Source organism: Ostrea edulis, chromosome 5 (assembly GCF_947568905.1).
Source record: "Ostrea edulis chromosome 5, xbOstEdul1.1, whole genome shotgun sequence".
Taxonomy (NCBI): domain Eukaryota; kingdom Metazoa; phylum Mollusca; class Bivalvia; order Ostreida; family Ostreidae; genus Ostrea; species Ostrea edulis.
Genome location: NC_079168.1, coordinates 44,464,178 through 44,536,266, shown reverse-complemented (window position 1 = coordinate 44,536,266; position 72,089 = coordinate 44,464,178). Strand labels below are relative to the sequence as shown.

Below are 72,089 nucleotides of genomic sequence, written 5' to 3'. Positions count from 1 at the left end.
AATTTGGCTCATAAGTTTCCAAATCTTGTAATGCGTTTTCTATCTTTTGATATTTTGTGATTTCAACTGCAGTTCGAACCCCACCTTTAACCCTCTCTCTCTCTCTCTCTCTCTCTCTCTCTCTCTCTCTCTCTCTCTCTCTCTCTCTCCCTCTCTCTCTCTCTCTCTCAATTGTCCTTTCAATATAAGACTAAATACCTTTTAGAGTAAACTCCAGAGCTTTATTCAGTGCCCTGTAACTAGGATGCGACAGTGAAGCACCGCTTGAATGCGAAAGTGAAGCACCGCTTGGATGCGACAGTGAAGCACCGAAATTCGACTTCACATCATATAAACCTTGAAGCTTTCTGTCAAATGTATCAGCATTGAATCTAGTAAAAAAAAAAAAAAACTAGAGCAGAGTTTTGGAAGGTGCGTCTTTCTGATCTATCGGTTCGAAATGTATGAAGGAACCAAATAAACGACAACCGTCTGCACATTTAATTTCTAAATCAACTTTCACTGCATTTTGTCTGTTTGCCGATTGTGCAACATAACATTTTATTAACGTCTTATCTGACATTGCTATCGGACTCGTGCCTGAACTGTCATTCGAACCCATTAAGTAGAGCCCCTCAAGTATTTGAGAGTAAGTGTGGTCACTTTCCGCCGTAAATGCAAAGGGGAATAACAAGCTAATCAAATAATGAGATAGGGAAACACAAATCACATTCTCACCCTCTTTTTGGAAGCGAAAAACCTACCCCCCCCCCCCCCCCTCTTACTCACTCACGCCGCCTAATAATTGATTATGTTGAGCAGACGCTATTTCAAGCGAAACGTTTTCTTGATTTTGGTAGCAGGGGACAGTTTCGCACTTTTTTTTTTAGAAAATGGAAATACCATATATTTGAAGGGATATTACATGTGTGAAAATGTATAGAATAATTTTAGGATACATGTCAAATGTAGCTGAGTTCTTAATAAAAGTGTTGATATACAACATGTAGGTGTCACCATAATTCCTAGCATATAGATGGGTGCAAATACGAAACTAAGACAAGTGGTCAGTTGCTGAAGACATTCTGGTGAAAACATGCATGGTCCAGCAAAAGGCCTGAAACTGAGAGGGAAAGTTAGATTTTTAAAAAGGGTAGATAGGGTTCTTGATTGTGCACAGTGTCTAAATCCCCACGCTTGGTACTGTGATGGTGTAGGGGGGGGGGTGCGGATTAGCCCAAATGAGAGAAAATCAAAGCAAAAAAGGGGCACCTGCTCAGAGCATGTTTTGTGCACCAGCACCAGTATGTATAGGTTACATGTAATTTATGGTCACTATTTATTAACTACACCAATATGAAATACAAGTATTGACATAAAAGGAAAATATGATTTTTCATTAGTCTGTCATAATCTGACTTTGATGTATACCCCCTACCCACATATTTCAGAACCAAAAGAACTGTCCCCTGTCACCTTTGATTTGATGGGCATGAGTTAAGTCGTACGTATAATTTTTCGATATTTCAACCACTCGAAAAAGATGTTTCTTACAGAGATTTTCGTTTGTTTGTTATGCAACTTTCAGGATTCAAAACCTGCACACGGATGCATAACAGAGAAAAACAAAGAAATAGCCTAACCTAAAAGAACCAACTGGAGTATTGACTAAACAGTCTTCATTTGTTCGTTTTCTGAATACCTAACTCCTTTACTGCTGATGTTTGAAAATACTACAAGAAAAGGAGCCACTTATACCAGAAAGTTTAGACGAGGATGAACCATCCATTATAAAAATCTATTCATCTGCGGCAAAAACTTGTTCCTTCCCAAGGGTTTGTGGAAAATGTTTTGGTAGGGTGTGGATGAAAAGAGTGGGCTGCTACAGTTGATTTCGAGAATACTGCTCAAATTATGATGAGGAAATTATGATCGACCATAGCAATTGATTCAACATAATATTTTGATTGGAAAAATTGCTTATTATCATCATGAACGAATACAACACTTTTGTGTAAGCGTTTAAGGAACAAATAACAAGATCAATCAACTACAGCTGGTTAAGAAACAGGGCATTCTTGACCGCTGTAGCGTACTAAGCTTAATATAAAAACTCATATTTGCCCCTCTCTGGAGACTGATTGAAACCAACCCCTATGTATTGCATATTATCATGCTTTATTAACATTCGTAAATAGAGTGAGCACAGAAGTTTCCCTTTCGATTTCATCTTGGTGCCAGACGATAAGCTAAACAGGAAAAGGAAGATCTCGACATCTTGTCGGAATGGATAAAAATTATAAGAGGAATACTAAAATCTCGTAATAGACACGTTAAAACGAAGTGCATACCATCTGTGTTTAGTAAGCTGTGATGAAAGAATTAGATAGATGATGAGGAATATGTATTGGTTCCAGCTGACAAAGCTTGTAACAACATTGTCTTTGCTTGTACGGTTTATTATTACAATTATCTTAACTATTCCACATTTGATAATCCAACTTGTACTGCAAGTTGCATTCAAAAGACGAAATTCTTAAAAATTATGTTTAAATTTTTTAACACAATCTTAGAATATCCCAATCAATGCGATAAATGAGTTACAGTACCTATACTGAATTCCAAAACTTCACAAAAGCCCTTATAAACAGATACATTGCTGGATCGACTAAGTGCTCTACGAAGCCTTTATCTTTACTCTTCATAAAAATATTAACAGCTGTGAAGGAATAACTTCAGACGTATTGTGCCACAACATATGCGAAAAGTGGTGTTAATCAAGTGTGGATTCTCATCTTTACAAAGAAATTTAAGTAAAGAAATCACTAAACTTTTCTCAAATCAACAGAATCAAAACGTACGACTTTTGACACTGTACATCACCACTCCTCGCGATGAATTAAACTAGGCTTCAAAAAGTCACAGACAGCTGCTTCTTCAATGAAAATGGATACCGAAAATGTTCATATCTCGTGATCAGTCATCTGAAAATACTTAAGAAGTGGTGTTAAATCAAAGGCGGATTCTCAAAAAACTCCAACGAACATTTGGTAAATTTGAAAGCAAAACTCAATAGCACCAAAATCTCTTACTTTTCAACAGTTTACACGACCATTCCTCACGATAGATTAAAGACAGGGCTTAATGACATCCTTCTATAAAAGTTGAATACGAAATAGTCAAATCTTGTGATCAGTCACCCAAAAAATGACTTTGTTAAACACCACTCGGACTCTCTGAACATGCTGAAGTTGATAATAAAAAAGGTGCTGGAGTTCTTCATTTCCTCATTGACAATATCTATGTAGTCTTTGGTGATGGAATCTACCGACAGTCTATGAGAGTTCCCAAGGACAAGAATCGTGTTCCTTTATTACTTAGCTGGCGTCTTTTTAAAAAAAATTCTGATGAGAAAAAATTTATTCAAACGCTTCTACACGAGAAGAAAAATTCTTTTGTTGAGCTCTTCAACTTGACATTTACATACACCGACGACATTTTATCACTTTCATTTATATGTTGATGCGATATATCTCAGTGAACTCGTGAGTCTTCCATATCTGCTCCACATTTAGGTATTTTAGTGAACATAGACGTTAACGACGACGATGGTGAAGATTTAAAGTGCAGACTGCCCAGTAGGGGCCCTGCTACACTAGGTTTGTTGCGGCGAGGCGACGATGGTGGTCGACCCTCGGATCCCCTGGAAACGGGGACGGGTCTTCTTGAAGATCCGGGGATGGTTAGGTCCTCCAGAAGGTGGTGGATGGGTCCATCTCCTCTTCCTAGAGTCGATCGTCCACGGATCCCCACAGTATAGTCGGGGGAAGGGCTTCTTGAAGGTAGCTTGCTATTCTTCATCTGTGGTCGATCGACGTTAACAATTCAACACTGTAATAACTCAGTTTTATAACAAACGGGATGACTTCACCTTCTCCATCGTCAACATATTCATGTAGCAATATTCCATAACCACCTGCTGACCTGCATATGGTGTATGTCTCTCAACTGATTCAATACGAAAGAGCATGTTCTGCCGTATTATCAATTTTAAACATTCAGCATTTCACAATATATATGGTGGTTATTATGATGTAATTTACAAATTCTGAGGAGCCAAATATGAAGCTTTTTGTTCAAAGTATATACGTAATAATGGTCGTTTTAATTTAATAGTATGCAAGAGTTAAATCGTAACAATGTAAGCGATGCACATTATGATAGTATCATGCTTTCTTTGTCTTTTTTCACACTTATGAATATCTAAGTAGTCACTTATAAACTGTATATCTGGTTTAAATGTGATTGTATTTCATTTAAAAGGGATGGATAATCTAAGTTTTGGAAGTTAAATCCAATCATTTCGTCTAAATTATTTAAAGTAAAATATGTACAAATCAAACACCGACAAATACCGGTCAAATGCTGTCTGACGTATTTCATACCAATTGTAAGACTGTTCTTTACACACAGATTTTGAATACGGATTACTCCGTTAACCTGCTCAAGATGAAGGGCTCACGGCGGGTATGGCCAGTCAACAGGGAATGCTTAATCACCCTAGGCACCCGACCCCACCAATACCAGGATCCGTGTTTACACAACTCTCAAAATGTATTCTTTATAGGATTTTAAGATTCATCATTGTTCGTTATATCCTCTTTTTCATTAGTAAATTATGGCTATTTTAGTACCAACAAATTGATGAAAACAAATGAACGTGCACAATAAGATTCAGTACTTTTGATGACGTCATATAATTGGCATTTATATGATATACCTACAGTACAAAATTCATAATGTTTCCATCATTTTAAGAAAGGTACAGTAGTTTAAGAATTAATAACTTGTACATGCGCATGTGCTAAATTCCAATTTGATGATTCTAAAATCACAACAACTCTTTCATAAATGATGGAAACATGACTTTACACTAGAATTATGCATGCATGATACACATGCATGTTCAATAACGTCAAAAGGTTGCCCTCCCAAGCATGCGTGCGCATGAATGTACATGCATTGTTTTTCTTCTTTCAATTTTCTGGAATTAAAATGTCCATAACTTTCTTGTAATGACTCAAATAGAAATTTATGCTGTGTATGATTTGAATGCTTGGTGAATACTGATACATGTGTGCTTTTTATACCTCTCTCCATTTTTATACTTTGTACTACATGATAGATTCAGGTCAGGTCAGATCCAGATCTGCCACAGGTAACGTGTAACCTAATACTACTTGACTCAGGGTCGGGTTGTCAGCGACTAAACCGACACCCTACCAGTTCCCTCTGCGTTCTGGTAAGGAGGGTGGCTAGTCACCCAGACAGAACTAAAAACAAAATATTTGAAAGGTTGCCGGCTCAGGAGAGCAACGACGGCCATCTATCAACCCCCGCGGCCTTGTGGTTACCTACATACATGTACCTATAGGAAGGCCTCAGGAGTAAACCTCAAGGAAACATCTACGACCAATGGACCTCTCTGTCATCGTCCCAGCTTGCTAGGCCATGGTAGACGATCCATGGGTGTAAAGGGTGGGGCCAATATCGCGCACATTGAATTTCACCTTAAAACTCCATTGCTCAAGCACGAAGGACACGTTCACTATGGTCATCAATTTTGATTTAGTCCTGTAGCGATGGGAAAGGGGCGTAAACGGCAGGTGGAAGATGTCACTGGAAGCCGCAGTTCCAACCATGCATGCAGGCGGTTCAGGATATTGGTCGCCAGGTGCTGACCCAGAGATGACAGCATCATTCGATAGCATCCTGAACGACCAAGCAGTCTTGTTTAAGGACAGCACTGCTTGTTCCATATGGAAAGGGGCCTAGAAAAGGTTACCTCACCAAAGCTCGTCTCATATTTCCCCAGTTGGCTAGCTGTGGTCAACGGGCATCTTTATAAGCGGTCGAACAACTACAAAGAAAAAATGGTACGCACCCACCTGTAAATGTGCAAAAGCACTGAAACTCACATGTTGGAAAATTGGAACCATGCTTGACAAACCTGACAACCGATCCGACCGTCGTTTTGCTCTGATTGCATATGAACTGTCCAGGTTAGATGTTGACATTGCTGCCCTTGGCAAGGTATGCTTTATGGAGGAGAGCAGACTTCAGGAGCATAGCGCTGGATACACCCTGTTCTGGTCAGAAAAGCGTCTTGCAGGTGTCGGTTTCATGGTAAGAAGATCTATTGTCTCCAAGCTGGAAAACCTGCCCACCGAGCATTCAGACCGCGTCACGACCATGCGCCTCTCTCTGAAAAACAAACAGTATGCCACACTCTTTAGTTTATACGCCCCAACTCCCCAAGCTGAGTCTGCAGAAAAAGACAAATTCTACGCAGAGCTCCACAGTCCTCGCTAAAGCACCACTACCAGGGGTGTGATTTTTTCTCTTTTCAGAGGAAATTCTCTGATTTGTTCAATTTTCGAAAAAATGAAACACTCTGGATTTGATCTAAAGTGGCAGAAAATGATATTTTCCAGGTAGGGTGAGGTGTTTTCTCCCTTTTTGACCAGATTTCCTCTGATTTCTGATGAATTCAGTCACATCCCTGCACTACAGATGATAAGGTGATAATCCTTGGCGACCTCAACGCCCTAATGGGCCATACAACTGCTTGGAAAGAAGCACTTGGCAGACACGGCGTTGGAAACTGTAACGATAATGAATGCTGGATAATGATGCATGTTACTGGAGTTGTGCACAGAATTGCAACTGATCATCACTAACACCATCTTTCAGCAAAAGGACTGTCTTGAGACAATCCGGGTGCATCCTCGGTCTAAACACTGGCACCTCATTTATTATATTCTAGTGCCCCAACAATACCTCAAAGATTTTCTGCACACCAGAGTGATGCCCAGCGCAGAATGTCATACTGACCATCGTCTAGTGCGCTGTGAACTCAGGTTGCACTTCAAACCCAAATCAAGGAAGTAAAGCCCCCAAGAAAACATTCAAACTCAGCAAACTACAGTATGATGAAGTGAAAGCCGACTTCCAGGCAGGCCTACTGACCAAACTTGAAAACGACATCTCTCCTGAAGATCCCTGTCCTGAAACACTCTGGGATAAACTGAAAACTGCTATCCTGCAAACATCCAAAGAAGTTCTGGGGTATACCTCGAAGAACAAAGACTGGTTCGACGAGAACAATCATGAGATTAAAAAAAAGAATTGCTGGCAAAGAAGAGACCAGCCTACCAGCTCACTTGGCTCAGCTGTCTTGCCCTGAGAAAAAAAGCTGTCTTCCGTCACGTTTGTAGCAACCACCAGCAAAAACTTCGAGTCATCCAGAACAAATGGTCGACCAACCTCGCGGAAAGAACTCAACAAAGTGCAGACTCTGGCGACTACAGTGGTTTTCATGAAGCCCTCAAGGCAGTGTACGGCCCTAGACATCAGATCCAGAGTCCCATGCGGATGGCCAGGCTCTCCTCACAGACAAATAATCTATCCTGTGCCGTTGGTCGGACTACTTCCAGGCCCTCTTCAGTGTTGACTGAGTTGCTCAGGACGCCGCAATTCTCCACATCCCTAAGCTACCACTCAAAGTAGAACTCGATGAACCACACTCTATGAAAGAACCCATTAAAGTCATAGAACAGTTAAATAGTCGTAAGGCAGCAGGAGTTGATGGAATTCCACCGGAGATCTGGAAAGGTGAAGGCTCATCATTACCCAACAAACTCCGATAACTCCTTGTCTGTTGTTGGAAGCAGAGCAAACTTCCAAGAGACCCCCGTGACGCAATCATCTTAATCTTGTACAAAAATAAGTGTGAAAAATAAGATTGCTCCAACTACCGAGGGATCACTTTACTATCCATCACAGGGAAAATCCTTGCTCAAGTGTTCCTGAACAGGTTGAGACCTACCATCGCGGAAGACCAACTGCGAGAATACCAATGTGGTTTCTGAGCAAAAAGGGTCACAACAGAAATGTTCTTTTTTCCTCAGACAGCTCCGAAAGAAGTGTAAGGAGCAAAACAAAGGACCACATGTATATGTAACGTTTGTTGACCTGACCAAAGCGTTCGATACAGAGAGCAGAAAGGAACTATGGCTGATTATGGAACACCTCGGCTGTCCTCCAAAGATTCTTAGCATGGTAAACCAACTGCAAGAAGACCAGTGTGGCCAGGTAAGGCTACACAATTACCTCTCTGAATCCTTCCCCATCACCAACGGCGTAAAACAGGGATGTGTCTTTGCACCTACTTTGCTCAGCATCTTCTTCAGTATGATGCAAGCAAAAAACAAAACTCCAACGACGATGACAGTTTACATCCGCTACCGCTTTGATGGTAGTCCTTTCAACCTCATGAAACTGCAGGCCCACACAAAGACTCTTGAGCATATGATAAGACCTTCTCTCTGCCGTACGACGCTGCCCTCGTTGCCCACTCCGAAAGAGTTTTGCAGCACCTAACGTCTTGCTTTGCAAAGACCGCCCAGCTCTTCGGACTTAAGATCAGTCTGAAAAAGACGGAAGCCCGCCACCAGCCTGTCCCCCAGGAAGAGTACTGCACTCCGCACATCCTCATTGGCGAGACTGAGCTGAAGACAGTTCACCAGTTCACGTACCTGGGGAATACTACCACATCAGACGCCAAGATCGACAAGGAAATTGAGAACAGACTGGCAAAAGCAATCAGCGCCTTCGATAGGCTATACAAAGGAGTCTGGAACAAGCACCTGAAGAAGAGCACCAAGATTAGCGTCTACAAAGCCGTAATACTGACCACACTCCTGTACGGCTCTGAGTCGTGGATCACCTATCACCACCATCTACGATTACTGGAGCGCTTCTATCAGCGCTGTCTCCGCACCATCCTCAGAATCTTCTGGGACGACTATATGACCAATGTCGAAGTTCTCGAACATGCGGAGATCACCAGCATCGAGGCCATGTTGCTGAAGTCGCAGCTATTTTGGGCAGGGCACGTCTCCAGAATGGAGGACCACCGTCTGCCAAAGATAGCCCTGAACGGCGAACTCTCCACGGGCCACCGCTACAGAGGAGCACCGAAAAAAACGTTATAAAGACTCCTTGATGAAGTCCCTTGGTACCTGCCATATTGACCACCACCAGTGGTCTACTCTTGCTGCTGACCGAATCGCCTGGCGCCACACTGTCCACTAAGCTGTCTCCTCCTTCGAAGAGACCCTGAGAGAGAAACGCTGCAGGGGAAGAGTAGAAGAGCCTCAGCAGATACATCAGTATCAGACCAGAGCTATGACTACAGACATTGCGGCCGAACCTGATTGTCTCGCATCGGTCTTGTCAGCCATATTGTTAGAACGTCGTTAACCTTCAGGCACGGAAGTGAGTCAACTGAAATGCCTATGAAAAGTTCGGATTTGAATTTCGTGACCTGTCATTTGGCCAAAGAGGCGTTTATTATACCATTTCTCGACAAAAGACGATGTCGGAGTTACACAGTATTGCATGTTTGAAGCGAAAGTATCAAAGTATAACAATAAAAACAGCGAGAAGATTAAGTCTTTTATTGTGACAGGTTTGTCCCGCATCGGTCTTGTCAGCCATCAGCGCGCCTGCATGGACACTCCCTTTGTAAAAAGTGTTTTTAGTAAAAACGATAAATGTTATCGAGTCTTGTTTATTCACATGACGATACATTCACCTCAGCAACGCTCAACAAAAGAGTTAATATACTAGTATTGTTGTTCAGATCTTTGAATGGACATCATTTGTGAAGTTGTACTGGACTTTTGAAATGAAAAACGATACTCAAGCTTGTATTTTTGTTGCCGGATTTATATCATTGTATTAAAGCATGGTATTCTAACTTTAGTATCTAGATCCTGATTGATTCCCCTGTTGAATTTGAATTTAGTGGTCCAGATTAAAAATACAAAGACGACTCTTAACACTTTATTTCAACCTAGACTATTAAGTTTCTGTTAGAAACACATGCCTCACGGTCCGCGTATTGCAGTCCTTTTTTCAAATGAAAGCAACTTGTTGCTCATTATATGTAATCGCGTAAACAGTTTGTCTGCTTGATGTCCAGGAGAAAAGGTTTTTCAAAATAAACTGCATTAACTAAGCCCCAGTCTGTGACCTGAATCCAGGGGTAGTAAATTTAACACTGATCATTATAACCATACAAATAGTTTGTCTGTTTGATGCCCAGCAGTAAAGAAGATTTGTTATTGCATTTTCAACTCATATACGTATACTTAGCACCATCCTGGTACCTGAACCCTGGGGTAATGGATTTCATAGTTTTGGGATAAGGATTATTGTTCATTTATGGGTAAATATTTTCTAAATTGTATTGCATTTTCAACATATGATCAACTAAGTCCCTCCCTGTTGCCTGCTACTTATAATAAGTATGTCTGTAGCAGTGATGAAGATTTTCTATTGTATTTTCAGCACATAATGTATATGATCAATTTAGCACCACTTTGGCACCTGAACCTGGCCGGGGTCATGAATTTTACAGTTTTAGTATACAGGGTTCATTATAATCATGCCAACAGTTTGCTCAACTTAGCTCCACTCTGGGGCATGAACCCTGAAAGAAATATTACAATGAAGTACAATCAAAACTTGAAAGTCGGAGTGCTGTCTTGTGAAATAAAACGGATTGTGCTAAGAAACGACTTTCATATAGTATAACTCAACAGAGAAGTAAACACATTAGAAGAGATTGTGGAATTTAAGAACTCGCAGATCACAGAATAGGAAAAACGAAATAAAAACTTGACCACAGAGATTTCTAAGCTTCAAGTTGAAAGAAACTTAATACCATTTTCACCTAGCCATCAAAAGAATTACAATGACTGACAGATCCAAGGGCCAACACAAAATACCCAAGCTAAGAGGTACCATCCAGCACAGAATGATATCAGTGATGATGATACACGTAAGAGGTGCCCTGCACAACAGACTGTGTAACATAATAAAAAGAACAAAGTAGAAGAGATGAATCCTAAACGGAACTCAAGAAGAAAACAAGTTCTCTCCTTATTGGAATCACAAATGTGAAGTAAATGAACTCCAGGTGCGTTGCTGGATCAAAGGCATATGTGTACAAAGTGCAGAAGTTTACAGTTGAGGAGGCCCTGAAATATATACAGGAAAAGAAGCCTGAAACAGACGTTGATCCGAAAGTTTTAATTCATCATCTTCTCTGCAGCGATGTAGAAACACATGACAAATATGCCTTGACCAAACAGAACAAACCCTAGTAACTTGTACGATGTCGAAGTTCCCCAGCTCGAAAATCCTAATCTCAATTGGCCTCCCAAAGAAAGATCCAGATCTCAACCTAAACACTCTAAACATTACCCTACAAAACGTGTTCCGAAGCAACCCATCTGTTGAACTTTGTGAAAACAGCAAACTCCCCCCCCCCTTTTTTAACAGAGGCTATGCACAAAGGGGTATCCTGAATGATAAAAACACCTAACAAACAGCGGAACTCTGATCTTGGCAAACAATGAAAGGTGAATATAACGAACAGTGATCAATCTCATAACTCCTATAAGGAACATAAAATATAGAGTTGAGCAAACATGGACCTCCGGATATACCAGAGGTGGGAGCAGGTGCCTAGGAGGAGTAAGCATCCCCTGTCGACCGGTCACACCCGCCATGAGTCCTATATTTTTTATCAGGTAAACGGAGTAATTCGTGTAGTCAAAATCAGTGTATCAAGAACGGCCTAACATCGGTATGAAACACGTCAGACAGCATTTGACCCAAAAATAGGTTGTATTTATAGCAAAACTAGACCATTATTACGACCATAGAATTTGCGAAATGCTGACTTTAAACTAGACTGTTGAAACCCCTGTAACATCAACTTGTTTGTCAGTAGCCTGCTTCGATTTAAAAACTGATCATATGCAGAACAAGCTCTTATGTATCAAGAAAACTACAATTAAATCCGAGGAATGAACTTTATCGGAAGATATGACTGTCAGAATTTGAAACTCCGAAGTTGGAACATCCACTTGCTGACTTCATAGTGAATTTTAAAAAGGGATTACGTATCGGGGATCCATATTTCAAACATTCCAGTCTTAATTCCATAATATCTGTGGATGAATTCACCCCCAATGTCAACATATCATACCTAGGAAGCTTGCAGATCAGATTGGTTGTAATTTTCTTTTCAAGGAAACGCACACATAGATTTAATAATCCTAATTTCTCCAAAACTTCTTCCATTTTCGTTTTTTCCCCCACAAGCATTAGCAATAAGACAATCAAACAAACTCGACAAAACCCAGTGACAACATCACCTCACATAATGACAAAAGCACATCACACAATGATGTTTAATAAGCACATATGGCATAATGATAAATGCAAATGACATAATGAATAAAGCACATGACGTATGATAAGTGAACATGACATAATGAGAAAAGCACATGACATAATTATATTTTTAAAAATGCACATGACATAGTGATAAAAGCACATGACATAATGGGAGAAGCACGTCACATAATGAGAGAAGCACATCACATAATGAGAGAAGCACATCACATAATGAGAAAAGCATATCACATAATGAAAAAAGCATATCACATAATGAAAGAACCACACGACATAATGATACACATCACTAAATAACAAAAGAACATGAGAAGGCAGTTACTTTTCAAGGCGTTCCATAACATAACTTGTATTTCATCGTTTAATCCGAGATTCCTCTGACCCTTACCCCCGCTTTTATATTGTGACATGTGCGGGGGAGAGAAGCACATGTCACAATATAAAAGCGGGGGGAAGAGTCAGAGGAATATCGGATTATTCATCGTTGTACTTCCACCAAAACGAGGCGGCGCATACTACAACGAGATCCATAAAGATATTTTAAGGTATTCAGTGTATAATAACCATATTTCATATTTAATAAATGGATGGTGGAATATTTGTAAAAATGGTATCATTTTGAAGGGTTCATCAAATAAAAATAATCCACCATAGAAATTTTCAAAATTTTGTTTACTTCGTGATTTATTTCACCTAGACTTTTTAACATTGAAGTATATGGGAAAAGCATGTTTTATTACAATATTTTAAAAAGAAATTATATTTTCATACAAATCTCTTGGTAGAAAGTTACATACACTTTCTCTTACTGAAAATATGAAATAAGATTAATCATTGACCACACATATTTTTAGATTTTCTTATTTTTACAAAGGGCAGACAACTCTTCCAAAAAGTCTTAAGTGCAAAAAGGTCAGCTTCTAATCATTTACCAGTCATGTGAATTTCATCTGCTTCACTTTCATCATTATTTAACAATAAACATTTATCTTGATCTAAATCCTTCAAAACTGTTCATTATCCTTTCATTATACATGGAATACCTTAAATATTAGCGCTCTTTGGACACATCACGTGATAATCTCCAAGGTGCGCTGATTTGCATAAAGGTGTTTAGATATGGCGGACGAGATTTTAACATTTAGTTTTGCCCAGTGTCCTTCCATAATTTAAAGAATATGTTAAGAATGGATGACAACGACAAATTCAAGTTGCAACTGGATGACCAGAAAAAGAATATTTTTGTCACCCAGCTGAATGATAGGTATGTGCAATCTGCATGGTCTGCATTCAACAATGACTTTTCGTATCTTCAATATATGTTATGCCTTTCATCCATACGTGTATGTTGTCCTGTGGTTGATTTCCTCCTCGAATGTCTGTCATTTGGGTAGTCAGTCACATAATCTACTTTGCATATTAGTGAAATAGGTATATATCAATCAGAAACCGTAGAAGTAACTTACTTGTTGTGTTCGAATTTCCTCGACCACACTTGCCAGTCAATACCAAATATCTGTGACAATTTCCTACAATTCTACGAGCTGTTCGGGACCTTTTTATGGTGAATTTGCGTACTTTGCAAATATTTTCTTGTCTAGAATAGTAATTATGACACAATATTAAAATAGCTCGTATATGCATACACATGCAGCGACGAATACTTCTAGAATTATGTCCAGTGACTGTACATGTATTTTATCAATTTGATAATTGATTCAATGTTAACAGAGACGATGAGGACCATGATGTCACTGCCTTCCCGGTTGTTAAAGAGACAGGGGGGCAGCTCCTGGAAACAGGCATCAATACTTTCCAGAAAACCCTACTTCTTAAAAAAGAGGTGGAAGTGGCAAAAGTGGATGCTGAACTGGAGAAATGCCGTCGCCGTTTCCAACAGAAGATGGAGGAGCTACAGCAGAGGAAACTTAATGTTCAGAAAAAGAGACAAATGGTTAAGAATGATCTTTAACTTACATGTCACAACAGAATTTTCTTTCTACAAAAATTACACTTAATTATTAATAAATGTTTTGCATGTATATTGATAATTATAAAGTCAAAAAATAAAATCCAAAATACTCAAAAATTTATCTATAGCGCTTTCGCCCTGCGGGCTCGTCAGTAGATTTTTAAACAATGTAAACAAGTTCCATTATGACGTCATCCTCGTGATGTTATGTGGGCAACGTTAAACATAATACAGTCATGATTGTGACGTCAGAACATTATACAATGTTAATGTTAGGCACTTTTAAAAATACAGAAATATTTTAAACAGTTCAGTCCATAAGTTTTAAGCGCCTCTAAATTCCTGTACATTTTAAAAGGAGACATTCTATGTAAACTGTACATGCTAAATAACATGGAAGTAAAAATATTAACAGTTTAGTTTTGGCTTATACAGTTTTTGTGGAATAGTTTTTCTTGGCTTTGCATAATTGTTCATTTTCCTCTTTTACTTTGTAAAATGGGAAAATATAAAAACTGCCTTCCCCGCACAAATCAAAATGTCCGCTACACGGTGTGTTTCTTATTGTACATAAACACGGTCAGCCAATTATATATACATATTTTCATTTTCCATGTTTTCTTGATTGTTAACAATCAGGTCACTGTATTTGTTATTCAATTGTTTCATTTCTATTGCCTGCAGAGTGCTTTCTGATTTTATTTCCTTAGAATCACTATATGAGAGCATATACATTTTTTGTCAGAAGCACAGCCAGTGTTTCAGTTAGCTAACTTGGATAGAAATATCTAAAAAAAAAAAAATATTAATTGACAAACAAATGTTCTTTGTAGATGAACAATAAAGTGGCAAAATTTGACAAGTTCATCAAAGACAATGATGCCAAGAGACGAAGGGCTATTCAGAAGTACCAAACTGAAGTGCTGCTCAAGGAACAGAAACAGACAGAATATGAACAACTGTGTGAACAGCTGGCGGAGCTCAAAAGGAGGTCAGTCACACAACTTAGTGACAGTCATCTTTCAGAAAAATATAATGGGGATTTGCTACATTAATTATGTACTGTAGATTCTCACCTGATATAATGAACTAACAACTATCTTGGCTGGACTCTAGCAGTATCAAAAGTCTGTGGAGGTCCCTGGTTTAAGAACAACAAATAAATTGGTATATAAATAAATTGGTACTGTAAATCTGGTTATTTATGCTGTAGATAAATTTTTAACCTTACATATTGGTCTTCATAATTCACCAGAACAAATTCTTGGAAATAAGTACTGTACTACAAATATGTATATATACCCTATATATAAGTCTTCTCTGTCAGAAGAGTTACTCTTCCCCAATACAATGTTTTCGAACATGAGCCCTCCAGTAAGCCTATCCCTAATTACACCTAAACTTTGAATGGTGGTATGAATGATATTCAATCTAATACAGATAATTCACCCTAGGTCCCAGAGCAAACCACTCTATATATAACAAGACCTGGGAAAGAACGACCCACTCTGTATATAACAAAACCCGGGAGAGAATGACCCACTCTATATATAACTAGACCTGGGAGAGAACCCACTCTATATATAACTAGACCTGGGAGAGAACGACCCACTCTATATATAACAAGACCCAGGAGAGAATGACCCACTCTATATATAACTAGACCTGGGAGAGAACCCACTCTATATATAACTAGACCTGGGAGAGAACGACCCACTCTATATATAACTAGACCTGGGAGAGAACAACCCACTCTATATATAACAGGACCCGGGAGAGAGCGTCCCACTCTATATATAACCAGACCTGGAAGAGAATGACCCACTCTATATATAACAAGACCCAGGAGAGAATGACCCACTCTATATATAACAAGACCTGGGAGAGAACAACCCACTCTATATATAACTATACCCGGGAGAGAACAACCCACTCTATATATAACAAGACCTGGGAGAGAACGACCCACTCTACATATAACTAGACCTGGGAGAGAACGACCCACTCTATATATAACTAGACCCAGGAGAGAATGACCCATTCTATATATAACTAGACCCAGGAGAGAATGACCCATTCTATATATAACTAGACCTGGAAGAGAACGACCCACTCTATATATAACTAGACCTGGGAGAGAACAACCCACTCTATATATAACAGGACCCGGGAGAGAGTGACCCACTCTATATATAACCAGACCTGGAAGAGAACGACCCACTCTATACATAACAAGACCCAGGAGAGAATGACCCACTCTATATATAACAAGACCTGGGAGAGAACAACCCACTCTATATATAACTATACCCGGGAGAGAACAACCCACTCTATATATAACAAGACCTGGGAGAGAACGACCCACTCTATATATAACTAGACCTGGGAGAGAACGACCCACTCTATATATAACTAGACCCAGGAGAGAATGACCCATTCTATATATAACTAGACCCAGGAGAGAATGACCCATTCTATATATAACTAGACCCAGGAGAGAACAACCCACTCTATATATAACAAGACCCGGGAGAGAACAACCCACTCTATATATAACAAGACCCGGGAGAGAACAACCCACTCTATATATAACTATACCCGGGAGAGAACAACCCACTCTATATATAACAAGACCTGGGAGAGAACAACCCACTCTATATATAACAGGACCCGGGAGAGAACAACCCACTCTATATATGTAAGACTTTAAAGTGCGATGATTGCTCCAAAGTGCAATAGTCTGCGCCAAAGTGCGATGGTTTGTTAACATTACGGACGCCAAAGTCCGATGGTGCGGAGTTCAGTAACGTTTGTGACGTCACATCATTGTGACGTCCTTTTTAGTGTCTTCCAAAATAAAACCGACGAAATGCAACACAGACGACAGCAACGGCAAGGTATACAAGGTTGAGGATAGTGAGAATGGCAAAGTACATTTGTTGCTGAACTATCTACTTTGCGCAAACATTCTTCAATTCAGGATCATTTATTACGTGTGATGTACATGTAATAAAATCCTGGGGATATGCTATAATGCAAAACATTCTATACGATTTTGCGTTGGAAAATTTTGTGTTTAATAACACGACAACTAGATGGTAATGGAATAAGTTGAACTTCTTACTTTTTATGCATGGATTTTGCACTGATATTTTAGTGAAACACAAACGGTTGGTACCGTCTGTAACACAACACTGTGTCATTTACAAACCAATGGGTTTCGGTGTGTCACACCATCGCACTTTGTCGTGTCAGACCATCGCACTTTGGTGCATGAGTGTGGACCATCGCACTTTGGCGTGTCACACCATCGAGGTTTGGCGCAGACCATCGGGGTTTGGCGTGACCTTCGCACTTTGGAGTCCCATCGCACTTTGGAGTCTTACATATATAACTAGACCTGGGAGAGAATGACCCACTCTGTATAACAAGACCCGGGAGAGTTGTCAAACCTATAGTAATTCACTCTAGATATGTAGTCAAATATGCCAGTTTCAAAATAAGAGCTCTCCTATGTAGGAGGTACATTTAGTAGAACTTTCGGAACCTAAGTGGGACAGAGTGAACCTACAGTCAGTGAGGAAGATGATAAAATGTATTAAAAGCGGCTTCTCTTTAAATATGTAAACGTTGGAAATACAAAATACTATCGAAAGAAAAGTTTTACTAAAACAATGTCATATTTAAAAGTAATATCCTGGATATGATACTTACGACCAATGAAATAATAATGATATAATAAGAATTCCATGTATTTAATTACTCCCGGAGTACTTATCACTTACTTAAGTTTGTGTATCAGTTAAATTCGGGTGATGAAACAGCGTATGAGAGAAACTTACTGAGTACATTCACTTATGCAGTGATGAATATTCGTTCCACTCCCGCATGTAAACACGTTGTTTCGCGCCTTACTATGTACGAGAGTTCTTCAAAGGGAAATAACTCCAACATATTTCAAAACCGGCGTATTGTTGTACAATGTATCAATTTATTCTGTCTCTACATCTATGTTTGCATGTTACAAAATTTTATTTCAAGAAAACTTCCATTACAATATTGATTGCAATCTAAATAGCCTGTTTAGATGCTATTATTCTCATTATAAATTCTGTTTAATGATGTGTATATTATCCAGTGTTTTTCAACTTAAGTGTTAAAAGGGCAGATATTACCGTATCTGGGCAATATATATATTTATTTTTCATTGAACTTGCTTTGAGTATGTGCAAGTGCATAGTATGATTTCTGTTTTTGAATACATGAGTTAGAAAACTTCTTGATCATTTATTAATCGGTATGCAACTGAATGAAACTAGAACAGTGGGTTTTAGTCTTTTGTTTGTCCTTTCCATTAATGTCTTTTAAACATTTTGTTTAATTTTCTTAGGAAAAGTTATTTGGAGAAGAAAGTTAGTCAGTACAAAAGATTTGAGGCATATCTTTTGAAAGTCATAGATGTTATGCCTGAAGGTAAGTCATATTTCACATATATTTACTTTATTGAGTGATACATATACAATGTATATATATGCATTGACAGCTAGGAGGGAAAATGACAGAATTTAGAGTATGAACAATACTAATTAACTCATTTTAGACATTTTCTGAATGTAATGTGACTCTATATCAATTTTCATCAATCAAGTCAATATATCACAAATTTTACATTCATTTCAATGTAATCTTGTTGCCTTTTAAAATGTTGACTTCCATTTACACAGTCATCAACTGAAGTAGAGTGGTAATTCTATGGTGTGTTCATATGTCACGTTCACATTCACATAAATGTTTTAGATTTTCAAAGAAATCAATTGTCACATAATTTTAAAGATGTACACGCATAAGTTTGTATGAATTCGCTAAATCACGTACCATACATTTTATTGATCCAGATTGAGATATATGATTTTGAATATCACCTCTAGTTATTAATGCATTTCACTGCAGAGAACACTAAAAATGCATGGTAAATGTAAATACATGTACTGGAAGTGATGCTTCATCTTTGTGTGTGTGTGTGTGTGTGTGTGTGTGTGTGTCCTAGGAATAGACACAGCCCAAGTCTATTTGTCTGAAATGTGAATTAAAGGAAAACAAAAGGGAAAGAATTCTTTGATGCTGCAATATACAATGTATATATATTTATATGAAACAGGATTTAATTAACGATTAATTGTGTCACATGTTATAGCCAACAGCTTGATAGGTTCATGTCAGTTGTGGTGGCTGATAACTCTTCCAAATTTTAAGGTTGTGTGTGCTCTGCCTGTTTTATTTTTTATACCCCTCACTCACCCTGCCTGGAATCAACATGTCTCTCCATCCATTTAAGTCTCTTCTCACCTTACTGTCAGTGGAATTTAAGCAAGCCTGCTCATATGACACATCTTAAAAATCTACATTCAGTTCATGGTCCATACACTGCACCTGATCTCTGCTTTGTACATCAGTGACTGGTTAAGGACAGTACTTATAGGTTTTGATCTCTGTTTTGTACATCAGTGACTGGTTAAGGACAGTGCTTATAGGTTTTGATCTCTGTTTTGTACATCAGTGATTGGTTAAGGACAGTGCTTATAGGTTTTGATCTTTGTTTTGTACTTCAGTGACTGGTTAAGGACAATGCTTAGGTTTTGATCTCTGTTTTGTACTTCAGTGACTGGTTAAGGACAGTACTTAGGTTTTGATCTCTGTTTTGTACTTCAGTGACTGGTTAAGGACAGTACTTATAGGTTTTGATCTCTGTTTTGTACTTCAGTGACTGGTTAAGGACAGTACTTATAGGTTTTGTACTTCAGTGACTGGTTAAGAACAGTGCTTAGGTTTTGATCTCTGTTTTGTACTTCAGTGACTGGTTAAGGACAGTACTTAGGTTTTTCCTCATCTTATGGATTACAATTTAAACTTACTTATGCAACACATTGGGATTTTTCTTCAAACATCATGATCCAAAGTCTGCATCTGATCATCATTGTGTATTAGGATAGCATTTAAGTTTTTTCCCAGCTTATTAAAACTTGCATATACATTGTAGCTATTCATGGAAATATTACATATAGAGTACATGGTTTGTCTATCTAATTCCTCTTGAAGTTTTCAAGCTAAGACATTTGTAAAGAAATTGAAGATGTGCATATTGCAAAGATTTTGATTCCCAACAATTTTCTTTGATGTTTGAAAAAAATACAGGTTGTTTAAATTAGTCAATTTTTTAAAAAGTACTTTACACAATTTGCTCTTGTTTTGTCTATATACCTCCTTTCATGGTATGAGCTAGGACCTTTTATCTTCTACAACTCCTGGCAATTTTGTCATGTTTGCTAATCACTGTCATTGAAAGCAAACACAATAAAAACAGTCCACATAATCTTGTGACGTGCTTATTTTGTACTATTTAAACTCCCAACATAAGCTTGTGACGTGCTTATTTTGTACTATTTAAACACCTTACATAAACTTGTGACCGGCATATTTTGTACTATTTAAACTCCCTACATAAGCTTGTGACCAGCTTATTTTGTACTGTTTAACACTCTACATAAGTTTATGACTGGCATATTTTGTACTATTTAAACACCCTACATAAGCTTGTGACCGGCATATTTTGTACTATTTAAACACCCTACATAATCTTGTGACATGCTTATTTTGTACAATTTAAACTCCCTACATTAGCTTGTGAACAGCATATTTTGTACTATTTAAACTCCCTACATAAGCTTGTGACCAGCTTATTTTGTACTGTTTAACACTCTACATAAGTTTATGACTGGCATATTTTGTACTATTTAAACACCCTACATAAGCTTGTGACTGGCATATTTTGTACAATTTAAACACCCTACATAAGCTTGTGACCAGCTTATATTGTACAATTTAAACTCCCTACATAAGCTTGTGACCAGCTTATTTAGTACTATTTAAGCACCCTACATAAGCTTGTGACTGGCATATTTTGTACTATTTAAACACCCTACATAAGCTTGTGACCAGCTTATTTTGTACTATTTAAACACCCTACATAAGCTTGTGACTGGCATATTTTGTATTATTTAAACACCCTACATAAGCTTGTGACTGGCATATTTTGTATTATTTAAACACCCTACATAAGCTTGTGACCGGCATATTTTGTACTAGTTATTGGACTCTTGATGAGTTACATCCTGTTTGTAGGGTGCAAGAGGGGTATATTAATTCTGTTAGGACAGCTATTGATTAACTGGTTTTAATTTTTCCAACAGACTACATTCCAGATGACGATAAGATGAAAGGGTTAATGATGAGGCATAAGACATTGAGCGAGTCCAACAGAGATCTGGTAGACAATCTCATTCATATGGGAGATGAGGTCAGTGATTACTATATTAAAGGGGCATGGACACAATTTGAGCTTCAAATTTTGTTTTTCCATTTTTATTGTTTACAATGCTTTGATAACTAATTAAAAGTATTTCTAATGTTCAACCAAAATTTGAATATCAGTTGTTGAGTTACAAGTGAGATACAGCACTCACAAGACAATTCTTTGTTATGTAAACAAGGCTCATGCCATGTTTTTGTTTACATATAGATTGCTTAATAGAAAATAGCATGTTTAAAACAAAATGAGATGCGCAAAACACTAGAAACTGTTTAATTCTGTTCAGAATTAACTTGTAAATTGAAAAGTTTGCTTTAAATGAATCTTTTACTAGTATACTTAACCTATGTAAACAAAAGCATGGCACGATCGAGCCTTGTTTACATAACAAAGAATTGTGAGCTCTGTATCTCCCATGTACCTCGACAACTGACATTAAGATTTTTGCTGACCATTAGAAATACCTTAGTTGAGCATTCTAAACATTAAAAATGGAAAAATAAAATTTGAAACTTTTCAGCTCAAGTCATGTCCATGCCCCTTTTAAGGGACTGATTCACGATTTCCCCCAAAATTTTCTTTTTCACTTTTAATAATCAAAATATACTGTCTAATGTGTTTAAAAGATTTCACATAAAAATTAAGGTTATATATTATCACAGAAGTTCATTTTAGAGAGTTTATTATTTTTTTGTAAACAAAGATTGTGGTATGTTATTGTTTACAAAATTTTCAAAAGAAATGGATATCAATCTAAGTTTATTATATCTTTCACATTTCAAGCATTTTTGGGGTAAAATGTGTCATCTAAAAGTTGGAATTTGTGACTATGCAAAATTAAGATGCTTTATATTACAAAATCAATATTTCACTTGTTTGTTTGTATACATAAAAAGACTCCAGTCTTTGTTTACATAACACAGATTTAAGACTAAAATATTGCTTTTATTCTTGCATTCCGAAGGTCAAAATTTTGGCTGTCAACATTAAATGAGTTACATTTTTAATGTTTAACATCAAAAAGGAAAAATATTTTTATCAAATATCGTGAACCAGTCCCTTTAAAACTCACAAAAACTTGTTATCATAATGCATTATTACATACATGTAGATGTAAAATCAAATTTCTTTGAGTTTATATTTGGACTACCCCTGTATATGTAAACATTTTTCATCTAAGAGGTCCATTATCATGGAAGTTAGTTCACAGAATTCTCTTCTAAAGAATGTGAAACTTTTCCGACAATAAATGTATGAGAACTTTTGTAATATAATATGGCATTACATTCCATGCATTTACACTATATCACAGATAGAAAATCTCAGAAAGAAGTTGGATGATATGAAGATGGATCATGACAAAAGAAAAGTGTCCATAAACAGTCACCTTGCCAAACTCCAGAATTTACAGGAAAAAAGACAGGACTTTAACAAGCAGGAGGAGCAACAGTTTGCCACAAATAAAGGAGATATGAGAAAACGAGTAAGCTTCACTTAACATTTTATAGAAAATTGCAAAAAGTACAAGATTATAACCTTCAAGACTATAAAAGATGAGATACCAATTATATGTACCTGATGTTAATTATGTTTTTCCTAGCTCTTCTCCTCATAATCTCTTTAAAATCAGATCTTTGATTCGCTTTGGCAATATTGTGTTACTATACTTTGTAGTAACATAATATTACTGGAGCAGATCAAAGATCTGATTTTAATCAGATTATTCTCTTCAAATCTTTATTCAAATTTTGATTATCAACTCTTAATGTTTTTACTATCTGTCGAGATTGTCTGTCATTTATGAAAAAAAATTAAGATGTCGGGTGAAATTATTTCTATTAAATACAGAAAATAAATTCATAGAAAATGTTAAGCAAATTACCAGATTTGAGATGAAATGGAATAATTCTTTTTATTGATAAACCCAAAAGAAAAAAACTCTGTAAATAAAAAAAGAATAACAGGAAAAAAAACCTGTCATTTCTGTACATCATGGATATTTTTTTTTGTTAATATCATGAATAAAGCACGAAAATGTTGACTTCAGAGGACAGAGCTTGGTGTTATATTAATGGCTATTGACAACATTGCTGAGAAGTGCTTGAAACGCTTAGATCCAACACTAGATGAAATGACTTTGGAGGAAAAACTGAATAAAATTGGGGTAGGTAGGGTATTTGTAATGCTGGCTTAGTAAAGAAGATTGGGAAATAATGATTCTATGGTCATGATAATTAATCAAATCTTGCTCCCAAAGTGGAAAATTATTTCAGTTATAATGAAGTTGGTAAAGTAATTTTGATTTTTCCACAAATTTATTGTACATTTCTCAAGAAATGTTTTACTGCATGATCTTGGAGTGCATAATACTTTTCTCAACAGCTTTCCCATACATGTTTTACCACTTTTGAAACTGTTGAAGAGATGCAAATGAGATTTAATGTTTTCAATACCATATCATTAAATGCTTTGTATTTCCCCTTTATTTGATAGTCGTACCTTCAAGAACGTGAAGATGTAGCGAAGATGGCAGCTCCCTCTGGTGAGATGAGTGGAAAGGGTAGTGCAGATGTTCACAAGACAAAGGTCAAAAAGAAGGTCATGGTCACTGGATAGGAAATTATTACTTTTACTGAACACAGATATAAACAATTTTGGTGGACTTGATTTTAGGGCAGTGATTGTTGAAATGTTCAGTTACACAGAAATTTATTGATTTCATTTACACAACACAGTAGCCAGGGAAATAGATGGCATTTTAATCTTATCTGTTATACACCTCATTCAATTTTGATACGAGACTTTTTTCTCCATTGATATATGAAAGGCAATTGATATTTTGAAAAGAAAATATACATGAATATGTGATATGCGAGTAAACATGATGAGAGAGGAGTGCTTGTATTTCTTTTCAGTATTTCAAAATAACATTTATAAATGGTTCACCTGTCTCATGTTCATTCTTCACAACACATATATTTTATTTTCCATATAACAATACTGGTGATAATGTGATACGCAAAATCATGCTCATCACTCTTCTTAAGATTTCTGCCTTGTACATGCATGTATTAAAACTCAATTTTTTATGATTCATGTTTACAAAAAAAAAACCTGCTCCACAAACATTTTTACATCTGTACCTTGCCATTAGGTTAGTCTTGAATGTTTACTTTGTGTGATGCCAAACAGTATATGAGTAGTGAACCCGAGTGTGTGTATTTTATTGTATGATCTAAAGGTGACATTATTAATCTTTTGAAAATGTTGTACACCAGTTTACTTATAAATTATTAAGACCCCCCCCTTTTTTTTTTTTTTTTTTTTTACATTTTTCTTTGTAGTAGACATTTCATGTTGATGAATTAGGGTTACTCTTTTGTTTTTGCAGTTTTTTTATATACATAATTTTTATATCCCCCCCCCCCCCCCTGCACATCAGTTATAGTTAGTACATGAATGAAGAACTCTTTACAATTTGTGCATTTATCAATTTCCAACATTTACAGAATGTTAGAATGGATGATTCGTGAATAAATAATAAATTTGAACAGCCATTTTGCCTTTGTTCTGCTGGAGTCCTGTTACATTTGAGGTTTTACCTGTAGAATGAGACATGAAGCCCATGGGCCACATCACTCGCCCAAGTCACTTTGGCCCAGCTGTTGTGATTTTTAAAAGATTTCTTTTTTTTCAATCTTTATTCCCATGAAAAATTTCAAAGGGTCCCGACATAACTGAATATGAATTCACACAACATGAGGATGCCTCAACACCAATATGACTCACATGACCTTGCTGTTTTTGCGAAAAGGTCAAGGTCACATTGATCATGGTATGAAATTAAAGGACTTGCCATAAGAAGTTAATATACAAGATATGAAAGTTCTACCTTAAATAGTTTGGGAGATATTGAATATGCAAGATTCCATGGTCAAACACACTGCTATCACATCATGCCAAGGTCAAACACACTGCTATCACGTCATGCCAAGGTCAGACACTCTGCTATCACGTCATGCCATAAAGAATGTACAAAAAACGAAAGCTTTTCCTTAAAGAGTTCAGGAGATTACTAAATACATTACAATTTTTGAAAAGGTCCAACTGGAAGGTCAAAGATCTTGATATGAAATGAAAGGACTTGTAATAAGAAAGCTATATACAAAATATGAAAGTTCTAGCCTTCAGCTCAGGAGGTGAACTAGTGAACTGTGGAATTCTATTTTTACATTTCACATGATCGTTTTATAATACATGTACAATTATTCAATGAAGGAGGTTAACAAAATATGTTTGGATACAATATTCATAATCTTTTAAATTAAGTCCTGTTCTACCATCCAGTTACAACCAATACAGACGAGAGACTGATATGCAGAAATAGACAATTCTACTTGCTGTGACCAAGGTGCCATCAGAGACAGGACTTCAGTTTATTTGGTATCATATGAACATGGCTATCGATATCCTGTAGTAGGAATCAAACCCCAATTTCTTACCCTACCTTGAGAAGAACAGAAGTACCATTGCATTAATGCATGGGCATTCAGGAATGTCTGGATCTTGTATGTATTGGGACCAAATAGCTAATCTTTCTAATTATTGCAGAGAGGCAGGAAGCTCATGTTTAACATGATAACTTTGACACGCAGACCCATTTCTGTTTAACTCGGTTACCTAGACATCCAGACCCGTTTCTGTTTAACTCGGTTACCTTGACATATAGACTCCTTTCTGTTTAACTTGGTTACCTTGACATATAGACTCCTTTCTGTTTAACTCAGTTACCTTGACATATAGACTCCTTTCTGTTTAACTCAGTTACCTAGACATATAGACTCCATTCTGTTTAACTCAGTTACCTTGACATATAGACTCCTTCCTGTTTAACTCAGTTACCTTGACATATAGACTCCTTTCTGTTTAACTCAGTTACCTTAACATTTAGACTCCTTTCTGTTTATCTCAGTTACCTAGACATATAGACTCCTTTCTGTTTAACTCAGTTACCTTAACATTTAGACCTGTTTTCTAACACAATATTGTAAAAGTGGTTATTCAAAAAAAGACCTTAACTTTAAAACTATGAGAGTTAAAGGACAAACGATGCACTCGCTTTATAATATTTCCTCAAAATTTACTAAAAAAAATTAAAAATATCAAAATATTTGCCACATACACATCTTCAATACCCATATAAACACTCTGTAAAATAAGAAGGTCCTCACTTGTTAGACAGACAAATCGTGCAAAACCAAGAGTTCTGTGTGGAAAATATTTCACCCAAATTAACCAAATTCAGCAACGTGTAAATATTTCAAACATCAAAGAAAATACACACACCTTCAAATTGCTTACAAAGGCCCTAGCTTTAAAACTGTAAGAGGATTTATTCTCAAAAATTGAAGAAAATTAAAATCCTTGACACACGAATCACTATTAGACAGACAAATCATGTACTCTCTATGCAATATTTTCTCCAAGCTGACCAAGTTCAACAATGTGTAATTTTCTATAAAAAATGAATAAATTCAAATCCTTGCCACATGCACATCTTCAATAGGCATACAGACACTCTGTAAAATAAGATGGTCCTCATTTGAAAATTGTGGGAGGAATTTGCCGGAGAAATTGTGTACCCTCCATGAAACATTAATTTTCAAACAAAGGGGCAAAACTCCTGCAAGAGAGGTTGAAATGGATAAAAATTGCAACATGATCTAGAATGACCCACAAAGAAGCAAGTTTCAGCTTGATATGTGACAGAGAAATGAAAATAGAAACAGAAAATCCCCAACGGACAACATACAGAAATTGCTGTAGTATAAAATATCCCATCTAGAGACTGACATATAAAACAGTATAATGTACAGTGGTGGACGGTTCTATACCAATAATGGCTATATCAATCATTTGCCAAGAAGAGAATTTACATTTTTAAAAATGTCATCCTTATGGCATGAGGTTTTACTGCAAACTATGAAATACAGTAGTATTCAAATTCAACAGGTGGTTCAATATAGATATCTTGGCTAGGAAACCTGCACTGAAATAACAAAAGACTTTCACTAGAAAGCATATCACCCATTCTACTTTATTCAAATGTTAACAAGGAATTACATGAAAACAGAGTGATGTACACAGTAGAGGGAGATCATACAAGTATGACTTCTTTAAACATAAGTTACACAACCATTTATTAAAAGTGTAGATTTTGTCCCATAATGTAACAGCAGCCCAGCTGCTGCTAGGCATCTAAAATCCATTCCTGATAAAATCATTAAGCTAATTAGGAAAATGAACTTACATGGAATCATGACTATCATTTGGTGAGGGGACTTGCAGAATAAAATAAGAAATTTCATGCAGACACAATTTCATGTTTGGCACACAACATTAATAAATGTATATGAAACGGTCTCAAAAATATCTAAACAATCAAATAAAATACATGGTATCTCAACTGAAATGTCAATACACAGAAAAAATGAAAACGTGCTATATGCTTAAAGCAAAAACATTTCTAGCAAATATTTACATCATTAAATTCTGAATATATAAAATTTACAGTATAATCATGACAGCAGATTTTCATAAAACATGAAAAACAACCTTGCAAAGATGAATCAACTATTCCCTTTCCCTTGAAAAAAAAGACTTTTGCATATACCTACCTAGCTGCAATAATGTAGCCCTCTCCAATCCCCACCCCCCTCCCCCCGATAACGTCAGAATAGAAAAAATTGAAGAGGGCTACATTATTGCAGCTAATACGTACCACTTCAATAATGAGTTATGACCATTGCAGTGAACTAGCTTTGCAATATAGCAGTATGAATTACACTTCAGATGAATTTTCTTATCCATGTGCTATAACACTACTGATACATGAACAGTATTGTAAATAAACTTCTTTCCATGGGAATTTTTGTGGATTGGAAATCAAATTCTCCATGAACAGGAGAAAAGGAACTACAATTAAGAAAAACATCTTCAACACTGAATTAAAAACCACCCACATTCATTAACATACTATTTCCTCGATCCACAAAAATTTGACCCTACAAATATAAGCAATTTTACAGCAATCTGTAAAATTTCATTTCCCATAATCAAGTCCAAGGGCAGTATTAAATAACAATAATATATACATGTAATGTATACATAGTAGAATATAAATTTTCCCGATTTCAAGAGAAGGGGAAAAAAAAATTAAGAACAGCTGTCCATAACATACAAATAAAGGGATTAAACTTCATTTTAACAATTCCCAAAATATTTGCTATACAACTGTTGAGATACACTGAAAATGTGCAGGCTGTTGGATGACTTGCACATCTGTGCATCAAACTTTGGTTTCAATATTTTGAGTAATAGATTTGGATTGAGACTGGGGTTGAGTTTGGGGTGAAAAATTTTGAGGCACCATTGGGTGTGAGGAAGTTAATGAGAGAGGTTGCTGAGGAATATTCTGCTGTTGGGCAGAAGGCAGTGATGTTGCAACCACTTGCTGAGAATAACCCTGTGGTACACTTTGTACTGGCTGCAACTGTTGCACAGTTGATTGGACTACCGTTGCATGATGGGGGTATCCTGCATAGGAAGCCTGCTGTGTCTGTGGGTTGCTTTGTTGAAGTGGTGGTTGTGTGGTGGCTGTTGAGTGTGGTGGATAACCTTGCTGCTGCTGGCTGCTTGTCTGTTGGTTAGCGGTATAAGGGGTGTAATGTTGCACCTGACTACTAACTGGCTGTCGGGTAACAAAGTTCTCGGACAAGGGCTGATGAGTTGGCAATATCTGAGCACCATGTAATTGAAAATGTTGCATATGTTGCTGTTGCAACATTCGTTGCTGTATAAGCTGCTGCTGAAGATGACGTTGCATCTGTTCCTGGCGCAACTGCTCGAGCTGTTGTTGTATTTGCTGATGCTGCTGCATTAAATGATGTTGAGTTGTAACTGTCTTCTGCATTGCAAACTGGTTTTCAGAAGCTTGACTGTGTAACATCATCATCCTCTCAGCAGCTGTTTTTCCAAGCTGCCCAGCATTAGGATTGACTGCTTGCGGAAGATTTGAAGAGTTATTTGAAATAGCTGAACTTGTATTTGGATAGTTTACATTTGTTCGTACCATATTTTGTTGAATCATTTGCCCTTGCACAGCTTGCGATAAACCAATATTTGCAGGCATTCCAGACATTTGATCTACATTTCTAGAAAATCCATGACCAACACTTTGTTGAATACCCTGGGAAGCACCTTGTGTAGGGCTCTGCCCTGAACCTTGTGCACCAATGTTGTAAAGTCTTCCAGACAGTCCTTCATTTGGAATTTGTTTCTGGTGTTTCACATTTTGAGGAAGAGCTAGAGTCTGAGGTGGAACCTGGTTTTCTTTCTTTCGCCGCTCCATCTCTCGAATCAGAGCACTACGATATGCTTCATAACTCATAACAATCTGTTCAAGTTCTTGTTTATGAAGACGCATTAACATGGCATCAAAGACCTCAATCTCATTCAACCTGAACAGATCCCACTAAAAAAAAAAGAGCCAAGACAGTGAGTTTGAGCATTTACATACCTGTACATATTAAATGCTATTACTAAAGGTAAAGGGTTATTCCACTTTCTGTCAATGGGACCTGATGTGGGAAATGATATAAGATTATTTTCATATTTACTTGCAGAATAATATATTAAAAAAAATGAGAGATCCCCCCCCCCCCAAAAGCATTGTTGGAACTAAACTTGATCTCATGTATATTCTTAATAAAAACATGTGATTGTACAACACAAAGCTTTTACTGTGACTGTATTTAAGGCATCTTTAACCATACATGGAACTGCATCGAATATGTACTGATGTGAAATGTACGAGCTCTCTAAATGACTGTCTAGTGTGAATGTATGATTAGAGCATTTACTTCATGTATGAGATCATGGGTTAAAGGCCAGCTTGAACCTTGGCCTTCGAACACAAGACAGAAAAACAGTAAAGACTGCTCTTTCGCCAAACACTATGCATTTAGTGCAAGTTACAGGTCTTTTGGATGAAATTTTAAAAACCTAGGCATCGCGTCAGAGCAGACTTGACATGATAAAGAACTCTTGACCTTGCTTTGGATGATGGGGGTATTTGAGTGTTCTTTTTATTACATCTGTTGTAATCATATTTTGAAAGAATCAGAATATTCCAGGAAATTAATGTAGTACAATGATTTGAAAAGGGGCTAAGAGAGTGGAATTTCCTGTATGATGCTCGCTCATTTACCTTCAGTTTGTGATCATGTTCTCTAGCTCCTTTAGAATATACAACCAGCCATTTGGGAATTTCTACAATACATATAAAAAATATATATTAAAAATGTCATATATAGGCGCACTAGTTTAATAGTAATAAACCATAATATTTAATGGTTGATCTATATTATGTGATACATGAATGGTATATCAGCCACATTTTAAATGTTAAAAAGCTGTATGCACTGGTTTGAAGGGTTTGTTACCAGATACTTCTTATCATTATTACCACATGAACAGTTTAGAAATAGAAAGTTGGTAAGCATAGCCCTATACTAGGACTCATCTTCGCTAGCCAAGTGTTCAATTCTCTTATAATTACTCTCATGAGACGAGTGTAAGCGAATTGGACACTTGGCTAGTGAAGATGGCTGGGGCTATGCATACTAACTTTCTATTTCTAAACTGTTCATGTGGTACTCAGCTATAAATTTTGTTCCTAATTCTTTCTTTCTATTTCTAAACTGTTCATGTGGTACTCAGTAACAAATTCTGTTTATCAATATCCTCTGAATGTGTCTTTCTTTGAATATTATCTTTCTTTGAAGTCTTGCATTGAAGAACACATTTTAATTTTCTTTAATTCTTTACTTCTTCATGTACTAAAATTATTCCCATGTGAACATGTGTTACATAAAATTTGCAAATGTTTACCCATGGAATCCTGTTTTAAAACACTGCAAAAATACAATGATAGTGTATTCTAAAAGCTTTGGATGGTTTATAGAGAGAAGAGGGGATCCATTCTTATTTTGTGATAATTTCACAGCAAGAAATTGCTCATTAATTTAAGTACATGTACATATACACAAACCAGCATTCATAAGTTGGAGTATCTTGCTTTAGTATTTATAACATGAAGAAGAAATGTGAATTGCATAATAACGTATGTCCCCTACAAGTCACTTGCATAATATACTGCATGAATAATCTTACGTCAACAGTTTACGCAGAATCTAATAAATAAATCATAGAAAGATATAGGTAATAGAATTTGATAAGTTTATACATATTGCTGAGACCATGTTCGGTCTGAAATTTAGCAGCTCTTTGTATTTTCATTAATTTTCGTATTCAGAGCAAGTCAACAATCATCTGCAAATGAAGATGTCTTTCTTGTTTGCATCAAATAACTTTCAATTGTATCCCTAACCTAGAGTTCTATTGCTGTTAGGAACAACCTTACTTCCAGTATTCTGAACAATAAAGAACAACATTTTCGCTTCTACCTAGCATCTTCAACATTCACAACTTTCTACCCATGTTTCTGTTGCCGGGTAATATCTAAATCTCTTGTGTGTTTGAAAATGACAAAAAATCTTAGTTGTATATTTTTGGACAAAAGGCCAGATATCATTTTTAATACAAGGAAATATCATGATTTTGATCTCTAGTAAATAGATACAGCAAATCAGATGAACTCTATTACAAATGGGCATGCCTTAAATTATATAGATCTCACACAATAAAAAAAGAGACTACAAGAATTCAGTCAACCACGAGACCAAGTTTTACAATTTTTGTAAGAATATGTCAACAATAGCAAAAATGAAAATTAAAGTGTATTTACTAATTCAATAACCACATATCAAATTTCGGATTCCTAAGTTAAGGCATTGTACAGTAAAATCTGACGTCCACTGTGATGAAACTAAACTAGATCTGTAAACATATATTAGTAAATCACATACCAAATCTCATCTTCCAAAATCAAAGCATGGTGAAAATAAAGTCCGGAAAATAAAAAATTGAAAACCTATAGGACCTTCGGTTTTACCAGTAGAGGACTAATAAAAAAGAATACAATGTAGATTTGAAGCATACATATTGGACCCACCAGATGCAAACCTGAATAGTTGGGAAGCTTGAAAAATACAAGAAAAGGGAAGAATTTTTTCCCCACCCTTTCATCTAAATTATCCAAAACTTGTAATATGTTTGACTAATTTCTGGTATGTTTATTGTATTGTTGAGTAATACAAGGTGTATAAAAGGTGATTTTATGTTTTCTCATTCTCTCTACAATACTATTGGAGATGTGCTCTGGTAGAGTCAATCTAGAAACCATTCAGATGTAACAAATACTAACAATCTCACTTGGAATATATATTGGTAGGGTAAAATAGGTTATCTAAAAGAAATATGACAGATAGGATGAAATATAGAATATTTAGGAATTCATGTTAGCTTTAAGGTCAATTCATTTCAATCTGCATTCACTCAAGCATGATCAGCAATTTCCATACATTCAAAAACAGTTTTCTGAATGAAAGGGCTATACTAGTATATTATAAAAGCCTTTTTAGCCTCAGCATAAAACTAAATTTTTTAATTTCTTTGTTTCAGTAAAGAGATCATGTCGAAAGTGATGTAACTGGTTACTCAAATCAAAATAAAATACTTATTTTTAATGTTTTTCTTTCTGAAAACATACAGTACAATTTTTCCGTTGCTTATGTCTATTAGAAAAATAAATACATGGTAAGGGTGAAGATAACGAACAAAGATCAATCTCATAATCGTTTGTTTACAGGAAGACAATTTTTTAATTACGTTATATATATATTAAAAAACAGTGCCTGTGTCGGTAGATCCTTTAAATATGTAGAAGTGATATGCAAGCAGGGTATAAGGAATGAGAGGAACATAAAACTTTTGCTATCAATGCACCGCTCGTTTTGTTCAATCTCTTTGGTAGTATGCCCATCCAAAACAAATATTGCTCTCAAATCTGATCAACAAATGCGTGAGATAGTGTCTGACCTGTGTGAAGATATGGGTTGGCTGGGACAAGAACACTGTCCTGACGGGTAGAGCGGTACTCTATCTGCCGGGGTAAGTAAGGCAGAAGGCTGTACCTCACATTTCCCTGGGTGGGAGAGCAGGGATGGTTGACCTGTGCTATTTGTAGATAATGGCTAGGGGATAAAATAAACAGAAATACACATTTATAATCAAAATAAATCAATAATGAATATAGAAATCTTCAAGTAAAAACTCATTATCTCTTTCTTCTCAGAAAAACAATCTACATCTTCCATATTCTCTTTGAAATATATAATATACATGCAAGTTTTTCATACAGATCCTTTTGAGACAAAAATATATTTCATAAATAACAATGTAATGAAATTTTCTAGATATTGTTCTGACTCCAGAATACCAGTACATATATCAAACAATAGCTCACCTAACATCACTACATACATACTTACTTAACATAGTACACTCCATACTCTTTGTTTTCGATCCTCTCCCAGCCTGTGGGGAGGCTCTCCTTCTCAAGGGGGTGACTCCAGTGGGTGGTCTGGGTATTATGGTCTATATAGTACTTTCTTCCCCTCACTGTCCAATCTAGTGACCAACCCGGGGGCAGGGGAAATTCATCACCAGCATAGGCAGATGAAGACGCTGCAATAATCACAGTGTAATTGGATAAGTTTGCTTCATATTCTTAAATGTATGTTACAGCCTGTTTTTTTTTTTGGTGGTATGTATAATATAATATGTTATTCATAAATGATAGCTGTATGAATAATCTGAGATGTTATTTTATTTTGTGTTATTAAAAATTCATTGAATTATTCAGTTAAGTGAATTTTGTTTTTTCCAGTATCAAAGAACCACATACTAATATTAAAGAAATATCCCACACATATACACAATAATACGTGTACTGACTAATGCTTCTGGTATGTGTGCGATCATTCTGTGAACCAGGATGTGTGTCACCAGTGTTATTCAAGTACCTATGTACCTTCAACAACTGCATCTATATTCCTCACAACCTTTCTAATCAATTATAAGACTGTATTATCAGATTAAGATTTTGCTATGAACACAAAAACTCTCGAGTCAGGGGATAGATGATGTCCTTTTATCACTTCATTTCACGAAAATTTTCCCCAAAGCATTAATACTTCTGGTAACTCATTTTTTCTCTCAAAGTACTTTATACTTAAGATAGGATTTTCAAATTACATGTTAACATAAGAAGGTAACTTTAGAAGTCCTTCATCAACCCGATTTGTGATGGTAATAACCTCTGGTAATAATTTTGTAAAACTATAGATATACATGTATTTTCATTAATCAATGACCCAGTTTCAGTTGTTCTTTGACTAGATACTTGTACCACAAGCTATTAGAAAAAGGACTATGAATACCTCTGTTTAGTACCAGTATTTGACTAGATACTTGTACCACAAGCTATTAGAAACAGGACTATGAATACCTCTGTTTAGTACCAGTATTTGACTGGATACTTGTACCACAAGCTATTAGAAACAGGACTATGAATACCTCTGTTTACCTTTACTGACTCAAGGCTCTTACTAAAGTTTGAGTTCTGTTTTATTTGAGTAGTCAGAATTTAAGTAAAATCTCAGAGAAATCCAGGCCAGGGAGGATCAGTTTATAGATTGATTTCCTTATTTGTGAACAGAGATACTGGGTGGATTTTTATTTTTTCATTCTTTTTTCATAACCACAGGTATGATGTACTATCAAATCTCAATATGTCAAAGTCAGCTGGGCAAAAACTTTAAGATATCTGTATGGTTGATATATCTGTGGATTTGAGATATCTGTGAGGTTGAAATATCTGTGGATTTAAGATCTGTGAGATTGAGATATATGTGGATTTGAGATATCTGCAAGGTTGAGATATCTGTGGATTTGAGATATATGTGAGGTTGAGATATCTGTGGATTTGAGATATCCACAGGATTGAGATATCTACAGGATTGAGATATCTGGATTTGAGATATATATGGGGTTGAGATATCTGGATTTTTATATATCTGCAGGGTTGAGATATCTGTGGATTTCAGATATCTGCGGGGTTGAAATATCCAAAGCATCACATCATTCAACCTATGTTTTTCTCCTGTGCAAACAGTTTTACAGTCTATTTAACATGTTTTGACAGTACATGTAGATGTAGGTTTTTTTTAATTAGAATAATGCAAGTATAAGTAATAAAAACTATTTACATCAATATCTTAGTATTTTGCATCAATTCCATCCAAAGTTATGACATTTTAAGTAGTCATTTCAATTTTGCCTTACAGCAGCCATTATGAGCCAAAGTAGGATATTATGTATGCTCTATAAACGAAGAACCACACCAAATAGACCTCAAAATGATAAATAGTTTTGGGTACACTTTCAGGGAAATTCTTAATAAATGCACATGTCAATATTACAACGATAAAATTTTCAATAATGCATCAAAACATTTAAGATAATAATGATGCAATTAAAAGTCATACACATGAAGTGCATTTTCTACCTAATCATGACAGGCACTAGTCGTAAAACACCAAGTATATTTTTGCAGCACTAATCAATTTATCCCCATATTTCTTAAATGCCTTATGCAGTGTGTGTAAAGTATCGTTTCAGTTGAACATCCACCAGTGTTAAGACCAGGTCCTTCATTGGATTGTCTCAAGATAATGTCGTGAAGTGATACGAAAAAGCCAAGTAATCTGTTATATAGAGAAAAGATCTTTAAAATTGATTTTTTGGTATTAATCTTTATTTTGAAGTTTCTGTTCTTATTTCATAGGGAATGCTAATTTTAGTGTGTGCATCTCCTAAACACATTACAAACAAGGGTTGTGAATTTGACATGCACCCAGCAGCCTGTGCCTATTAACTCAGTGAGCATACCAATACACTGCATTTTGTGGACAGTATTTGGTGTTTTCTCAGCTCTGTTGTTTATCGTTACATTTTTATCATATCAGCATTTTTTACATTACATAAAAGTAAAGTACTAATTCATGACACCCCCCCTCCCCCCCAAAGTTTGTTTTTCATTTCTAATGATCAGAATTTACAGTATATAATGTGTTTAAAAAGTTTCCCAAAAAAATAAGGTTATACATTATCACAGAAGCTCATTTCAGAGAGTTTATTTATTTGTTTTGTAAACAAAGATTGTGGTATGTTATTGTTCACGAAAATGAAAAAAGAAATGGATATCGATCTAAGTTTATATATCTATCACATTTCAAGTATTCTTTAGGTAAATGTGTCATTTTTAAAAATGTTAAGATTTGTGACTGTGCAAAATTGAGATGCTTTAACTTATTAAATTTAAGATTTCACTGGTTTGTTTGCAAACATTAAAATACCTGAGTTTTTGTTTACATAGCATATACTTATGGCTAAAATATTGCATTTATTCTTGCATTCAGAAGGTCAAAATTTTGGTTGTCAACATTAAATGAGTTATATTTTTAATGATAAATTTTTTTTTTTCAAAACACATGAACCAGTCCTTTTAATTCTCTTGAACGACAAATATTACTGTAAAACAAAACAATTTTTGTATACATTACCAGTAAACATAATTTTATTTCAAGTTTCCCTGTTTTAATCTACATAATATGAATTTAAATAAAAGGTTTCACAATGTTGCATACCCTTTCTAATAAAAGAGACATCATTAGTTTATTGACGATTACAAGCATACCATATAGTGCTTTTTTGGAGAGGTTTTTTGTTTTGTTTTTGGCAGGGTGCTATTCTTATCTATTTTGGCAATACAATCCAAATTCCCAAAATAAGAATCACTAATTTAAGGCCCTTCAGCAGATTTACTAAATATACAACTATCAAAATTACTGGCATCCCCTTTATCTCTGAAATTTGACAAATTTCTACATCTGCCAAAAAAGAAACCTCCAACCTCTCAACATGGTATTTCATATGGACTTATACTTTAATATAGCATTGATGAGCCTTGGTCCATGCTTCTCACTGTGCTTACACATTCTGCCTGTTCACAGTTGGAATTCTATACAAAGGAATCGGTGATATTGCTGTCTATGACCATGCTTGAACTGCTACAGAGAGAGCTACTGGATGACACACTGCTTTGCATGGTGCCACTGCTCTGAGGTTTGCATATGTTCTGGAGAGGACTATAGTGCCAATCTATCTGAGGTACAATAGATGCTGCATCAGAGCTGGTTGAACTTGATGACTGAACTGAACTTGATGACTGAACAGAACTTGATGAGTGAACTGAACTTGATGACTGAACTGAACTTGATGACTGAACTGAACTTGATGAGTGGCAATGTTGCATACTGCTGCTGTAATGCTGCGGATCGTTTCTGAGACTGGGATCTTGCTGCTTCACGTTGCTGGTGGACTGACTATCCTGTAGTGTACTAGTGCTGACAGAGGACACATTGCTCTCAATGCTACTTAGGTTGCTGGTAGACTCACTGTGCTGTACAGTATTCGTGTCGCTAAAAATTTGGCTGCACTGCACAGTGTTCAAGTTGCTGACGCTTTGGTTGTTGCTGATATTATTGGAAATTAAGTTTGGTTGATTACTAGCATGGTTATTGGTGCACAAATTACCCAAGACCGTAGTGTTCAATAGCTGATTATGCTGAGAAATGTCATTGTTGCAAGGCATTTGCTCGAAACATTGCTGGAAACTCAAATTTGGCTGAAATGCACTAGAGGGGTACTGACATTTCTTATCAGCACATTCATTGCTGTACTTACATGTGCTAGTGCTGGACTGCTGTGTGCTGGACTGCAGGCTGTGCTGTGTGCTGGTCACATGACCCCCACTTTGCTGAGCATAGTGGTTTCTGATTTCTTCATGATACTGTTGTATCTGGTAATTCTCATCGTACTGGTTATGGTAATCTGAGTAGTTGTTTTGGACTGACCCTAGGTTACCATGGTCATGGAAATCTACAACCATTTTAATAAGATGTCAAGCAAATGCACATTCCTTTGAATCAACTTTAGATATAGTCTTAGGTGAATGACTTAAAGCAGCACTAATCAAACATTATGAGGCTACTGGTATTTCATGTTTTATCTCTTAATTCTTACTTTTCACATTAAAAAAAAAACCACTTGGGAAACTAAGAAAGAATATGTTGCCTTATATACCTTCTCTGATGGCTCCAAGATTATTTCTCTGCCCTGAACTCTGTTGAGTCTGACTTTCTGATGCTGATAGCTGTGGACCAATACCATGGCCTGAAGAGGCGGATGTACCCTGATTAGTGGTTGACCCCTGGGTTTTCAGGGAACTGGTTGACCCTGAATCATCTGACCGATCTGCCACACTCAGGTTCTGAATGCCCTGCGACAGCTGAGAAATCTGGGGAGGAGCACTATGTGTGTTCCTCTGCTGTGTCAGGGGAGATAACTGCTGGGCCCTCGTCTCTTGTGAAGTGGTACTGGACTGGACATTGGTGCGAGTTGTAACCTGTGTTCTGCTGCTAATTACATTACTGGCTGCTTGTTGAGGAACATAAAACGTGGCTGGTGTTTTGACGCTGCGACGCTGGAAATTTGGAGTCTGGCGGACAGGGGTGTGATAGTCTAAAAGAGATTGAAATCATCTACAAGTCTGTCTAGATTAATAATTATTCACAGTTTACAGTATATTAAAATCTATGTCCTACATGTAATTAAATACTTGTATAGTGGAGTCGTTTGAAATTCTTACCTGGTAACTTATCATCAAGTAAAAGGTCATCCAAAGTTTTATTAAGATTATCAAACACTTCATCAAATTCTCTGTCAATATTGCAAGGAACAGAAGCTGAAGACGGCATCATAATGAGAAAAGAGTCAACTGAATTCTCAAAACGATGTACATTATATACACTTAACAATGACTCAGAAGAATAACTTTCACATCATCAAGTTACTGTGGAAACCTCAAATATTTTAAGTGAAATTTATGAAATTTATTTTACATAATGCACACAAAAATCTGAGAAAAATTTTATTTTCATTATACAGAACGAAAAAGATGATACATGTACTATGTATCTTCAAAATTTCTCACCCTTAAACAACAACAACCACCCCAAAATAAAGTGCACTACCACTGCACATGAGATGCCCATCAAATGTTTATTAATCACAATAATGAACAGAAAAGTGTGCATGGGACAAAATCATATTAACCTTGGTACAACAATTGACTTGTCATTATATCTCTTCAATTGTTCAAATCACATGCTTCATTTTATTTCATGTATTTCTTTCACATGATATAATTACTAACAATTTTGGGTTGTACAAAGAAAGCCCCATAAGTAAAGGAGTGATAAATTATTTCCATAGTCTTCTTACATTATACTCATTAATTAATCTTTAACTGGACAGATGCAATTTGGCCCTTATCAAAATGATTTTTGCATGTTTAGCTGAACTCTTTGAAATACCGTGGTGTAGATAATTACTCCTGAGGGGCAAATGGAATCTTAATTGGACAGAATTTGGTTGTAATTAAACTGCTTGAAGCACAATGACTTAGATAATTATTCCCATGAGACAATTCCTGTATTTGTTGTGTGATGTGCATTTTTTAAAAGTCTTTGCTTTTGTAGTACAATACTGCATATATTTATATCATTAATGTTAAAAACAAAATAATTATTCATATTAATTGTTATGTAGCTACATTTTATGGGGGAAAAAATGTGTATTTCTTGATGTAATAATTATTGAATAGGGTTACTGCATTACTCTCTTTCATGTGTAGGGATTACCTCCCTTAAAACAGTTTTTTAAATACTTACCATTTTAAAAGTTTAAATAGACCTGATTTTTAAGCTGTAATTTACATCCCTAAATAGATGCACATTTTAAGCTGCAATTTACATTCCTAAATCAATGCACATTTCAAGCTGCAATTTACATTCCTAAATAGATGCACATTTTAAGCTGCAATTTACATTCCTTAATAGATGCACATTTTAAGCTGCAATTTACATTCCTCTAAGTGACAAAGTTTGGTGATTATAGGACTCAAATTTATAAAAGCCCGAAAAAGGGTTCTGCCATATATCGCCATATCATCTTAAAGGTCACAGTGACAACACACCTTCTACTAAAGATGCATTAATGGGCCAAGTTTGTATGCATCTTTGACATTTCAGCGCTTGGACATCCCACCTATAGTCTAGAATACACAGATTAGTAATGCCTAGGTGAACACATTTTCACTATGATCATGTATAATTGACAAGTCATTCTCTGACTACAACGATCTCACAAAGGTAAAAATATTCTTTTCAATATTCAAATGAATACATTTTATCATAACTTTAATTGACATCTCACAAATATTTGTGAGATTATAATGAAAAAGTGAGAATAACGAATTGTGATTAATTAAATAAATCCCACAAAGAATACAAAATTAAGAGTAAGGCAAACATGGACCTCTGGATACACAAAAGGTTAGATCAGATGCCTAGGAAGAGTACTAATAAGCATTCCCTGTTGACCAATCACACCTGTTGTGAGCCCTATATCTTCTTCAAGTAAATGGAGTAATTCGTAGTCAAAATCAGTGTGTAAAGAATGGCCTAACAATTGTTATGAAATACTGTATGGGGGGAAAAATAACTTGCTGTGGAAATGTTTGCTATATTCACTGTTTAGACAAATACATGACTTCAAGAAACCGTGAATAAGTTTTATTAAAAAGAGGTATCATAATTTTTTAAGTTCACTTAGGCTACCGGAAAATACTGGGATTTTACATAGAGAGTATATAAGACAACTAACCTACCAATGTAGTTATCTATCAATCATTTTTGATTGTCATGTGAAAGGTGAAGGTAACAAACTCCTATAATGAATACAAAATATAGAGTTGGGCAAACACAGACCCCTGGACATATCCGAGGTGGGGTCAGGTGCCTAGGAGTAAGCATCCCTTGTCGACCGATCACATCCGTCGTTGTGAGCCCTATGTCTTGATCAGGTAAACTGAGTAATCCGTAGTCACAATCAGTGTGCCAAGATGGACCTAACAATCAGTATGAAACATGCCAGAATTTGACTCAATGATAGGTTATATGGGCAAACTAGATAATCATAACAACCACAGAATTTATGAAATGCTGACTTTAAACGAGACTGTTGAAACCCCTGTAACATCAACTTATTTCACGAATTTTTTTTTATTTCTAACTACTCAAATCAGTAATGATGCCTTTATTATAAAGTTTGAGCCAACTATGGTTGTTTATCAATTAAAATACATTTGGCCTCCACGTGGATTCACACGCCCATAACAGCCCCCCCCCCCATACCTTGGGGATTAATCACCTGATAATGTGTTAATATGTTTAAATCATGCTTTTACTTTTAATCAAATTTCTATGTCATTTTGAACTCTACAGTGACAAAACAAAAACATCTCTAACATGAATGTGATGAACTAACATGTACTAAACCAGCATTGATGAATGACTGGATTAATGCCTCTTTTTGTTTGCATACTTCTTCAGCAAAACTACTGAATCTTCTAGTATTTAAACCCCTAAGAGTTGTTTAGCTGCTGAATTGAATACAGCTCACAAAATGGCTTATCTTCAAGGGAAAAATTGAAGTTGTCTCTCTTTGATACAACAGATGTGTTAAAATACACACAATGGAAGGAGGGGTATTTTCTTAGTGATTTAAATCCGCGAATTCATGAACCCGTGATTGTGTCTTAATAAGAAAAACCGTGAAATTCACAACCTGGAAAATAAATCCCCTATATGATATGTCAGACAGCATTCAACCCAATGATACGCTGTATTTGCAAATTAAATGATTATAATGACTGTAGAGTTTATAAACTACTGATGTTAAATAAGACTGTTGAAACCCCTGTAACATCAACTTAATTGCCAGTAGCCTGCCTCAATTTAAAATTGATCATATGCAGAACATGATCTCATCAGTCTTCTGTATCGAAAAAGTTGAGTAATGGTGAAACAATTACAAAAAATGTGTAAACATTTAAATGAACAGAGATAAACAAAATGGGAAAGTATGGTGCATCAGATTTAAAGGATTAAAGGTCATAAAATACCTACAATGTGTACCTTGTCTTAAGTAGTCTTTGCATGTTGACTTTTTGTTTTTAACTTGTTTTACTTTGTGAATAAAAAGGATAAAAAGCATTTCATTTGTGTTAATAAGATTGATTCATTCAACTGAATCATCAAACATTCATTTGTTAAATAAAGACTTACAAAAATAGACTTTTAAATCCAAATCAACAAAATTGTACCATACCCAACACTTTGTAAAGAAAAGAATTAAAAAATTCAATACATCATCAACCACTTAAATGTAAAATTGTACATTTTTTAGTGATGAAAAACAACTACAATTGCATTCATCATCGAAGAATTTATTGATTGGAAAAATTATGGGTTTTACTAATAGTCATCATTATTTCTGGTAGCAATTTTCACATTGTTTGATTACTTTTGAATTGTTTTTTTTTTTTTCTATCGAAAAAAGAATATTGATAAAGACTGAAATTGGTAAATTTTATTCATTCATGATAGTAACCTTCGTGTACAAGTTTACTCATTCTGTAAACATTTAAAGGATTCAAACAAAACTATCATTTATGTGTGTAATTTTTTCACCCTTACAGTCTCGAGTCATAAATGCCATATGCAGGTGATAATAAATTTCAATATTGCTACATAAATATGGTATTGGTTGTTTGCCATAAGACCTTTTTAAAACCATAACCTGTGAGTCTTTCGGTCAATCCACGAGAGTTCACATGCATGTATTTGTTTTGAATTCTGTATACTGTATGTATTTGTTTTGAATTCTGTATACTGTATGTATTTGTTTTGAATTCTGTACACTCAATATTACAGATATTTGGGGATATATATCTCTATCTTCCAGTATTACATTCAAGTGAGGTTAGAAAATGAGGAGACTTGCAATTTACATTGAAAATTCATGGTAAACAAGACTAAATTTGTGCACGAGCAGTTTGTTTTCAGAGAAGTCTACTGTAACAATTAAGCTTGAATATGGTAGCATATCTGAAGTTATCTGAATATATCTAATAAGAATTGCTAATAAGCTTTAAATATATCTTTCAGAGGTGATCATAATTTCACAATCTCAAGACCTAACATAAATTGGCAATCTCATGTTTAGTCAGTTACACAGACAATTTGAGCTCATGTTTATTGTTGAATGTATATTTGCCAAGTGTAAATAAAATTTACTTACTCATGAAATGTCAGTCCTTAGTACTAAACAGAGATACCTTAAGAAGTCTGGTGATTTTTAATTATTAAGGTTTAGACTATTTGACTATATTGATTATTGATGATAGTACAAATATTAATCAAACTAATGAATTTCCATCCATCTATAACTCTTGTTTTATTCATTTTATTACAGAAAAACACTTTTCCTTTGCCACTTGTTTATTTCAATCCCAATGATAATTGTAATTAATGACTTCAAACTTTCACATTAATTACATTTCAGAAAAACATGTAGATTGTAGTCTTGGTTTTTTGTTTGTTTTTTTATATATATTCCCACCTTAATCATCTCTCTTTTATTCTTAACATTTCTGTAATTATTCTTTATTATTTGCATAGACTGTTGTCTTTCTTTTGTTTAAATTTTTCTTTCTTTCTTAGTGTTTTATTTTCTAGCATTTGTATGATTGGATCTGTCAAATGTCACAATTTGTCAAGAATGTTGCAAAATTTTTCATATGTCCAAAATAAACAAATTTGAAGAATTATACTTAGACTAGTAACTACAAAATATCAGGAAACTCTTTATATCAATCAGATTGGGATCAAGATTACAGAAATAAACAAACAGCAAGAGCAACTGTCTCCAATAAAATAAATAATGAATAAAAAAGGGTTTAATACAGATGGATGAAGATTCATTAGTTTGATTATTAATTAATATATGTACAGTACTATTATCATTAATCAATGTACACAAACAGTTCACACACTTGTATTAAATTAACAAAATCCCCAGAACTCTCTAGGGTGCTTTAAAGTTCTCTGTTTAGTAGAACCCATGAAATACTGTACTTGCATGTATTGTGCTTAATCATAATGGAACAAAAATTGTGCTATTTACCAATATATATATAAGAATTATATAGCATGACAGCCCGACAGGTGACGACAACAGACTTACTTCTGAGCATGGGTGGGGTTTCACGTTTGACGTATTTTCCTGCAATGCCATCATTAATGCCCGAGTCTTTTTTCTTCGATAACATCACTGTCCTTGGAAATTATCGTGTCCCTATGACTAGGCCTAATGAGAAATTAAAGTGAAGAAACTGTTCACAGGTGCGCCAGTCGTCTATAAGAGAATTCCACAGAATTTCACGTGAACCTGCCATTTTACAGTTATTTCTACTAATATGATATCATAGTTATTGCATTCTGTTCATCAAATAATTATTTACAACATAGAAGTTTGTATAAGGTGGTCAAATTGTTTACATTCTCTCTCCATTTTCACTCGGAAGTGGGCTTTATATTCGACATGCGTAAAACGTCACAGAACGAAGACGGATGTGACGTTTTGTGTAGAATTTACTGTATTTACCCTGACAACACCACAGAAAGGTTTGTGTTCAGTGTGTTGGTAGTATAGCAACAGGGCACGATAAGATTGTACTGCTGTCGGAAAGTACACAAAAGAGAGAATATATCTCTCTAATAGCAGCAAAGATGACGGATGTCAACATGGAGTTGAATATTAACCCAAAGGAGCAGCAGTTCATTTCTGCAAAATCTTATCTCCTCACTGCCAGCACAGACACAGGGTTGAACTTGTAAGTAATGTAGATGTTACCATTAAAGTTGAAGTACTTTAGGCATATAGCATGTAAATATTTTTAAAAAGATGTAACATAGTATTTTTGTTTGCAATCATTATGTTGTAACTAGTTACTCCTTGTATTTTTTTTTCTTTTCTCCAAATACGTGTACATGTGTAGAATTTTTCATCTTATTGTTTATGATTTGTTTTTAACAACCTTAACATTAACTAAGTTTCATCACTCAACAACATAGTACTTGTGGTATACTTTATGTTTATTTTTATAATTGACATTTGATTATACACACCATTAATGTAAATCTAAAGCTTGATCATTATAATCATACCTTCTTGTTGAACATTTATTTTATTTTATTCCATTGATTTCACAGGTACGACCATCTAAGCCGTGTTCTTTCAAAAGTTCTTGATGAAAGACCAAACAATGTCGTGGATGTCTTTGAAGATGTCAGTAAAGATTCAAAAAGATCCAAATTTTCATCAGATGTTGACACAGTGAGAGATAAACTTGACCAATCAACAGAAGTTGCTTTAGCCAAAGTGCAAGAAAAATTGTTTGCTGTAAGTTCTATGTGTATAACTGCTTATCAAAAAACTTAAGGTTCTTTGAGACAAGGTATCTCCATATGGACATGCATTCTCTGTTCTTTCAAATATTTTCTTTTTATTTATTTGCAAAAAGAAAAAGATGTTTCATTGGTAATATGTTGTTTTCTTAATGTGGTCAAATTGTAATTATTAGTCATATATAAATATGTTTTACTCTTTATTGCATTTGTAGAAAGAGGGAGGTGAAGACAATGAACCAGAAGAAAGTGAAGAACTCGAGACTCCTCTTCCAAATATCATGGAACTTTGTTTTTTCTTTGAACAAGCTGGAATTGGTTTGAACCGCGAAGAAATGATTCGTGTCTGGTTAGCTTTGAAAAATTTAGTGGACACTCATGCACTTTCACATGTTAGATTCTGGGGGAAAATATTTGGAACTGAACAGAATTATTATGTGGCAGAGGTGGAATACAGAGATGGGGATGAAGAGGAAGAAGAAGAGGAAGAGGTATGAAGAACTCAGTTTGTTACTTTGGTGACAAAAGTTTTTGAAGTAAACTTTGGGTTACTTTCAGATTTCAGTACTTTCTAAATGATTCTGTTTGATTTAACAATCTTATGACATTTCAGCCTGAAGAACAACCCGAAGAAGAAGCAACAGACAAAGATGGTGATGAAGAGGGAGAGGAAGGTTTGCACATCTATTTTTTGTGACAAGAATGCACATAGTATTGAGAATTTCATAGTGTAAGAGAAGTATCCTTGGTTGAAAAGAGCTAACAACAATCAAACACAAGCATCAATTCTTTTTCAGAACAAGAGGAGGATGACACGCCAAAACCAGATTTCAAGCCCCCACCAGAGATCCCCAAAGAGGAAAATAAAGCAGGAACAAACAAGAAAACATATTTTGTTTGTAATGATCGTAAGTATGCTCAAGTTTTTCTTTGAAATAGAAACGAAACAGTGAATACAAAACGATCAGTTTGTTCATTCTTTGATATTACTAATAATTTATGAAATTCGTTTTTAGCTGGTAAACCTTGGATAAAGCTACCAGCAGTAACACCAGCACAGGTGCAGTCTGCCAGACTTATCAAGAAGTTCTTCACTGGAAGGCTGGATGCCCCAGTAAGTACTTCCCACATCATGCCTGAATAAAATCTTAAGATTTTTCAGAAGTTGGATACAAATATGTTTATTCCTGTGCACTGAGGTGTGGTCTCTTTCATGATTTCAGGTAGTCAGCTATCCCCCATTCCCAGGCAATGAGATTAACTACTTGAGAGCCCAGGTTGCCCGTATTAGTGCTGGTACTCATGTGTCACCTATGGGTTTCTACCAATTTGAGGAAGATGAGGAGGAAGAGGAGGAAACTGAGGGTAAGTTTCGTTGCAGGTCATAACAGTCCAGGTTTGCATAATTGTATCCTTCATTAACAAATTAAATTCATTCAAGCAAAAATAACTGAATTTGAAATGTTCATTTCATGTGTTTTAGGTCGCAATGACTGCGTCATCAATGTGGATTTTGAGCCAGTGTCATTACGAGATTTGTGTGATGGTTCTCTGCAACACTGGGTCCACCATGTACAACATATTCTGCCTCAGGGTCGCTGTGTTTGGGTCAAAGTGGGCCAGGAATCCCCTGAGGAGGTTGAAGATGAAGATGAAGAGGAGGAGCGAGAGGAACCTGATGAACCAGAGCCAGAAGTAGGACCTCCACTTTTGACACCCTTGTCAGAGGATGCAGAAATTGGAAACCTTCCCCCATGGACCCCAAAAGTATCCTCCAAACTGATTCCTCAGTATGCTATTTCAGTTCTTCACTCCAACCTGTGGCCTGGTGCTCATGCATTTGCAGCCGGAAAGTAAGTTTATTCACGAGTCATTTCTTTGAGAATAAAATTAATATCTTGAGTGTATTTCTTGAAAAATTAGCAAGAGTTAAAATTTCATTCTAGTGTTCTGAATTAACCATGCTGATAAATTCAAGAGAAAATTATTCAGTGCCATTACTTTTTTAATTTCAGGAAATTTGAGAACTGTTACATTGGCAATGGTCACAAGTATAGCATGGACAACTACAACCCACCACAGACTGCTCCCATCCAGGAGGAATTCCCCAGTGGCCCAGAAATCACAGAGGCTGAAGACCCAACTGTAGAGGAGGAGAATGCCCTCAGGAATGCCCAACAGGAAGCAGCTGAGGCAGCAGAGGAAATGGAGGAAGCAGAGGAAGAAGAGGAGGAAGATGATTAAACAGGGGCAGTAATCTTATCATGAAAAGTGAAATTTGATGAAAAGCATGCTTATGGAGCTTTATTGTTGACTGAGGACTTTATGGAAGTTTAAATTATTTGCAATCTGTTCCATGTTCATATTTCATACATTGATTAAAATGGAAAGAAGTTAAAAATGGACATCACTTGTGAATACTTTGTAAAAAGTTTGTACATGTATATATTGGATATACTAAGTAAACTATGATTTCTACTGAGCATAGATTTTTATTTATACTAAGAGGGCATTGTTACTGATAAAGAATACAAACTGTGAAAATATGCATGGCCAGGCTATTCATCTGCTGTCCTATAGCAGTATATTACACTTCAATTATATTTACTGTCCTTTGTGATTCTACTCCAATATTTGATAACTCAAACAAAGTAAGCTGTACACCAGGCAACCTTGGCATTTAATTATCATAGATAAAAAAAAATATGACATCTAATGGTGTGGAACACAAAGAAAATGTAAATACTTCAAGAAATGAACACTACATAAAGCAATCCATTGTAAGTGATTGGTTTCCCCCATCTTTGGTTTCCCCATCAGGCTGATTCTTCAACATGCCAATCCTACCATGACATGCAACCTCTGTTTTTAGGGTCATGTCTGAAAGACCTTTGACTTTCACTTTTAACAGCTGTGCATTTGAATGGTGAAGGAGTAATCATTACCTATGTTTACATCTTAGTTTTGATGCAGCCATGGCAATGAGCTGGGCTTGAACTCATGACCTCTTTGTAGTGAAGGAATGGTCTAACCACTATGCTACCACAGCTGGTTTGTTTAGCTATGGTGTCGTAGTTTACTGCACTTTGTAACATAGTGTAGCATGCAATGCTGATATGATTCAAGTCCTTATTGTGATGCTACAGTGACGAAGTCCTGAACAGTTAAGAGTTCTCTTGAGCATGCTTTTGTTTTTAGTTTTCTGTGAATTTCTCGGCCAATTCACTACTGAGATAAAATTTTATTTCAATAGTTCTTTTGGATTTGTGAAATTGATGAGCATTGCAAGTACCATGTACGTTACAATTATGATGATAATAAACAATTACAGTAGTGACAAAGCCACCTAGTTCAACATTGAGGTCAGCTTGAGTACTTGCATATTATATAGCCAATTTTTTAAAAATTCCATGACATTTTTTCGTAGCTCTAAATTTGCAACATTTTGTTGTGAAAATACATATTTGTCTTTTTAAAAGAGATATTTTAACACAAACTAAAAGAGTGTGAATTGTTCTCTATTAACATCAGCAAAACTCAGCAAAAAAAAATTTGAAAGAAATATATAGATCTACGGAAGCCGATAGGTGCCAGGGTATAGAATTAATATTCATTTAACTGGTGACCTCCACTTAATTTATGTGGCAGCCGCCAATTAATTTAACTGGCGGCCTCTACTCATCATCTGACAGCCACCACTTATTATCTGGCTGCTGCAACTTATTATCTGGCAACCGCTGCTTAATCTATCTGTCAACCACCACATAAATTAACTAGTGGCTGCCACTAAATTTATATGGTGGCTGCCAGTTGTTCAACTCCTCTCTCTCTCTCTCTCTCAAAATGAAAGGGGTGCAATCCCTGTAATATTCCTCTCCAATACTTAGTAATATGTATGTGATATACAATTAAGAGCATTATTGTTTTTCGATTGTGCTGTTAATTTACAAAGTTATATCAATGTTCACAATATCAAATGTCGACAGATTAATCTTCATGTGCACCAACATACACGTATCAGGCACGTAGAACCAGGGGGCTGACCCTCCACTTTTTTGACAACGTTCATTTTCTGTTATTTTCATATGCAAACTAAGTTATTTTCACATATGAAGTAAGATTGATTGGTGGGTCAGCCCCAACCCACTCTTTTGGTTGTAGTAATGAATGGTAAAAATGTAATAATGAATGAGCTGATGAACTGAAAGACGAACAGAGCCCCCTCCCTCTAATTTAGGAGTATGAAGTTTGGGCAAAAGAGAAATTTTAGGTTCCTTTTCTGCTTGTCAACAATTGTAGAAGACAATTTCTCCTCCAATTGTCCCTACACTTTGAAAAACGATGGAGGGTATGTATTTGCGCATTATTCTAAATCTTTCCAAAATAATCACCCAGCAATATGAATTGCTTTTGAAATTGGCAGCTGCCATGTATAAATCAAGTGGCGGCCGCCAGCTGCCAGTTAAATGAATACCCTGGCACCTATCCGCTTCCATGCTTATCAGCTTCCGTATATATCTCCTTCATTAAAATCATCAATTATTTAACAAAAGGTGACAAATGATTATTATATTTCAACAATTTAATTTTACTTGTAACATTCAATTTGATTGGTTTATTTGACTTTATCAAATTCTCTATTTTGTATTATCATTGTTGTCATTTAATCCCACTATTTGACATCCCAGGAATGACATCATAATATGTTTGACTGTCCTGTTTCCAGTTTGTTGCTAAAGCAATATTGGTACACGTCATATAAAATTCATATTTTCTTTAGAATTACTCATTAAATAACATCAAACGGAGTTTACTAAAGTAATTAATTATATGGAATGAAAGTAATTTTTATTTTTTATACAATACAAAGTAAGCTGGGACAGTTTATGCTATATTTTATAAACCACTTTGCAGTTCATAATGCGTAAACTGCCCAACTTACTTTATATCATATAAAATTAGTAAAAATTACTTTCATTCCTTAATCATAATATTTCTACATACATGTATTGTTTATCTGATTGGTCTAGACAGTCATGTGCCAGGGAGAACAAAACTTCATATTCCCACTGAATATCATGTTCCACCCCTTCAGAAGCATCATTTTCCATAAACACTAGGCTACAGGCACTAATTCAGGATTTTTGCAATTTCAATTGCATTTTTGTAGTCTTGCTTTGTTTTTGTATAATATAATTTATTGCATGAATATTTGGAAGATATAAAAGACCTATTCACCAAAGAAAAATCACATTCCTCATTGTCCTCGTATTGTTCGTTTTAACACCGTCAGCAGTGCACAGAGTGTGGCATAGCTGCATGCAGTTTTGATACTGCAGACAGGCATGGCAAAAGACTTGTCACAGTTCCTGTCATTGCTAAAGAGAAAGGATTGGACTGCAAATGATGGACATCCTCCTAATGCAGAGACGGAGCAAGGATATGATCTGCATTGTTTTGGTAAGACTACAGGAAAACTTGAAGGATGAAAGCATCCACAATCAGGAGAGGAATGTTGTGCTCTGCCACAAACTTTGCAAACTAAACATGACATCTGAAATAATGGGGGAAAAACACCAATAAAATACAGAAATTGTAATATATAAATCCACTTATTAATATCTATTAAATCAAACATTTTTGATGTTTCTTTAGTTGTTTTATATCATGACTCAAATTTTATATACTGACTAACTGGTGTTTCATATATCATCTTAGTACTTAAAATCAAAATATTGTAACGTGCAGCTGCTCTGAACACGCTTGCTGTTGCTTAACTTGTGAGATCAAGAGAGAGACTCTATACCACATCACTAGAAAAGCTAGCTCACTAGCCAGGCAGTAGAAGCTCCCTATATACTGTCCACTACAACAACAACAACCCCCCCCCCCCCTCCAATCATGGAAGCTTCATCCCAAAGCTTACCACAGGTTCCCTGTTTGGCACCTCTTCAGCAATGACATCTGCTGACGATCGCCTTCCACCAAACAGCAGAGTCACTACGCTGCCACATTTTGTAACATGCAGCAGTCTGAACATGCTCACCATTGCTCATCTTGCTTGATCAAGAGAGAGATTCTACCATATCACTAGAAAAGCTAGCTCACCAACAAGGCAGTAAAAATTCTCTATATACTGTCTGCTACACTATTATAATATGGCATTATGTAAATGATATTCAATGATAAACTTGCAGTTTAGAGTTAATAATGTCTTTAAATTATACATTTCATATTGCCATTTGTCATATAAATTACATGGATAATATTTGATTAATATTGTGTTTTTAAAAAAGATAAGGGACATAAATTTTTATAAAATTACGTAAATCTTGTTGATTGTCATATGTAGTATTATTGGCTTTTTTCTTCCATCTCGTTTTTTCTTCTTCTTTGTTTAACCACAAAAACTGAAATAGTATCAAAAATGTATCGATATCATATCCATTCCATATAATATATATATTTGTGAATTTCAGATGAAAATTAATATGAGGGAAAATTTAATGGGACCATTATGAATTGTTAGTCTGTTAATGTTCTGTTATTCAAGGGAGGTAACTCTTCCATGCCCTCTAACTGCCCACTTTAACAAGAAATCCAACATGATTTTGACTTTTGATTGAAGGTCATTTGCTAAAATTTCATTAGTTAAAATTACTCAAACACAATAAGCCAAGAAAGCTTAGAATAATTTGTTCTAATAAGCTAGTAAATAGATATGGCAGTCAGCCGGGTTCAATCGCCGGTGGCTAGATAGCTCAGTTAGTAGAGCACCTGACTAGAGATTCAGGGTGCTTGGGTTCAAATTCCGGTCTGGTCCATTGCATTTTCTCCCTTTGTGTTACATCTGGTACTGTGAAGAGGATTTTCATTAAATTGGATCTGTCTTTCCCGTTACATTTTCTTTCCCGTTACATTTTGGTGCTGTGACCAGCCCATGGAACTCACAGGTGAAAATGCCTGCCAGGGGATAGTGTGAAGACATTAAAGGAGGGAGGAATGTGGCAGTCAGCTGGGTTTGATCACCGGTGGCCAGATAGCTCAGATGGTAGAGCACCTGACTAGAGATTCAGGGGGCCTGGGTTCAAATCCCGGTCTGGTCCATTGCATTTTCTCTCTTCCTGTTACATTTCGGTGCCTTTGACCACCCCTGGACTTGCAGGTGAAAGTCCTGCCAGGGCAAAAGAATCTGGGTCGTGTCTTCGAGGAAGAAGACAATTTAAGGAGGGAGGAATGTAGCAGTCAGTAAGGATAAAAAAATAACAACAATGCAATCTAAGTTATCACAAGCCTAAATTCCCAAAAGCAGAGGGTCTATTTTGAAAATGGTTTTAGCTCACTTGAGCTGATCCTGATCACTTTTTGTCTGATGTCCATCTGTAAACTTTTTACATTTTCTACTTCTTCTCCAGAACTGCTGGGCCAATTTTAGTCAACCTTGACACAAAGCATCCTTGGATATAAAGGGCTTGCAAGTTTGTTCAAATGAAGGGCCAGGCTCCCTTCAAAGGGGATACAATCACAAAAATGCAAAAACAGCCTGGGGTCATTTAAAAATCTTCTTAAGAACCACTTGGCCAGAAAAGTGGAAATTCCCATGAAAGCTTTCTGACATAGTGCAAAGTTTTGTTAAATCATGCCCCCCAGAGGTAGGGTGGGGCCACAATAGGGGGTCAAAGTTTTATGTGTGAATATATAGGGAAAATTTTAAAATCTTCCTCTCAAAAAACCACTAGGCCATGCAGAAATGTGGAAATTTACATGAAAGCTTCCTGATATAGGGTAAATCCAAGTTTGTGCAAATCATGGTCCCCGGGGGTAGAGTGAGGCCACAATAGTGGATCAAAGTTTTACATTCAGATATATCAGAATTTTTTTTAAAAACTATCTTCTCAAGAACAATTTGGGTCAGAAAAGTGGAAATCTAAATGAAAGCTTCCTGACATAGAGTAGATTCAAGTTTGTTCAAATCATGGTTCCTTGGGGTGGGGTGGGGTCACAATAGAGGATCAAAGTTTTATATGCTGATATAATATTTAAAAAATACATGTATCTCTTAAACTATTTAAGCAAGGGCTTTCATATTTTGTATATCTATACATTCTTTATGAAAAGACCTTCCATGTGATGCAATTGTGTATACTGAGGTAAATCCTCACTGGACAAGCTGAGGTAAATCCTCACTGGACATGCTGAGGTAAATCCTAACTGGACATGCTGAGGTAAATCCTCACTGGACATGCTGAAGTAAATCCTCACTGGACATGCTGAGGTAAATCCTAACTGGACATGCTGAGGTAAATCCTCACTGGACATGCTGAAGTAAATCCTCACTGGACATGCTGAGGTAAATCCTAACTGGCCATGCTGAAGTAAATCCTCACTGGACATGCTGAGGTAAATCCTAACTGGACATGCTGAGGTAAATCCTCACTGGACATGCTGAAGTAAATCCTCACTGGACATGCTGAAGTAAATCCTCACTGGACATGCTGAAGTAAATCCTCACTGGACATGCTGAGATAAATCCTAACTGGACATGCTGAGGTAAATCCTCACTGGACATGCTGAGGTAAATCCTCACTGGACATGCTGAGGTAAATCCTAACTGGACATGCTGAGATACATCCTAACTGGACATGCTGAGGTAAATCCTCACTGGACATGCTGAAGTAAATCCTCACTGGACATGCTGAAGTAAATCCTCACTGGACATGCTGAGATAAATCCTAACTGGACATGCTGAGGTAAATCCTAACTGGACATGCTGAGGTAAATCCTCACTGGACATGCTGAGGTACATCCTAACTGGACATGCTGAGGTAAATCCTCACTGGACAAGCTGAGGTTATTCTTCACTGGACATGCTGAGGTAAATCCTCACTGGACATGCTGAGGTAAATTCTCACTGGACATGCTGAGGTACATCCTAACTGGACATGCTGAGGTAAATCCTAACTGCATGGGCATGCTGAGGTACATCCTAACTGGACATGCTGAGGTACATCCTAACTGGACATGCTGAGATAAATCCTCACTGAACATGCTGAGGTAAATCCTCACTGGACATGCTGAGGTAAATCCTCACTGAACATGCTGAGGTAAATCCTCACTGGACATGCTGAGGTAAATCCTCACTGGACAAGCTGAGGTTATTCTTCACTGGACATGCTGAGCTAAATCCTTTGGCAATAACAATTTCACTTTCTTCCCAGTGCATTGGTGTTTTGCTTTTCTTGATAAACACTGAAATTTATGAGAACTAAGTTTATCAAAATGCAGGAATTCCACAAAAGAAAGGGGAATCCTGAAGAAATATGAACTATTAATTGTTACTGGATGCATGAATCTCAAAGAAAAATTTAATCAAATTGACACTAAAAGCTAATTTTTGGAGTGCTTTAGAATTGTTGACACTTGGAAGATCCCAGGGTATATTTAGTATATAATATGATGGATCCTTGTATCCCAAATAATAGAATGATAATGGAATCACATAGAAAGAACATCCTAAATTTATGAGATGTGTAACAGAAGGAGAAATGAGAACTGCATTCACAGCATTGAAAAATTTCCCCTTGTTGATAATGTAGTAGTTAGGGCTACATGGACCGTGAATATCAGCCAGGATAACTCAGTGGTAAGAGCACTAATGTCTAGTAATACAGGGGTCCTGGGTTCGATTCCCAGTCCAGCCTAAAATTTTCTCCTTTCCCATATATTACATTTGGTACCATTGACTACCCTTCAGATGAAAGTCCTGCAAGAGGCAAAAGAATCTGGGTTGTTTGTCTTCGAGGGTGAAGACAATTTAGGGAGGGAGGAAAATGTAGTAGTTAGGGCTATATGGACAATGGATATTGGCCTGGATAGCGCAGTGGTATTAAAGAGCACCTGACTAGTAATGCAGGGGTCCTGGGTTTGATTCCTGGTCCAGCCCAACTTCAGGTGAAAGTCCTGCAAGGGGCAAAAGAATCTTCTGAAATAGTGAAGACAATTGTAGGAGGTAGGATAATGTAGTTGTTAGGTCTTATGGACCGTCAATATCGGCCTGGATAGCTCAGTGGTTAAAGCAACTGACTTTAAAAGTAATGCAGGGGTTTGATTCCCAGTCCAGCCCAAAATTTCCTCCTTTCCTATATACCGTATAGCATGTTTTTTCTTCATCTGCGGGGTGATAAATTTGGCTTATTTTAAAGGTTACATACCTTTCCACTAAAATATCACTCACCCAAATATGCACCCAAATGCGTCTTCAATATTTGCAAGAGAGAAAACTCTTCCTTGTACGCCAAAATTTATTCCGCTAAAATTATTAGCATACCTTTGAGCAATCAATTCGCCAAATTTAAGACCCACAGAAAAAGCCCGATATAAGGTATTACATTAATAAATTTGTTCAACCTGTTGAAAGCTAGTTTTCCATACTGATTCCACCAAGCCCGTTCCCCTGGCGGTGGTTTTGCTAAATAGTAGATCAGCAGTAGGAACCTTGTTAATCCATTCATGTGCATCACTAATCAAATAACACTAGGCATTTGGCTATTTGTTGAGAAGACATTGTGGATTATCATGAAGATGGTCCACAGCTTAACCTTCTAGTGCTAATAAGCATCTCTACAAACTAATCTTTTGATTTTTAGCATTCTTGCAGGCGCCAATGGCGTGGGTATCATTGGTCCGGTTGGTTCCTGAATCCGCTGGGCTTTTTTCTCACCCACTGAGATTTCTGACTTCCCACTGTAGCCTCCAACAAGGTGATGTTTTGTATTTAGTCTTCTGCATTACCTGATAAATTCCCTGCCAGTAGTCTCTGAACCTCAGCTCTTGACCAGAGCACCTGGAATACTAGGGCCACACTATCAAGTCCCTACCTCACTAGAGGCTTTGGCCTCACCATTGTGTGGTACAAAACCATACAGTTCCCTGTAGTCCAAGTCTGATTCTCAGTGGTAATGCTCAGTGTCTTGTTTCTTCACCACAAGGAGATCGCAAGACTGATTGCCAGTAGTTACAGGCAGTGTGGAAAGAGATCTGACTATCCATTGGTTTTGACTTCATGGACTAATTGTCTGGGATGGCCAATGTTCCCACACAATCCTGTCTTGGTTCATGCCTGTGGGCACAAGACAGACCCCCAAAGAGAGATGTGCATGTGGAAACCAGGACTAATAATAGATAGCCCCACTTGAACCACCACCACCAATCCAAGCCAAAATGCCAGACATCAGTCAAGGCAAATCAGAATAAGGTTGGCTTGTGATAACTATAGTGGGTAACTACTTAATAAAGAGTCATTGTTACTCCCACCATTTACCTTAGCTTGATTGAATTTCTTCATTTTGAAATTCCGAGCACTGGGCAGAAATCTCATTGTGTCAATACCAAGTGACGCCCATCGCAATGCTTTGTTTTAATAAGATAGTTGGATTCTCCTGGTCCATGCCAGTTGCTGGGACGAAACCAACAACCCCAGGGGGGGCCATAAATCAAAATTGGCACTGCTGTCTGCACATTTTTTCTTTAAAGATCCATTGCTTTGAAAAATCTTCAGAATTAGTCAGGTCTTTTATTAACTGTCCTGTGGCCATGCCTTGTATTATTACAGGCATACTAATCAAACATGTTCCTATCATGCAATGCCTTCTTACTATTCCCAAGATGCTGAAAATTTTTATCAGACTTAAATGATTTTTAGTTTGAGGTTATCCCTCTTTGAAGAAGAACCACTCACAATATAATATTACATGTATTCACTTGTATTTTTATGTAAAAAATTAACCAAATCAATGGTCCTCTTAAACCTGATCCAAGATACAAGTGCCCGATGTCATGAACTCACTCAACCTATTGATGGTAGGCCTATGACAGATGTAAAAATTGGTGAGGATCCACTTGAAGTTGTAGCAGACTTCTGTTACCTTGGGGACACTTTGTCATCTGGTGGGGGAAGTGAACTTGCAGTGACAACATGATGTAAGTCTGCTTGAAAGAAATTCAGATAGCTTCTTCCAATCCTGACAAGAAACATCTGGCAGTCACAACCAGAGGCCATCTATATTCAACTTACATTAGACCTGTGTTGCTATATGGTTCCGAAACATGGGCATTAACAGCCTCCACTCTAAGGAAACTGATACACAACAACAAAGCCATGATAAGATGGATCTGCCTTGTCAATCCTGGCCTGGAGGTTATAAAACTTTTACCGTACTCATATTCAAACTCAGCCATGTTTGTTTTGAGTACAACTCTGAGCTAGTTCCGAAACATACTCGAAAAAATCTTGAGCATGTATTCCATTTGAGTATGAGAATAATTTCATAAGTTTTATACCCTTCACTTTTGAGTATAAGTACGATTTAGAGCACGGAGTTCAAGTTTGAGTATGAAAACGTGCTCAAAAAAGTTTTATAACCTCTAGGCCTGAAGTGAATGTCACCTTTGAGTCTCTTACTACTCACATCAAACATGTAGGTCAAGATGGCTAGGCCATGTTGAGCCCAATACAGGTTGGATATCACAAGTTCGTACATTGAATGTCACTGGATTCGAGCTCCAGTCAGACAAAAGCTGACATGGGATGAGATAGTAAAACGAGACCTAGGGTCTACAGGATTGGATAGGATCAATCCACTGGATCGCCAGGTATGGAAAAACAAACTTCGACCTTGACAGGACAGCCAGGCCTCACACTTGCAAAAGGATTAATTTTGCCTGGATAATGAAAATGGATGATGATGATGATTAATTGAATTGATGTGTGCTACAATTCAATTGAAGAGAGCAATAATTCAATTATTGTGAGCACTAATTGAATTGATGCATGCAATAATTGAATTGATGCAAGCATTGATTGAATTAATGCTCTCTTCAATTGAATTGTAGCGCTTGTAATTCAATTGTTGATGTCATCAATTCATTTGAAGAGAGCAATAATTAAATTAATGTGCACATCAATTCAGCAGAATAATGAATGTTATCAATAATTCAATTAATGTGTGCAATAATTCAGAATTGAAGATATCATTAATTATTTGAAGAGATCTTTAATTTTGTTGCACAAATAAAATGAATTGATGATATCTTCAAATAATTAAAGATATAGATCTTCTGAATCAATTATTTGAGTTTATGTTAATTTGGAGCTCTATGTTTATGTGATGGTTTGAGATCTTTCACGGTATGTCAATCTATGGAACAACCAGAAGGATTCTTTGAGACTATTCCCAGACACATCCCAACCTAAGAAATATTCTGGGACATCCGATCCCAATACATCAGGAACTCTCTGGGACATCCATACAAGAGGCCCATGGGCCTAAAATCGCTCTTCTGATACATTGTAGAACAGGCAAAAATTCTCATTAACCAAGATTCATCAATTAACAAAGTTGTATGATGTTAAGTCAAATGGTACCTGAAAATTTTAATGTAATTGTCCAAAAGTAGGTCACGGTGACCTACTTTTGGTTGACACACTGAAGACTCAAGATGCATCAACTGACAAGTCAAATAGTATTCAAATATAGCCGTCAAATTCCAAAAGAAGGCCACAGTGACCTATTTTTGGTCGACACACTCCAAAGGCTCAAGATGCATCAACTGACAAAGTTTGATAATTGAAGTAAAAAAGTATCTGAAATATTCAGATATAAACGTCAAATTCCAAAAGTAGGTCACAGTGACCTACTTTTTGGTCGACACACTCTGAAGACTCAAGACCCATTAACTGACAAAGTTTGATGATTGTAAGTCAAATAGTATTGGAAATATTCAAATATAGCCTTCAAAATCCAAAAATAGGTCATGGTGACCTACTTTTTAGTCAACACACTCTGAAGATTCAACCTGCATCAACTGACAAAGTTTGATAATTGTAAGTCAAATAGTATCTGAAATATTAAAATATAGCCGTCAAATTCCAAAAGTAGGTCACAGTGACCTACTTTTTGGTCAACAAACTATGAAGACTCAAGATGCACCAACTGACAAAGTTTGATCATGCTAGCTTTCAAAGTGTCCAAAATATGCATCTAAAATTGAAATGTGAAATTTGAATGTCTGCAAAATTCAAAAAGTAGGTCATGGTGACCTATTTTTTTAATAAATATGTTTTGAGGCCTCTAGACACATCAACTTAAAAGGTTTGATGATTCTAAACCTCTCGGTATCTGAAATAACAACCTAAAATGTATTCATAAATGATTAGCCATAAAATTCAGAAAGTAAGTCATGGTGACATACTTTTCACATGACACACTTCAAGGTCCCATGATCCATCAACTGACAACTTTTGATGATCATATGCTCAAAAGTGTCCAAGATATGCATCAAAATCCATTTAATAATAATTACCTGCGAAATTCAAAAAGTAGGTCACCATGACCTACTTTTGAGACAACATGATATTAGGTCCTAAGATGCATCAACTGACAAAATTTGATGATCCTAGTCCTTATACTAAGCAAAATATCAAAGTTTTAACAAAACAAAATTTAAGGTCAACTTTGAAGTGACCTTGAGACCATACCCTTTGCCCCAGGATGATGCCTTGAACAATTTTTCATTTACAACCTATCCTTATCCTTATGCATAAGTTTGGTGATAATTTGCCCAGTGGTTCTTGAGAAGATTTTTTAACAACCACTACTTTTGTTTGCATTTTCCTAATTATCTCCCCTTGTTAAAGGGTCACAACCCTAGTTTCAGTACAAATGAAAGCCCTTGGGCCAAGGATACCCTGTGACAAATTTGACAAAAATTGGCCAAGGGGTTCTTGAGATATAGCCCTTTTTCCAAAAAGTTGACGCACACCGCACGCCAGACATATGATTAGCTCTTTGAGCCTTTGGCTCAGAAGAGCTAAAAATCAAGGTAGCTCACTAAAGCTTATTATACTCTCTAAGACACCACATCACAAGATGGCAATTTAAATGTTTTGTGAAAGTATTTGTATCGATCGACTTGTTTGTCTATTATCGTAGCTCAGCGGTTAAAGCATTGGGCTGGTGAACCGCAGATCTCAAGTTCAAATCTGCCAGAGTCTATTGTTCACATGTGTTGAAATGATTTTTTTGAAAATCATGTTTTTATCCAAATTTTTATAGTTTTTGCCTTTTTGGCATACATATTGTATATATCTTTTAGAATTAAATAAATTTGTACTGATTTGAGAAACTATTTCTGGGTGTAGTGAGCCACCTTATATGCAATTTATACTGCTCTCTGTTAATAAAACAACTCCAGACTTTTTACATCTCATTTATTTATTTGAATGATTCAAACAGCATTTTCCATTGAAATAATACAAACAGTTAAAACCGTTTTGTATTCAATAGCTAAACAAATTTCATTTTAGAAATTCACCATACCTTTCAGTTTTGAAAAATGTTATTAGTTTACAGCATAATAGTACCCCCTTTAAATGAAGACCAAAATTATCTTACATTGTCTATCATATATATATGTACATATGAATGACTTTACAACTTAATTGTTATTCTTCCTTTCTTGAACCCCTACTTGCTGTGAGACATATGACACATTGTATATCACGAAATTCATATTGCCTAGAAGAATATCAAAATCTGCTGTGCAACCGCCTGATCTGCAGAGAAACACAAATTTAGCAAGTTTACGAGTATTCGAGGATAAAAATCAAAAATTCTCTCTAATATATATCAAACTTTTGTGTTTTTCGTTGTCAAAAGCATTTGTCATGCCAAAGCAAAATTAAATAATTGCATATTGAATTCACTAGTTTAAGAATTCTTCTTGCTACAGCCATTTCAATATATTTACATTTCCAGTGTTCTTTACAAACTGTACTGTAAATGAGAGCTATTTCCTAAGTAGTGAACAATGTGTGTATGAGTCTTAAATTGATAGATAAAGTATGTCTACAACTTGGAATTCCAACAGAAGCTAGTTCTTATTGTAACAGGAACCATTACGGATGTTCCCCAAATGCCCCCCCCCCCACCCCCATTTAAAGAGTGGTCCCATTTGTTTTAGTGAGTTCAATAGACAATAGTAATAATTTCACCTTATTTCCTTCATTTATTGGAGAGCTATACAAGTTAAAAGCATTATCCAATCAATACAACGTGAATACACTTTCTGGTCAGTAACTTTCATCATGCCAATCTGTCAAGCGTCACAGTAAATATATAGTAAGAATACAATTTTTAAAGCAATTCATTAGAAAACAAGAAATTTATAAAACTTTTAACTAAATTATCCAATCAAAATTGAGCACGTGCATGTTCGATAGCAGTGAATTTAACAACATCACTAAGTAAAGCATCACAACTTTCAGACCATATTATTAGAAACAAATTTGTAACAGAAGAATATGCATCATCCAATCAAATTCAGCACATGTGCATGTACATGCTTGTGAGTAATGTAACCATACTGATGTGTAATAATTCTTGATATATGAATTCCAAGATATATGAATTCAAGATAAATTTCTAAAGACTTCAATGAAAAATAGGGAAATATGAGCGAGACCAAAATAGGATGTCCAAAAACAATGAGTGTGTACTTTGATCAGCACAACCATGAATCATATCTTACATTTTAGGTTCTTGTAGTACCTATGATATCAATTCATTTTTTTTTGTTCTTAAGCGAGTTGTAGGTATCTAAATACCAGGCAATGGAAATTGAACGCAAGTGTGCACACGTTCAAGTGATTTTGACGACACTAATCAGTAGAGTCCAAAAATATATCTGCAACATAAATTTCAAAATATTTCATTTAAAAAATCTGAAAATGTTACAGATCAATACTTCAATGTTAAAAATTACAATGCACACACACAAAAATTTGATTTAGCAATTTTTGTTTACACCATTTATTAGGCATTGATATTATAAACCTGCAGTGAAAATTTTGTTTTCTTAAAGTTTTTTATAAGAAAGTTATATCCATTGAATGAAAACAATACACTACAGAACATGACTCAGCACTTTTGTTGATGTCATTCATCAGGAATTCATATCATATACCCACAGCAAAATTTCATCATCTCTCCATATCAATAATTAGAAAGTTATGAGGATTTTAAAATTGTCCAATCAGAATTTAGCATGCGTACATGCACATGATGGCAAGTAATTCTGACCACAGTGGACAGTAAGGAGGACCAAGGTAAATCTATAACATAAAATGTTTTTCATGAAAAACAAAAAGGTTATGGTCCTTCAAAGAATGGCACCTCAAAAAGATGCATGTGCATGCCCTTTAGCATATTCTAGTATACCATTCTATAGATATTTGTATTATCTACCTACGCTGTGAATATCCCTTCATTCATAATAGAGTTATTGATGTTTTAGCATTATCCAATCAAAACAAAGCACACGAGTATGCAGGTTGGTGATTTTTTACTATGCCAATCAATTAATAGACTCAACATAGACCTATGACATATATCAAATGATTTTGTTGAAAAACAAAGTTAGACCAATTCCAAAGATAGTGTACCAAAAATCCAATAAACATGCATGTATGTTCAGACAAAATGATTGACATTCGCTTGGCATATCTACAGATGCTATGCTATCATCCTAAAAAGGTTTCACCTTAATGCCTTGTGTAGTTTCCGAGACACTTCCAGACAAATCAGTGACGTAGAAAAATAATAACAGAGTAAAATCAATGTTCCAAACTTCGTTTGGGGAACATATAATGATAAGAAACTGAGTAAAAACAGCATGTTCCTATAATGGAATATAAGAAATAAATTTCAGTTAATGAGATACATGAGGGTATGAACTGTGATGCTTCACACTTCATGAAAAAGTATGTCAACATGAAGCGTTGCAGTTCATACTCTCTTGTATTTTCAAAAATGATATTCATTTCCTCACTGTGCTTCAATAATAACCAGTCTGTTATGTAGAGGGTATCTATAGAGCGTGATTTTATATCTGCTTTAACCGAGTTGAAAAAGTATACACGTTTGTGAGGCAATACTGAGTTAATTAAAAATGCAACATCTTTTTTCCAAATATTTTTTTGGATAATATTTGTGTACAAAATGCTTGCTGCAATCTAATAATTATCACAATAAAAATCTGTCACATGAAAAATAAAATTTGTGTATTTTTTAAAAATACTTTATTTTCTCCAAATTTCAGCAATTTTCTTGGAACTTTCTACTCAGATAATCTAGCAATTAAATTTGTTGTCTGAAGAAAACTGCTTCTTGAAATCTCAATTTATTAGGAAAATACATTACAAGTTACTTAATTTGCATACATAAAACATAAACTGCATTGAACAGGGAGAAAAACGTTCACATTTAAAAACACATATTACTTCGATGCAGATAATAATTGTTTTTGGATTAAGAAAAACACATTTTACACTTCTGTAAAAATCACACAAAAAAATTCATACATCTGTAGCATGAAAATAAAATAAACAATGTAAATTACAAAAAAAAAAAATAGTTCTTATAATAAAAATAAATAAATCATAAAATGTAAAGAAATCTATAACACAACTACTTAATATACAAAAGTAAAAATTATCACAATCTCTCAAAACAAATCTAAAGTGGATTCTTAAGCATGGTGCACTTTGCTGCAACGATTTCAAAAATCCATTGCTAACACATAAAAGTATAATGCAAAGTCCTTTATCATCTCACAAATTTATCATTCAATTTGTGGTCATTTTTCACAATTTTAGACATCAGTGACAGAGAAAGAGAGACAACTGGAGTAAAACTTACACCACATTTAAACCACAATTATTTCATTTCTTGATTTGTCCACATGCATTGGATATAATATTTATAAATGGTCTGAATGTGTAGAAGGAAGTAAATGTGGGCAAAACACTCCAAACATTTTTTAAAGTCACAAATTACTATTTGTGTCTTTCAGTCAACAAGCTTCTCTATCTAAAAATTTACTCGGGGCATGAGACAAGGCATAAAATGTTTTGGTCTTATATTACAGATTATAAAATTCAACACTTTGAAAAAAAAAAAAAGTTTAATAGCAGAGTACAGACACATTAACATAACCTCTGAAGCTGCATACATTTGTACATATATACAAACTAGTACACATGTATTACATAAAGGAACCAAGCTATTCTTTCCACTGCAACATTCTATATCTTAGCATAGAAATCTATACAGGCATCAATTTACATAAATTCTAAGTCATCTGTATGTTTGCTACACACTTTGATGTAGAACTTCAACCAAGTAATTATTTTTGTAAAACATAAATTTGTACTTGTATTCTTTTTTTTATTTCCTTAATGAGAATTCAATATACAAAGACTTTCAAACTTTCAACCACTGATATGAAATAACTTCTGATGACCAATGAGTTTCCCATGCGAAGAATACGATTCGTTGCTGTTTTAACCAATATATCTGACAAAGTTGTTACTCTTGAGAATTAGATGAAAATTGCTTAACACTTCATGTTAGAGAACAGAGAGGATATTCTTGTACAGAGTTTTACAAAAGTGGCATCCATGCAAGGACCTCTATAGATTTGACTAGAAAAATATTTGTTGGATGATATTTAGTGCCTCACATTATTGCACAACCAAGAACGCAGATGTCTTGATGTTTGAACATACAAATTTTTCTAATGTTCATCATCAGATTCACTTTCTGCTGGGGGTTCTAGTCCTGTTCGGAGTGTCACTTGAACATTTCGATTAATACTGAGGGCAGGAAAAAAGACACCATGAAGATTTTTGAATGATACTGGCCCCTGGGGAACATCATTCACAAAGTAACAGAGTCTGTGCTTATTCAGGTCCAACAGTACCCCAATAACACTCCCCCTTCTAATTCCCCCATCCGTTCTCTCTGAGTGGTCATCATTGTGCATGAACCAGCTTCTTCCATTATCAATGTACATACTCCATCCTTTCTCATCTTTGCCTGAAAAATGAAAAATACTCTAGTATTATAACTGTGTATCTCTTTAAAACGGAGAAATATCTCTCCTTCGAATTATTTCAAAGATACTGTGATTCGTTTCATAGTATTCAACATGTGTTCCATGATTAAAGCTGGAATTATTTTGTAACACAAACACCTGAATTGCAAGGGATAATAAATAAATAACGACAATTAATAGTATAAGCACAATATCATTGTATGAGTATTACACATGATTTACATATCTTTACACAATCATTGTACGAGTATTACACAGTATTTACATATCCTTTACACGACTTATCATTGTATGAGTATTACACACGATTTACATATCCTTTACACGATCATTGTACGAGTATTACACAGTATTTACATATCCTTTACACGACTTATCATTGTATGAGTATTACATAGTATTTACATATCCTTTACACGACTTATCATTGTATGAGTATTACACATGATTTACATATCTTTACACGATCATTGTACGAGTATTACACAGTATTTACATATCCTTTACACGACTTATCATTGTATGAGTATTACACAATATTTACATATCCTTTACACGACTTATCATTGTATGAGTATTACACACGATTTACATATCCTTTACACGATCATTGTACGAGTATTACACATGATTTACATATCCTTTACACGACATGTATATCACCACGTTATTCTTGTAGAAAATGTGGAAAGTCGGCTCAATAAAACCACTAACTACTTATGTACTGAAGTACACGTATTCAATTACAATTCATAAAAATAAATGTTCATAATTGAAAAACTAACAAATATACATTCAATTTTGGATTGTTAATTATAGTGTATATAATATTCAGTGTAAGTTTTTCTACATGCAGCCATTCTTGTACCAAGTGCAGAAAAGTTAGCCATACTAAAAGACATGTATTTGTATTAAGACTAGAGTAATCGTACCAAGAGATGATGATTCATGGCAAGATTATAGCTACACGTAAAAATTTATCACACATTTGTATGTAATGTGTAAAAGTTAAAGGTAACTCATCTACAATAGGCACCAAGAGATGATGCTTCGTGAATAAATTAGGTACAAATAGCAAATATAACAGGCATTTTGTGTGTGAACATACAACAGGCATACATATTTAAGCAATCAGACTAGTTTCTGACAACTCTCAGTGATCATGTCAAGTTACAACTGCTAGTTATTTCCCTTTCTGTGAAGTTCACTGTGCTCAGTCTCTTTATAACAAATTCTTCTAAATTTGATTTAAAGTATGTTGTCAGCCATAAAGTTTCTGACGTATATAATTTAACATTTTTTTTTAATTTCATTACGGAGAAATTGGTTCGAGTTTTGTAAACTGGTATCCATATAAAATAGCTGTTACTGATAATGAGCGTGAGAACAAGAAGTTTCAAAACATTAAAACTGTCCTTAAAAAATAATGGGGGGAGGGGTTGTTGTTGTCTTGCCTGAATTCTCAAAATCTAAATTATTCACATTAGAAAAATATGAATTAAAAATTAACTGCTGTTTAATTTTTGCTTGCAAAATTTCATCTATTAATAAAATTTTCAGTGCATTTTTCACACAGCCTCTCTTTCAAGATGTTACCTAATATCTCCAATAAATACCAATCATAAATCCCCCTAGGAATTTTCATAAATTACAGAAATATTTTTTTCTTCCCCTTGCTACTGCCAGACAGTTTATTTCAGATCAGGACAGGTAGTCGCCAACTTTCACTCCACTAGGGACAGATTTATATGTCTTTAAGTGCTCCCTGATAAGACAATTTTTGATTTGATCTTCAGAAGTAATCAAAGGATGAGAGAAATAATTAAATTTCCCTGATTGGGTTTAAATTTCTGCTGTGTATCTCTAGCTATCAATCAGCTGTTGAAGGTAAACATCTTGAAGTAGACCAGCCTGTCCATTAACAAAGTTTAGAGAAATGTGTACAAGGTTCAAAGTATCAGAGTGTTAGGTATTTGTTTGTCTAATCCAACTATAAAGAGAATTTTTTTCCTGCTGTTACCAGGATTATTTAAACAGATACTTCCTTTTCTAATTCACTGTCTACTTGTCATTTCCCTTTTCTTTTATGTGTAAATATCAGGGGTAGATTACACAGATTTCTCCAAATTAAGGTGCAGTATCTCTATATATACAGAAATATATGGCACTGTTTTACTCTGTACTAATAGTTTTAATGAAGCCAAAATGGTGATGTCACCAACAGATAAAAGGACAGATGGAAGGCAATCTACTGTGATCCTGCTCAATGAAGTGTAATGTCTTCCTCTCTAATTTGCTTTTGCCTCACGAACAGCAAAAGCTAATGACAAAACACAACATCCTGAATGTAGTGCAGTTTCAATGGCATCAGATTTATCAAGCCTCAAGGAAATGCAGAATTATTATAACACAGATATTGATTCCTTCAGTATTTTCCTCCCCTTTCCAGTAGTTCCATGGCAATATAAACTTGATACCTGTTTAGTGGAATCTGTTTGTATTACAGGGTGCTTTTCTGATTATTGATGTAAAATATTACAGATTAATATCTAGGGTAAAATGCTGTAACTCTCAGTTGGTGACCGGAGTTTTTGCAGGAGTTTCCTTCATTTCACAGAGCTTTGTCATGATTTCACTCATTCATTAACAGAGCCACAACGGGGAGACAACTTGGCACATGGTTCTCAAAAGTAAGAGGGGAAAAAAAGTTACGACAAAATGTCAAAAAGTTTATCAAAATAAAAGCCGTAACATAAGCACGACTTCATCATGCAGGGTTATAAAACACATCTAGCTATCTTCTTCCTCTCCAATGAATATTGCAAAGTCTCGCCAGATAATCCAAAATTATTCAAGAGCAGACATTCATTGGTGATTTATATGTAAAAAGTTTTGCCCCTGATGATCTAAGTGCATTGTATGCATGTGATCTTCAGATATCATCCTTTAGTTGAGAGGCAATACCAGCCCCTCGTGTTTCTGGTGACAGGCAGGTCATATCAAAGTGAGAAAAAAATAATTATTGGGATGTAGAGTGTATGAGGGGAATCTTCCCTCTGTCATTTTGCTGTCAGTTTTATCTTTTTTTCCTGAAAAATTTACCCTCAATACAGTCGAAAACGAGATCATAGACAACAGTACTGAAACAAACTTTTTGTTCATTTTTTTTCTGTGTTTCAAACTACACTACAGTGACTGCTGGCAATGATATAGTTTTCAAATTGCTTTTAAAAACAAATGCTAGAAGTACTGAATGATATGTTGTCTAATTTTACATTTCTAGTCAAAGTATTTTGAAAATGTTTGATAAGTTACTTCCCATTGAATGTTAACGTTTTTTTCACTGCATTGCATGTGCAAAAAAGATAAATATTCCACTCAAATTCCCATTTGTACAATTTGTGTTACAGTGCATTCTGTTAAAATTTCTTTTGTCAGTAATATATACAAATCTGTTCGCATTAGTACCCAATTATAAGCTTATTGAATCTTTTAAGGTCCTATGCAATGTTTCTCAATAACATAATTTTCTTGACATTTCAGGTATAATTCACTATCCTATCTTAAATATAAAGTCAACTCTTATGCATTATAGAAGGTTGTAGATGGACATTACTAAGTTAATGTAGCAAAATAAGGGAGGTAAATCAATCGGAGATCCTTGCATTACATTAAGTTAGGTGATCTTACCACTGAGCTACCGTAACCTATTCGAAGTAGAGTAATATTACTACAATAAAAAACTGATCCTATTTTAGAAATCAGACAAAAACTCTTCATATCGAGGAGATGAAAAGAAAAGTTTTCAAAAATGGCAGGAACATCGTGTATGACCTTATACTTGTCATGTCTGTTAGATAACGACATTTTACTGTTATCTGCATTGTGCATAGAATCATGCGCCAATATACAACTTTATCTTGCTCTACTCCCTTTATCTTTTTCTCACACCGTTGCACGGTAAAATACATAAAATGAAAATCATGTAAATTCACTAGAAACCTCACTTTTGAAATCAATTAAGTCTCTTTTCTATTCATTTATTACCTATTTTATAAAAATTCAAGTCTTTAAAGGACACATCCCATGTTACTAAACTTCTTCATTTTTTTTTAGCAAATTAATTTTTTGCATGCCTAATATGACTTTACATGTGTTTTAAATGAAATAAGTGTCTGAAAGCGATGAAATTCAAATCTTGTGATTTGCATATATACTCTCGATATTTTACATGCCATTATGTGTGACGTCATATGTGACCTCGAGCGAGAAGGTGCTAGCCATTTTATAAACGGATTAGATTTAATCAACAAAAAATCCAATTATCACATTAACATTTTGTAAATAACAATGCATCAAGGTGTTTTGCGCCACTTACAGATATATTAGCTGTAGGAAGAACAGAAGTAGACTTGAGTTTTTTAAAAATTTTGTAAGGAAGGTGTGAGGAAAAAGATATGGGTTATTCTTTGTCGGTACAAGGACTTTTTTAAAAAAAACAGTCGCTGTTGTGCATGTACTTTTCCAAAATGCAGTTGGACAGAGAACCAGTTAAACCATGGTTACCAGGTAATATGTAGAAGCTAAGCACAACTACAGCATATGCATTATGTTCTGGTCTTCATCATTTAACAAAATACACACTTGCATCTTGGGAATAAAAACTGACCTTGTTACAACATATAATTGTGCTCTCAGTTCCTACCAACTCGTAGATTTACAAAAGTTTGAAAGATTGAAAATAATTGAACTTGCATTTATAGATAATAAAGTATTTTGATTCCTAATCTTAAATGGAATTATAATGCAAGTTAAAAAAAATGCACTCTTGACATCAAGTACAGCATTACGTCGCATTCCCACTTCCAAACAATCACAATTTAAAAACAGAAAAAAAAAATATTGCTTTATAGAAATAAAGTATTGTGATTTCTACTTCTTATTTTTATTTCAAAATGCACCCATGACTTACTGTATATACTCGCCTATAAGTCGGTCCGCCTATCGGGGCTTAGATTTAAATCCGTTTTGTGACTAAAAATGACAATATTTCGGCAAAGTAACTATTATAACTTTGTACACTTTGGAAACATGCCATGTGTCCTGTAAGAATAAAACATGTATTTTTTGTTCTTGTACATTGGTGTTGAACAATGATTTTGCTAAATTGCTGTAATTACTCTCATTATAAGGAACCAAAAACTGAGAGGGCCCTGCAATGGTGCTTATGGATGGGTGAACAAACAGACAAGATGGGCAGATAAAAATTTTCCCAAGGAAACTTGAATTATCATGTGCCATAAAAAGTGCTAATGGAGGGACAAAAACCTGAAAATCGAAAGGTGTCTTCTTCTATATCAATGGAGTATTACATACAAAATTTACAAAAATCTTCTCATGTAATCTCAAGTTATTCCATGCCAGAAAAAGTGCCATCATCTTACCCATATTAACAAATTCTAAGTTAAAAAAATGCCGATAAATCTGAAAATCGCAAGGGTTTTTTCTCTTTCTTAAATCCAATCATTACCATTGAAATCTATTAGAGTCGATATTTCTCAAGTTATTATTGCTTACCATTGAAAGTGATATCATCTTATCCATATTGAAAAATACTACGTAATAACAAAGCCGATAAAGGAGTCTTCTCTGCCTATTCCAAGTATCATGTATAAAATTTATGAAAATTTTCCACAGGAAACTTAGTTACCGCATGCCATAAAAAATGCTAACATACAGACATACAGATGGAGTGATTGCTATACGCCGCCTGTCACATGGTCTAAATAATTTAGATTTGTAAATCACTATATCATGTTAGGTATTTTGAGCTCTTCCTTGCATTTCTTTTGGGTAAAAGACATATTTGTATATCCAATTTGTGGTGCACCAACGAAGCAAGCAATTGTTGATCAAAAGGCCTTGAAAATCATGCTTACCTAGCATCTGACATTTGTCCACATCAAAT

At 35.5% G+C, this 72,089-nt stretch overlaps 4 protein-coding genes across 5 annotated transcripts in view; 2 read left to right on the top strand and 2 right to left on the bottom strand.

The window, feature by feature from the left end:
* Positions 1–13,173: 13,173 nt before the first annotated feature.
* LOC125649508 (coiled-coil domain-containing protein 42 homolog) lies at positions 13,174–25,207 on the top strand. Its single transcript, XM_048877082.2, has 8 exons — positions 13,174–13,576; positions 14,044–14,266; positions 15,118–15,275; positions 18,675–18,757; positions 21,532–21,638; positions 22,963–23,133; positions 23,698–23,814; positions 24,144–25,207. The coding sequence occupies exons 1-8, from the start codon at positions 13,491–13,493 to the stop codon at positions 24,264–24,266; spliced, it is 1,068 nt and encodes a 355-aa protein (XP_048733039.1). The 5' UTR covers positions 13,174–13,490; the 3' UTR covers positions 24,267–25,207.
* A 2,515-nt stretch (positions 25,208–27,722) lies between these two features.
* LOC125649501 (uncharacterized) lies at positions 27,723–45,085 on the bottom strand. Of its 2 annotated transcripts, none has more exons than XM_056164570.1 (7): positions 44,946–45,085; positions 38,880–39,317; positions 38,481–38,675; positions 34,163–34,358; positions 33,711–33,865; positions 30,919–30,980; positions 27,723–30,183 (listed from the first exon to the last, which is right to left on the bottom strand). In XM_056164570.1, exons 1-7 carry the CDS (start codon positions 45,028–45,030, stop codon positions 28,999–29,001), a joined length of 2,316 nt encoding a protein of 771 aa, XP_056020545.1. In that variant the 5' UTR covers positions 45,031–45,085; the 3' UTR covers positions 27,723–28,998. The 2 variants fall into 2 exon arrangements, with proteins under 2 accessions (XP_056020545.1, XP_056020544.1); XM_056164569.1 differs by lacking the exon at positions 44,946–45,085 and adding an exon at positions 39,445–39,612.
* Positions 45,086–45,385: 300 nt separating this feature from the next.
* LOC125649506 (radial spoke head protein 4 homolog A-like) lies at positions 45,386–48,651 on the top strand. The gene is made up of 9 exons (XM_048877080.2): positions 45,386–45,594; positions 45,974–46,163; positions 46,384–46,659; positions 46,782–46,842; positions 46,966–47,076; positions 47,185–47,282; positions 47,392–47,533; positions 47,652–48,021; positions 48,184–48,651. The coding sequence occupies exons 1-9, from the start codon at positions 45,491–45,493 to the stop codon at positions 48,410–48,412; spliced, it is 1,581 nt and encodes a 526-aa protein (XP_048733037.1). The 5' UTR covers positions 45,386–45,490; the 3' UTR covers positions 48,413–48,651.
* A 12,770-nt stretch (positions 48,652–61,421) lies between these two features.
* Positions 61,422–72,089, bottom strand: part of LOC125649504 (E3 ubiquitin-protein ligase TRIM9-like) — a 40,970-nt gene continuing 30,302 nt past the window's right edge. The window contains exons 5-6 of the mRNA XM_056164568.1: positions 72,061–72,089; positions 61,422–66,102 (exon numbers count right to left, since the gene is read on the bottom strand). The exon at positions 72,061–72,089 is cut by the window's right edge and continues 196 nt beyond it. Coding sequence (XP_056020543.1) covers positions 65,801–66,102; positions 72,061–72,089 — 331 coding nt within the window. The 3' untranslated portion in view covers positions 61,422–65,800. The remainder of the gene's footprint in view (positions 66,103–72,060) is intronic.

Excerpts from the sequence above, each read along its gene's own strand:
- LOC125649501 (XM_056164569.1), bottom strand. The coding sequence starts at position 39,556 with ATGATGCCGTCTTCAGCTTCTGTTCCTTGCAATATTGACAGAGAATTT. Across the intron at positions 39,318-39,444 it reads ACTTGATGATAAGTTACCAG|ACTATCACACCCCTGTCCGC; the intron begins GTAAGAATTTCA and ends AATCTCTTTTAG. Across the intron at positions 30,184-30,918 it reads AACATGATCACAAACTGAAG|TGGGATCTGTTCAGGTTGAA; the intron begins GTAAATGAGCGA and ends TTTTTTTTTTAG.
- LOC125649506 (XM_048877080.2), top strand. The coding sequence starts at position 45,491 with ATGACGGATGTCAACATGGAGTTGAATATTAACCCAAAGGAGCAGCAG. Across the intron at positions 46,843-46,965 it reads TGATGAAGAGGGAGAGGAAG|AACAAGAGGAGGATGACACG; the intron begins GTTTGCACATCT and ends ATTCTTTTTCAG. Across the intron at positions 47,534-47,651 it reads GGAAGAGGAGGAAACTGAGG|GTCGCAATGACTGCGTCATC; the intron begins GTAAGTTTCGTT and ends CATGTGTTTTAG.
- LOC125649508 (XM_048877082.2), top strand. The coding sequence starts at position 13,491 with ATGTTAAGAATGGATGACAACGACAAATTCAAGTTGCAACTGGATGAC. Across the intron at positions 18,758-21,531 it reads CATAGATGTTATGCCTGAAG|ACTACATTCCAGATGACGAT; the intron begins GTAAGTCATATT and ends TTTTTCCAACAG. Across the intron at positions 23,815-24,143 it reads AAAAACTGAATAAAATTGGG|TCGTACCTTCAAGAACGTGA; the intron begins GTAGGTAGGGTA and ends TTTATTTGATAG.